Below are 72,089 nucleotides of genomic sequence, written 5' to 3' on the forward strand. Positions count from 1 at the left end.
TGGTGACTAATAGGTTTGGTAGGAGAATGTTACTTTTGGCAACTAACATATTTGGTCGGGGAATGGTACAATTAGCGACTAACATATTTAGTTGGGAAAATAACACTTTTGGCAACTGAAGTGTTTTAGTTACAAAATGGTTTAGTCACGGTAAATATATATTTCGCAACCAAAAATATAGTCGGCAAATAGAACCTTTTCCCGACTAAATTTTATTTTTTTATTTTTTGGTAGCTAATTACTTTTCCCAACTCTCTATTGGCGACTAAAGTGGTGGCCAAAAAATTTAGTTGCGGAAAACTTTTGCTAACTAAAAATGGACTTTTACCGACTAATTTTTTGGTCGGCAAAAGTATAATTTCTTGTAGTGAAGAATTCAAGTGATTCTAGCATTTTTTTTCTCAAATTCATGCAAATAATCTTACAACCTCTATGAATTTAACTTCTATATGGACTATCTATAAGAATTGTGTGTAATGATATTACCTAGAGCTTGACTTTACGAGTTGTTAGCTTAATCTCTTCAAATCTTCTTCAATCTCTCTCTTCTCTCTCTAGAAGTTGGTCCCCCTCTCTGGAATCTCAGCCACAAAATTTGATGATCAAGAATGAACTCAAAATGATTAAGACACATGTATTTATATAAGAGAATTAGATTAGGCTTATTATCCTAGCTTAAGCTTATAATTAATCCCAATCAAGTTTAATTGATTTACTTTAATTATTTTGATTTTAATCAAATTTTAGTTAAATTTATCATATGATTCAAAATATTTCAATTAACATATTGAGCTACTCAATTTTGGTTTCTGAATCCGTTTAGGGTTTCAATTTCAAATTCTAAGTCAGTATTCTAATAGATATTCCAGAGACAGACAGATAAACACAAATTAAACACATATTCATGTAATTAAACTCAATAAAATAATATGTATAAATAATATATACGTCAGGGTCGTCACAAAATAGACTAGAAAATATATTGATTGACATTAAGCCAGTGTAGGATCGGGGGCACGTGCTCCCTGAAAATTTGATAATTATATTAGCACCCCTATACATAGACTATATTATATATATCCTCTATAAAATTACAATAATATCCATGCTTAAAATTGTAATAATCCCTCTATTATAAATTTTTCTTCTAATTACAAGGAACCTAGTAAAATGGGTCTTTCTTTTATTCACCTCTAAAAGGGGTATATTATATATAAGTTATGACTTTATGGTATTGATATTATAAATTTTCATAGTCAAATTATTTCCATTCATAACTAAAATGACCACTATATAAATTATAACCAAGCAACACATATTCAATTATATCAGCAGAAAAAAAGAAAAAAAGAAAACAAGAAAAAAAAATCACAATAAGTCATAACTAATCATTACTTAATGTATAACCAAAAACCTCTTCAGTCATAACCAAAATAATAACCACAAGAAGTTATAAGTAAGTCATATCTATCATTACAATATGTCACAACTAAAAATCATGAAGATCATAACTGCGACATATGATAGACACTTTTTTGCAGTGTATTTTATAGAATTTCTCTACTAAAATATATCATTTCTATCTTGACTTATCTTCTTTTTTAATTTTCCAATCCACCTAAAATAGTTACTACCCAATATTTGTATAAAATTTAACCTCAAATTCTTTAATTTAAAATTCACATTTGTCCAAATGAAATCTTAATATTTAATTGAAGTAATATCTCATTGTTATTTATTATGAAGCTGCACCATTGATTTTATATATATTAACTATGCATTGGAATGTGCATTTTTAGCTATGAAACAATGCAAGATTGAACTGCAAGATGAAATGGAAGATGATTTTTTAACTAGTAATTTGATCTCATATAGTGAGAAGGATACTGTTTGAATTTTGTTGTCAAATCTATCATATATGTTTTGTTGTCCAAATTTAGAGATATAGACATATAAAAAATAAGGATAAACAATTAGTAAGTCTCAATAGTTAGACTTAATTTCTATCAAGTTCTATTGACAATAAGTCATTATAAAATCGTTACTAAAAATAATTTTTATGACAATTTTTTACAAATGTCACTAAAAATTGATAATTAGTGAGTTTTTTGTCGCGATTTTTATAAATTATCGTTAAAACTTATAATTAATGACGAATTTTTTAAACTACCGTTGAAAGTTAAAAATTAGCGACTTTTTTTTGTGACTATATTTTTTAAACTGTCACTAAAACTTATAATTAGTGACAAAATTTTCAAACTGTTGTTGAAAATTAACAATTAATGACGTTTTTTAATAATATTTGATGAAAAACGTCATTAATTCTCACAGAACATATTGAACAAAAAGTTTACTTATTAACACCTACACATAAATTCCAAAAAAAATAATTACTATTTGTTTATAATTTAATGCCGGCAATAGAATATACTCTAATTCATAATCATCTTTTTATACTTAAACTCTATCAATGCTATACTGAATTTTGTTTTCTCCCAGAAATTAATAATATATTTTAGTGTTTTCAACAATTATTTTCCAATTAAGAGTTACATGTACATGGGTCTCCTCAAAGTTAGAATCCTAGATACAAAGCACTACACTTCGTACTTCCTGACTACAAAAACAAGTACAGTAGAGCTTGAGTCCACACTACACAAACAAAAACACAGTACTCTTTCACATCGGACATGTTGCTTTGGAGAAATCAAGGAAAGAAGTTCTGAGTCTGGGGATCATAGGCTTGAAATTCCACAAGACATTAATATTCATGGGAATTGGCAAAGATATGAAACTTGACAGTGTCTCCATCCTTGAGAGAATGTTGAAGTACAAATTTATGCCATTTCTTAACAAAGAAACCTCTACAATCTGTGTTTGCTCCATGATTAAATTCCCAATCTCTTCCTGTTTGATCGCGTACATGCATAACCATTTTCCCGCAAGGCTCATTGTGCTTAGGTAAATGAAGTGCAATCGTCCGAGGTATCTCAACGCAACGTTTAACATCCGAAACAGAGAGTTTCTTTGTAAAACATGGAAGTTCCATTCTCCACTGTCTAAAAAAATTTAATAAAAATAAGAAGAAGAAGATGAAGATGAATTAAAACAAAAATAAGTAATAGACATTGGACATGTGTGGTAGTTCATTATAAGTAAAATGTTAATAATCAGAACGCAGAAATTAAAAATACTTATCTTTTAGTTTTCAAATAATTATTTTAAGGAATTTTCACAAAAACAGAAAATATATTAACAGTATCATACAAACTTTAGAAAATAAAAAATAAATAAAAACTACAAATAACTCAGACAAATTGAACCAAACAATCCCATTTTTTTGTTTGTGAAAAGAAATGAAAGTTGAAGAAAAGTTACAGAGAAAAATGATTGTAATCTACCACCACTCACCAGTGTGTTTTGAGAGAGGGAGAGAGAACCTTGTCAGCTCACTAAGCTCAGTGATGTTTGTTTGAAGTGAAACTCTTATTTATATACAGGGGATTGACAGAGGAAATTTATTAATTTATTACCAACCAATTTTTCAATTTTTTAAATAGTGGTGATGTCAATATCTATAGCAGTCAAATCATGTGTCGTTTTCAGATATGATGCCAAATGAAATTTTGCAACTTTTGTCTACGTGATAGTGACAATCAAATTATTATATTTCATTATCGTACTTTTTGTTTACTTTATTATAGCACACAGTTTTACGTATGTTCATTGTCTTGATGACGGCGATATCATAAAGGAACAAAATGAAGTATTGTCATTACAATATACAGAAAGTACTGTCAATCACAATTTCATCAATTCAAAAGAGGAAAACAAAAAAAAAAAAATCATTACATTAAAATAAAGGGTGCATCACAAGTCACTCGTGGGACCGAATGAATTAAAAAAAATAAAATAAAATAAAATAAAAATTAAGATACACACATTTAAAAATAATATATCATATATATTCTTAATTATGTTATTTTTTTAGTTATAATCAATTTTTTTTTAGTTATTACATTATCTTAGTTATGATTCATGAGTTATTTACTTATATCTCATGTTGTATTTAGTTATAATATTTTTTTTAGTTATGACTCAAAAGTATGATATTATGTCATTTTTTTCTTTAATTATAAGGTGCATATGATACATACTTTTTAAGATGTGTATACTATATTGTTTCCCTTTAAAAAAAAAAAAAAGACAAATTGCACTAACATCCTCTCTTTTATCTTGAAATAACACTTTTTTTTTTTTAATATAGGCTTATTTTGATAAGTTAAAATTTGATTTTTTTTTTTTTTTTGAAAAAATATGTAAAAAAAATATAGAGGCAATGTGACCAAAAAAAAAAAAGCCAAAAAGTCAAAAAAAAAAAAAAAAAAAAAAAGCTTTTAGCCGAGTTCCAAAATAGGCCATAGTTTATAAGTTGATGTTTTTTCTTTAATTACAAAAAACGTACAGAAGAATAGAGAGGTAATATGAATAGGCTAATAAGCTGACTATTTTAGATGTTGCCAAAATAGGTCAAATGTAACAAACCCTCATTTTTTACTTAGGCCTCGTTTGAGAACAGACTAATTTAGTAACTTTTTGGCTATTTAGCTAAAATATGAGTTAAAAAAAAACTAATATGTTTGGGATGACTTTTTGACTTTTTACGAAAAGATGTGCACAACGTAGAGAGAAAAGAAAATCTTTGACTTTTTGGTATGAATTGTTACCTTTTTGGCTTTTGACTTTTTGGCTAAAAATGAGGGTTCCCAAATGAGGCCTTAGTCATATTTATGAGAATTTAGATTATTTTAGTTTATTAAGCTTACATCTTGTAAATTTTGATATTTTGTCTAAGTATGGGATCCTATCTTGTTTTGATGCTATTGTATTTTGTCTAAGTATAAGATCCATATTATATTCCTTACTTTGTGTGTAGAACCTAGGCTATCCACCTTTGCTACCTCACACCTAGGTCACACCTTTGAATCTTTTACATCTAGGCCATTGAGCGACAACGGCTAGGGCCATCTTGCAACCATCTTCGTTAACCTCCGCCTAGGCCCTCACACCTTGGCCGAGGTGTACACCACCTAGGCATCTGAGATCCTTGATCCTTAAACCTTCTAACCGTGTTAAGCACCTTCTTACTAAGTTGTACCCCTTAGCCAACACCTAACAACCTTGTTCCATGACTTGTACAACTTTGGCCGAGGTGTGTCACACATAGGCTAAATATTACCCCTCCTAACTGAGGTCAGAAAGACCTCATCTATCATTTACTTGTCCGAAGTCTATGTTTTGATCCAGGATCCGTGCCTTGTCAAAATACCCAAGCCACCTCACTTGTTCTATATACTTTGGCCTACTATTGTCTGTTCATTCAGACACCTTTTTGAGAAGATTTGACCAGATAATGCCACGTGTCCCAGTAGTGGGTATTAGTCAGTTAGTAGTTGAGAAACCTATATCATTTGCCATATCTTTGTCTTAGAAATGGGAGAAGCTCTAGGAAGAAGAAGAAGAAGTTCTTGGAGGAAGCTAGACTTTACAATCTTGATTTTCATACATTGAACCATTTGATTTGTGTTTTAAGGTTAGATTTTTGATTTACTCTTTTATTTTTTTATGTTAATCTGATCACATTGCATGATCTTGCATGATTCATGAGCCATGCATTGATTTAAAGTTTTGTTTTAGAAAGAGAAAGTGATATTCCTGTATTTTTAAAGAAAAACCATGATTTGATCCAAAATTTCATACCAAGTTCTATGTTCTTGTGTTTGTTTCCATGAAATCTTCAAATATGGGTACCTAGGTCCCTGTTTTTAAACTCATATCATGAAATATCAAAATTTTGAATAAAAAGTTATGATTTTAACATTCATGTTCTTTATGTTCATGTTCTTTATGTTCTTCAAGAGAAAACCCAGATTTCCAGACTTTATTATTTCCTAAGTGTGGTCACTGAGATCTACTCCCGTCTAGCTTTCACACCTAGGCCAACCATTGCATCCCACCTTGGTCTACCTTGCATGATCAATTGCATCTTAGTCTACCCTACATGAGCATCTAGGCCGACCACAGTGCATCTTTGTGGACACCTTGTAACATCCCAAGTAGGCATTCCACATCTCAGCCAAGGAGGCCACACCTCGGTCAAGAGGTGTGGAACCTTGGCCATGACCTCCTAAGTTCACCAAGCTAGGCCATTTCGGCCCAACTCATCTCCATACATCCATTCCTAGACCTGTTTTATACCCAACAAGCTTTTCCATAAAGAAAAACATTGATTTAACTTCCAGAACATGTTTTGCTCTATTTTGACTTGGTTTTGAAAAGAAATGCCAAGATACATTTTACGCATTTGAAGCTTGTTTTGAGAGTGGATTGCATAACCATCTTTGAGTATCTCTTCTTGTCTTCTTGAAGTGCATTCAATGGGACTTGTCATGTATTTGTAAGTCTTGGATCTTTACCTTAATTCCCCTCGACCGAAGAGCTATCATGAGTGGTATCTTTAATAAAGTTATGTTACAATCTTTTAAATAAAAGTTTTGCTTTGTTTTAGAAAAGTATCTAATCAAGCATGGATGATTATCCCTTAGTTTTCATATCAAGTATTATGTTTGTTTTGATAACATTCTTGAATGGTCCTTGTGTGCTAGGAGACTTTAATACAATTAGTACCTTTGTTTATGATATCTTCTTTGCCACCGACGGGTGGGCTTGTCTAATCGATTCCAGATCGAGTATGCCTTTGTTTTTTCAATGAATGTTCATCCTTTGTATTATGTAGACGTCAATAAGCATCCTATGACGTTTGAAAGCCTTTGATTGATGAACTTTGTTCATCCTTTGTTTTGGTACAAGCAATGATATGTATTGTTTTGGTAAAATCTCGATTATAATTCATTCAAACCTTATTACTTATATCATTTATTGACTTTTCAGCTCACCCTTTTTCCCTTACATATATGTAGGTGATAAGCAAGAAGGCGATGTCGCCTAAGACTTTGTTTGGAAGATGTTTTGATGTATGCTTTTGTAATCATCTTGAAGATTATGCTTCTTAACTTTATAGTTCATTTCTTTTGTATATTTTGGCTTGAGAAGCGTTTTGATCAAGATATAATATCAAGTGTAATTTATTTGTATCTAAGTTGTAAAACCATGTAAATATGTATATCATTTCATTTAATCTATACACAGCTCTTATGGACTAATTTGATTTAAATTTATTGCTTCCGCACATGTATGTCCCATATGTATAATCTATATATGTGAATCTTTGTAAGTTGACCTTCGATAATCTAAGATTACTAGCCATCATGGTATCATTCTATTAGGGGCGGAATGGGGTCGTGACATCTAAGACCCCTTCTATTCTTCAAAATCACACTAAAACCCCATATCAGTTAACACTGGGCTCATTTGGGACATTGGCTATTTTAGTTGACTTTTTAATTTTTTGACTATTTTGGTCTAGTTTAAAAAGTTGTGTTTGGGGATAGGATTGGAATTGCCACGTAAGCTTTTGTTTACCGACGGTTCGAATCCCTCTCTTTCCGTACCTTTACCTAATGTACCAATGTTTGGCTTTTTTTTTTATAGTTGATTTGATGGTTGTGAGAGAAAAAGTGAAATGATTACGATTTAAATGTAATATTTTGTCTTATTGAATATTTTAACTTATTTTATTTTTATCTGCTAAAAAAAAAAAAATCCTACTTTCAAACAGTTGTTTTCAAAACATGGAAAATATTTATAATCAAAATAATAACATACAAAACAAGACCACATAGAGCCATACAAACCATACGACAAAAGTAAAGTAAACAAACAACAAAAAAATAATAAATTCATCAAAAAAATTAGTTACGATTTAGGGAAGACCACTGATCTTTTCAAAGATGTAGTATGGCAAGCAAGATTTGTTTAAAAGCCTGTCGTCCCCTTCGACGTCGTCCCTGTCATTGCTAGCCAACTCCGCCACTGTCGCCGCTGTACTTTGGACACCGTCAGAAGTTGAAGATGAGGAGGAGGTGCACCCACAATGGTATGGGAGAAAACTCTAAACCTTAAACTGTAAACTTCTTTAAGTGCTTTTCTTTTCTTTTCTTTTTTTTTAATATTGAGGGGTTGTTTGTCAACCTCCTAAAACAATATATTTTTTGTTTTTTTTATCTTATTTTGGTCATATCACCTCTGTATCACATTCTTAGGGGTGTGCGAGATGCAGTTCCGACGGTGTGAAAGTAAAATTATAAACCAAATAATGGATTGGCAAATAACCAAATTACAGTTTGGGGTGGATTGACGGATTGAAGAATATACTTAACCAAATTATCAAGCATTTGCATAATATACATAACACTAATTTGTATAATATTTTTCATATATATAACACAAACTAATTTTACATAATAATTTTTATATATAACTACTAATTTGTAACAAATTTCACATCTTAAATCTCTTTCACACTCAATTTTACTTTGATGTTTTATTATAGGTCAAAAAATATATATGTATTAATTATAGTAAAGTGAAATAGTTTCAAAAGCGAATTATAAATTTTAAAATTTATTTCACGATTAATAGATAGAATGATATAGATTGATACAAATCGATACGATTTTATTATATTAGCCAATATTTCACACTATGGGTGAGCAGTGGATATTTCGATCCGCCCAAACTGACCAAACCGAACTAATCCGCCGCATTTTGGATAGATGCGTGATGAAGAGCAGACGGTTGCGGATTGATTTTTTCAAATCCGCCTGGTTTTCGACAGATGGTGGATTTGAGGTTCGTTTGACCGCAACTGAATCGCCAAACTGCGAGCACCCCTAGTAATTTGTAAGATTTTGTATTTTCAATTTGTTTAGATATTCTATTTGTATTTTCAATTGAAAAAGAGTTTATATATTTTTTTGTGTTTTCAATTTGTTTTCAATTTGGAAATATTTTTATCAGATGGCAAGAGTTGATATTTTGTATTTTTGTGTGGACAATATAAGGCTTAATTTTGTCATTTTCAAAAAAAATCAAATGAAATAGTTTTTGAATTAAAAAAAGTAATGAAATAGTTTTAATAATGCATGATTTTCTTATATGTATTTATTATTGATATTTGACAATTTACTTGATAATCTTTTAGTTATGTTGAGTTGGATTGTTATCTAAAAAAAAATGTTAACAAGTTATTGTATTATGTTCAAAAATTGTAAAAATTTAAACCGCCAAACCGATTCGCATCTATCCGTCAATCTACTTAATCCGTATTTGTCAATTCGATGGATGGATGGAGATTGATTTTTTCCAAACTATCCATCCAACAAACGAATGATAGATTAAAAAATTTCCGGTCGTAATCAAATCACGAACACCTCTATTTTACACCATCCTACAATTAGACATATTTTTATAAAAAATAAAAAATTATCCATTCTCAAACAACCCCTTATACAGTGTCACGTGCTCCTTTATTTAAATTCTTGACATGTTCTCAAATAAAATATTGGTATAAATATGATAGGTGTGATAGGTGTACTTATCTAGTGATTGATATAAATAATACTACATTGTCTCCTTTATATGAGAAGATATTTGGTGGTTTATGAATATTATTGCACACCATTCATCTAAAAACAAATATTCAAACGTCTCTTCAAGAAAGACAAAAAGGTAATGAGTTGCACTGATTCAACCCATAATAATCAAGTTAGAGCACCACATCATATTGCCCCAGAGCAGAGAATAATTTTCCCCTTAACATAACTTCTTGACATGCTCTGAAATAAAATATTGATATAAATATGATAGGTATGACAGGTGTATTGATCTAGTGATTGATATAAATAATTCACCTACTTTCTTTCACGATGATTGTGATACCATTCTTTTCTTTTTGAATGTTTTGTACTTTTGAGAAGGGTAAATAGGATCCGAGACTTGCGCAGAATAAAAAACAGTAAATGATTGTCTATACAGGCTCGAAAATTAAATTTATTATTTTTAATTATAATTTGTTACAATATTTAAGGTATTTTTATTTTTAATATATTTTTAATTATGAATCAATTATTTCACTTAAACGTCAATCGATTTAGAAAAGAATTAAAAAAAATTGTTTTGTATATCATTTTTCATAAATAAATAAAGAGTAAATTATAGTAAATCCCTTATGATTTTGTCTTCCTAAATTTTAAAACTCAACAAATAACTTCTTTAAAATATTATCTTATTATAGTCAACCCATTTTGTTTGTCATTTATATAAAATCAGAATATATATAAAGTGCATGACATATTTATGATTAGATAAATGTATTATCATCTTAAAAGAAATTAATAATAGATATTATTGGCCTAAAAAATCAATAAGTGTTTCATATGATTCACACATAACTTGATTGCATTTAAATTCTTAACAATGGCGACTCTAAATTTTTTTTATAGATGAGGTCGCATCAAGTTCTACAATTTTTTATAAAAATTTAAACTAAATAATAGTTATTTTCACTACAAGAAATTAAGATTTTAAAGACAAATTTAGAGACAAAATCTCTTTTTAGGGACAAAATATTTTTGTTGTTATTATTTTACTTAGTGACAAAATTAGACATATAGTGATGAATCCTTAACCTTTTGGGATGAAAAGTTGTCTCAAAAAACAAACCTTTTTAGGACCCAGTTATTTTTGTCCCTAAAAGTGTATTTATTAGAGATATTTTCAAAAAATTGTCCCTAAAAACTCATTTTTTTAACTTTTTCAGACGATCTTTTAGCGACTATTCTTGTGACAACTGAAATTAGTCTCCAAATAAATTTAAATTTTTAGAAATAAAAAAAAATTAGTCTCTAAAATTCTTACATGTTGTAGTGCTTATTTGATTTAAAATTTTTTAAATTAATTTTTTAGTTCTATTTTTTTATTAATAAAAAATATTAATTGACTTGATAATTTATTAATAAAAATGGTCATTTGTTATGAAAGTAAAAATTTCAAGTACCGTTATGTTAATTTTCAGAACTACATGGAGTAATTCATATTTTAAGCAGACCTTAAAAAATATATTTGTAATTTATCTAAATATTTATAATCTCAATACACTCCTTACAAATTTTTAAAATGCTTTTATATTTTTTAATATTAATGACAACTAACAATTATTTTTAATGTTTTCTTAAAATTATTGTTAGTTAAGTTGTAAAAATCTTATTCATCAAACATTAGGTTTAAGGTTAAGTCTCACTTTTTTCTTTTATCTAATTTTTTTTTTTAATAGAAAAATGGACACTTGACAAAAGGAGATAAGAACCTTCAGGAAACTAAGTTTTTTTGTTTTAAATAAAAAAATGGACACTTAACAAAAGGAGATAAGAAGCTTTAAGAAACTAAGTTTTTTTTATTCTAAATAGAAAAATGGACACTTAGCATAAGGAGATAAGAAGTTTCAAGCCACCAAGTGATTTGTTCACCTTTGGCAAAAGGAGACACTACAACAAAAAGCACAAATGGCGACTAAAAAAAAAATTTTCATCGCTGAAAGTAGCACTTTCGGCGACTAAAATGGAATTAGTAGCCAAAAGTGAAGACTTTTGGCGGCTAAAACAATTTAGTAGCAAAATGTATAGTTATTGGCAACTAAAAATCAATTTAGTCGTCGATTATATGGGTTTTAGCGACTAACGGTTTTTTAGTAGTCAAAAGTGACGGTTTTTGGCGACTAAAATAATTTAGTAGCCAAAAGTAACAGTTTTGGCGACTAAAAAACAGTTTGGTCGCAGATTATACGTGTTTTGGCAACTAAAAATAGTTTGGTCGCTGAAAGTGAAACTTTTTGGCTACTAAAAAAAATTTAGTAGCTAAAAGCAGGCAATTGGTGACTAAAATTCAGTTTAGTAGCCAAAAGGGGACGTTTTTGGCGACTAAAAATAGGTTTAGTCGCCAAAACTGGTTATTTTTAGGCGGAACTTATTTTTTTAGCGAATAAAACATAATTAGTAGCCCAAAATTATAGAATTGGCAACTAAATAATGGATTTAGTCGCCAAAAGTGGCCTCAATTTTTTTTTAGTAAATAATTTATTTTTTACATAAATTATATTAAATAAAAATAATTATTTATATATATATAGTTTTGTATTAATACTGGTCAATATACTATATAAATGATATATGTTGCATTTACATTCATGTGATGTTGTATTGGCATAGTGGGGAGAGTGTGTAGCTAAAGGTTTAGAATGTAGTAGGTTGGTGGTTCAAAACTTGGCAACAATAGAGCGTAATTTTTTTTTTTCTGAAATATGCTTTTGGCGACTAAAATGTGTTGTCACCAAAAGATTGACTATTGGCGACGAAAAGCTTAGTCGGCAAATGTATAAATAAAAAAAAAAATAATTCACTATTGGCGACTAAAAGATTTGTCGCTAAATGTATAATTTTCAAAAATGCAATTGACTATTGACGACAAAAGCTTTGGTCGCTGAAGACCTATTTTTTTCCGACTAAAACATTTTTAATCACCAATACCTTCGGCGACCATGTATTTGCGACAAAACCGGCGACTAAAATATTTAGTCGGGAAAAGTGAAAAGTCGACTTTTGGCGACTAAAAATTTAGTTGCCAAATGTGCTTTTTCTTGTAGTGAGATAAGAAACTTCAGTATGTCTTTTTGTTTTAAATAGAAAAATTGACACTTAATAAAATGAGATAAGAAATTTCGAAATACCACGCTATTTGTTCATTTTATATATAATTAGCAATTAGCACACGCGCTAAGTGTGTAATTAAAATAAATAAAAATAAAATAAAACTTTACTAGATATGATATGTTAGGCAAGTAATAAGAGTATTGTTTAGTAAATCTAAGGTTGAAGATTTCGAATCTTATATTGTAATCATCAATTTAATCTTTTTTTTTTTTTTCTTTTTTAAAATTTTCAAATAGAAAAATGGTAACATGTTCGATAAAGAGAAGTAATCAAAATTTGGATATGTTGACTTTTATGGGTTGTTTTGAAAAAGAGGTTAAAAGTTGATTTTTTTTTTAATTTTTTTAAAAATATAAAGATAATATGATTTAAAAATCTAAAAAACTAAAAAATCAAAAAAAAAAAAAAAAAAAAAACCTAAAGTTGCCAAAGTGGGCCATAGATATAGAGGTATGAATAACACTTAAGTGTTTTTTCGTGCTGATATTATTTTTTGACGTTATTTGCCGTCATTCACAGACAAAACCCCACACGACCCCAACCTTTCAGTAGAGTCAAACTTGACTGCTCTTACATTTTTGTCTTTGTCAGAAGAATATTCTCTCAAACAAATAAGAGGGTGTTTGGGAAAATAGTTTTTGGCCTACGCATTATTTGACGTCCTTTATAAAAATATATTTTTGAGAAAATTAATGATAAATTTAATTTAGAAAGTGTTTAAAATATTAGGTTTAGTGTATTTTTTTGAGAAAATGTTTAGAACCTCAAATTGTGATGGTCGAATGCCTTGACTTCTGCTTTTTTTTTCTTTCCTCTTTCTTTTCTTTTTTTTTTATTTTATTTTTCGGGATGTGTTAGTTTGGATTTTTTTTTTCTCTATTTATTGGGCTATGTTGGTCTAGTTGTTTTTTTTTTATTTGTTTTTTTTTTTTTTGGAAGGATGGTTATGTGTAAGGGTGTGCCAAAAAATTAGACATGCGGCACCAACTCAACTTGTATAGTTTAATAAGGTGAGTAAGTTGGGTTGAATTAATTGGATGATAAAATTAATTAATCAGATAGGTTGCTGGTTAAAATTTGTTAATTTCGTTCCATATAAGTATGTACAAGTCCCTACTATATTTTTATTTCAATTAGTAGGGACTTGTACAAAATTATATGGAATAAAATTAACAAATTTTAGCAGACATCCTAACTGATCAGTCAATTTTATCACCCAACCAGTCTAACCTAGGCTGAATTGCTACGGGATATTTAATTTTTTGACACACCCCTACACATAACCACCCTTCCAAAAAAAAAAAACAAACCAACACCAAAAAAAAAAAAAACAAAAAACAAAAACAAAAAACAAAAAACAAAAAGGAAGAGAGAGGAATTAACAAGGCATTCGAGCCTCGACAATTCGAGGCCCCTAGCATCGCCGATTTTTTTTAGGGGAACTTACCAATAAGTTCCATATACAAAGTTCAAAATCTATCTAATCCCCAAACAAAACACTTATACCAATTAGTCCTATATATTTTTAATTGTTACCAAAAAATCTTTTTTTTTTTTTTTTTTCCAATTCGCAGATACTGTTACATTCTACTACCGTCAAACTTCCATCAAACAGTCACTGGAGACTCGTCGGAATATTCAACATCATCAGAAAGTCGCCGGAGTATCGCCGGGAAGTCGCCGGAGTATCACCGAAAATTCACCGGAGTGTTAAGAACGTTAATGGAAGTCGCCAGAATGTTCAGAACGTTCACGGAACGTTAAGAACATCATTGGAGACTCACCGAAATTTCCAGAATATCGCCGAAAAAAAAAATAAACGGAGAAATTAGAGTGAAAAAATATAACAAAATGTGCTAAATATTGATAAACTAAAAGAAAAAAAATAGAACGACAAAAAACAGCAACAATGGGAAAAACATATGCTATTTTTCAATTTTTGTAAGGTTTAAGCAAATAATCTCTAATATTGATCAAACTGAAAAGTAAGTTTTGAAACTGTAAAATATTACAGTTTCAAAGTAAAAATCTATTAAGTATTTATTCTTATTAATCAAACTGAAAAACATGTTATGAAACTGTAAAATTTTACAGTTCTAAAGACTGTTATGAAACTGTAAAATTTTACAATTTTATACCATGATTCATTCCAGCATCAAAAAATTTGAAACTGTAAAACTTTACAATTTTCACCGCCTGTAATTAAAACTTGAAAATAACTTGTTCAGAACTTAAAATTTTTTTCCATTAAAACAGAAAAAGAGAAGTGTATAACAAAGAAAATGTTTAAAAAAAAAAAAAAAAAAGAGATCGAAGGAGAGAGGTGAATATAGAGAGAGGATTGTACTTCGGCAACTATTTTTTGTTTAGATCTAGCTGGATCTGATGTAGATCTACTCAAATCTGATGTAAATCTACACAACACCAAAAAAATTTGAAACTGCAAAATTTTACAGTTTTCATCGCCTGTAACTACAACTCAAAAACAACTTGTTTAAAATTTAAAAATTTTCTCCATTAGAACAGAAAAAAGAGAATTATATAACAGAGAAAACATAAAAAAAAAATAAGAGATCGAAGGAGAAAGGTGATTATAGAGAGAGGATTGTACTCCGACAACTATTTTTTATTTAGATCTAATCGGATCTAATGTAGATCTACTCAGATCTGATGTAGATCTACATCAAATCTGATGTAAATCTACTCATCTTCTTCGTCGAAAACATATCTTCTTTATTGTCGGTGAGAGTGAAGTAAGTAGTCGGCGGTCAGTGGTTGTCGGTGAATCCGAATCAATGGTAGTCATTGGTCGCCAGTGGAAAGAGAAAGAGAAAGAGAAGAAGCAAGATCGCCAAAAAACACAAAGAGCAAAAGAGACAAAGAAGAAGAGAGGCAGAGAAAAGAATAATGACGTTATAGGACTTTTGGGTATAAGCATAAAGTTATGGGACTAAATAGACTACACGTTTTTCAAACAAGACTTCCTGGTAATTTTTCCTTTTTTTTATTGGTGAAAGGTCCACTATTTGTGAAATAGTTTGGTGAAAGATCCTTTTATTTGTTTGAAGGACATTTTATTTTCAATTTTACCCCTTAATTTACTTATTAACTTTTTTTATCTGTTGAATTTTTTGACTATCTGTTAAAATTTTTCATCTATCTGTTCAAATTTTTATTTATCTGTTCAATTTTTTAACTATTTGTTAACAAATTTTAACTGTTTATTCATATTTTTTCTCTTATCTGTTTAATTTTTCTCTAAATTCGATATGTGGATTCTTTCTCTATTTGTTTAAAATTTTCCAAACCTCTATTTGTTAATTCTTTATCTGTTGAACAGATAAAAAAACATATCTCAGAATCTAAAAAACATAAAAAATAAATAAAAAATAAAAACACAAAACATAGAACAAATATAAGAATCTGTTTAAAATTTGAACAGATTAAAAACACAAAACACAACTGTCATGACCCGAACTCGCCCTCGTGGGTTAAGGACATGACCGGCCAATAATCATGAGATTACCTATGGCCTCAAACCAAAACAAATGTATTTTAACAGAGTTAATGGAGGCCAAAAAGAAGCAGTTCAAAACTTTGTCCATAGAGCAGTGCTTACATGGCACATCCAAACAACCAAACATATATACATACATTAATAACTCACAACAAAAATACAGTAACATAAGTTCTGTACAAACAGGATCATTCAAAAACTAAGTCAACCCATGAAAACTATATACAGACATATGCAAAGTCCTCGCCAACATGACAAAAATAACATAGCATAGCAAAAAGGCGAAGATGAGTCTCGTACGTGAGACACTAGGGCTGACTCTCCAAAACTCGGTTGTTCCACACAAACTTCACTGGGGCTGGGTCTGGACCTCTCTTGGCTCACCTACAAACACATGAATGAGCGTGAGCGATAGCCCAATGAATAATATCAAATAAGAAGATACAAACGATATGTAGAACAACATACTTCGAACAGCCTTGGGCCTAATTCACATTCTTATTTAGGATTTATATACACAATTTAAGTCAAGTGACTGTGGTTTCAAACATATTGGCCTTTGGCATATTTATCTTTCATTCCTGTCAAAACGGCCTCTGGCTATAGACGTCCCCAAACGTCCCGGGAGGATGAGTCCCCCCGTTTTGTTCATTTTGGGCTCACTACAGTTCGGACTCAAAAGTCACGGTCCTGTATCTAATCTCGCAGAGTGCAATGCAAGACCAATGAATTATCAAAGAGTCCAAATCTGCCAAATCGTTTTTGAAAATAGATTTTTTTGAAAGAAGTGCCAAACATAGACTGCTTTGCCAGATACAGAGTCGCCACCTAAATATTTTATTTTGGGAAATTTAGGAAACCCTGACTCGTTGCCTAAGGCCACGTGTCCGTCATCACCAAAGTTGCCTCGGCTCGGGAACTTGGGTACGATTAGGGAAGGTCACTTCGTGAGTACCCCCGCTCGCCTGATCAAAGATCGGCCTCTACTAACCATGATATCTAGTTTTGAAAACATTATGCGTTCTTATTCCGATTATTAGCCTAGATTTACTATGTGATGCGCACAGCATACAAGTATAGACTGGATCGCCTGAATTAGAACGAAATATCTCATGTTTGTTTTGAAAACGGTTTGCTACTCGCAAGTAGGCTAAAATGTGGATTTGTCACCCTCTGGTGGGCTTAGAAAACATGGTTTTGCCACTATCTAGTGGGCTTAAAACTCACAGTCAATGCATTATTCCAATTTAGATAATCCAACCTTCACCCACAGGCATTCAGAAAGGTATATCACATAAGCAAATAGCCTCATGGTAAGCATGCTATCATGGCAGTCACTCACACACATGCAAGGATGCTAAAGCATAAAACTTACCGAGTACTCCAAGCCAAAACAGAAGCTGATTAGAAATCATGCATGAATCCTATCTATACAGAAATGCCTAATGCAACACATGCAAAAATGCAACTACAATAGGCTCGGCTATTCTAAAATGACATGTGAAATGCCACAACTAACAAGTATTCAACTCGAAATTGAGATACAAATGCAGTTAGTATGATGCGCCGAGCCCGGTGCATGCAAAATAGATGAATGATGCAAACATGCAAGCATAAGTATGCTAATTGAAACATGCCCTAATCTAACCATCATAAGCTGGTAAATAAAAGGGAGAAAGACGTGGGGTTGGAAGACATACATCACACGCACGCACAGTTATTACAGTTGTGCCCTCGCTCGGAGGGTCCGAATAAATAATACAGTCCTCATAAATACAAAATCCTAATTAATTAACAAATTAATCTAGGAAAGCAGGTAAATTAGCACGAAAATCCATGGACCGCCTCAGCTCTGTTCCAAACGATGAATGATGCATGCTTGAGTTGCCTTGCGCAGAAATCCATTACGATGCCCCAGTTTGCCTCTGTTTGCAATTGTTCGTGGAATATTGCGCAACGCTCCAGAAGGCCGCTGATTTCTGATTTACTGCAACAGAGAGCAACAAAGGGGCATGGCAAAGTATTTTCACATATGTATGCATGACTACTCTTCAGGGAGTGTAGTCCTCGATCCTCGTGTCACCAATCACGCATATCGATGCATGATGGCCGAGGATTCGAATTGCACGACTCAATACGAAATAAATGCACATGAAAACACAGCAAGACCTAAACTCCATCATGGGTAATCTGGAGTGTCGGCGACAGGGAATTGAGACACGTTCCGTCACTCGGAGTACGAAACGTACCTCGTTTCTCGTGCTTGGGCTAACTCCTATCCCAAACACGATGCAAATGAGATGGCATACATAATGCGATTAACATACAACTTAGCATACGTAATGCTATGAAATGGCATACACAATGCTCGATGTGACATGGCATACACGATGCTCTAACATGCAATCTAGCATACGCAATGCTATGGACCGAAATGACATACACAATGCACGATGGACTTACACCAACATGAATGGACCTCAGCCACACTCACATCAGTGGCCATGAGATGGAAAAGAGACTACCGAAATGCGTGCGCACGTGTACGCATACCGAGGACCGAACCTAAGGCATAAAATGCCACTCTACCAAAGCATGGCAAGGGATGAAAGATGGCATACAAACATGTAATTTCCAGCACTGAAACATGATACTAAATGGTCCCGAAACGTGGAAATATGGCACCCGATGCATGAAATAAGCCCCGAAATTCAAAGCTAGGCACATGTATTGAATTATAACTATGCAAAGCAAGCATTATTTGGCCATGAAGTACAAAGATAGAGCCAAGGCAGTCCCAAAATATGCATATTTCTAGTTTAAAACATGGCCAAAAAGTGTTAACATGATGGACTAAAATAGCATGCAAATTTGGCTAGCAAGCATGGTTTACATGGCATGTATATGAAGCGTATGAGAACTCATCAAACTAGCCAAAAACAGTGAATAAAACATGACAAAATATGCCCAAATAACCACTGAAATGCAGCCAACATGTGCGAAAATGATAAGCTCCTTTGAAAGGGCACGCAAGGGGTTACTCAACACATATATGATGGACACTTAGCATAGCAAAACCAACTCTGGAAATCAAATATGACAGCCCTAAAACTCACCAAAAAGGGCCTAAAATTGATCAATAAAGCATACAATGAAAGGTCCTCTTGAAAGGCCTTGAGGAGGGTTGTTCCACACATGCATGAGGGACATAAAATATGGCCAAAAGGGCCTTGGACAGAGCTAAGGCAGACCTTAAAACCCTCAGAATGAGGCCTGGAACATGACTTCAAAGCATGCAAAAAGGGGTCCCTTTAGAAGGCCAACAAGACCACCAAACAAGACAAGGAGAGAGGGGGTCACTCCTCTCTGATTTTGGATCTCAAAAATGCATCTAAGCCACTGAAAATCCACTGGATTTCAGTGGCTAAGAGGCCAAACCATGGCCAATGCAAGTGCTCTAATGCATAGCCCTAATCATGAAGAGATGAAGCATGCATAGGGGGAAGATGACCCCAAATAGAAAACAGACCTCAACCAATCTTGAAGAGGAGATTAAAACAAGATCTTTTTCAGTTTATGACAAATCTTGAAAATGTTCACAAGTAGGGCTAAGATATGATGCAAAATAAGCCTACAAAGAGGGACAAAGCATACAAGGGTGTAGGGGACCTCACACAGAAAAGTGTCCTTAATCAATATTCAAGAGGAGATCAAAATATGACACTTTTTAGTTTATGACAAAGTCCAGAAATACTTGCAAGTAAGGATAATCAATGGAACAAAAAAATGCAAGTTTAAGGGAAATAGGTGCTTACCCTTGAAGAGCAGCAAAGCTGGAGCTTTTGGACCAAGTTGGTGAACCTTCAACCCTTGCAAATCAGTCCCAAAAGTGCTGGAATGGATGGAGGAGGTGTGGTGCTAAGGGTTGTAGTGCAAATGGTCCAAGAAAACTAAGGTTTGGAGGCTCAAGTGTAGAGATATAGAGAGAGAGAGAGTGTTGTAAGCCTTCAAAGTTGTTCAACCCTTGCCAAAGAAGATCAGTCTCCCCTTTATAGAGGAGAGGCTCTAAAATATCCCAAAAGGGCTTCACATATCCTCCATACACGTGTATGGAGGATGGTCCAATTGCCTCACAGCTGGCACAGCTGTGATGCATTCAGAGAGGGCAAAAAGCAAGAAGCAGGCCAGCCAGTTCAAGTGGCCAACTGGCCACTCTCCCTGGTCTGCCGACCAGGGGTCAAAAGGTTCAAGAATAATTTCTGGCCAGCCACCCCAAAAAGGTGGCCTCCTAAATGAGTGCAACACAGCTGTGTGGTGGAAAATCAGAAAATGTGACCTAAGAGAGAGGAAAACCAGCTTTCTAGCCAGGTTCAAAAGGGTCAAGAGGAATTACTGGTCGGCCTATCCATATTGGTGGCCTCCCAGATGAGCACAACACAATGGTGGTATGAAAAGTCAGAAATTGTGGCTCAAAAGTGAGAAAAACCAGCTTACTGTCAGAAAAATCGGCTTTTGGAGAGAGAAAAAGAGAAAACTGGTTTTTCAGGGGAAAAGGTGGCCTCCCACCATCCTACCACCTCCCTAGTAATGAAAATAGGGTCCCTACTGTAGACACCCCATTTTTGACCGACCTTAAGACTCAGACGTCACCGATTGAGCGCTTGGTGATGTTGCATTATGTGCTCGTTCAGAAGTTTCAGAGTTGCGGCCGTGAGCCCTGCCTCCGGACTTCCGAACCCTCCTCTGTGCCTTGTCTCGGTTTGCGTACCAGACTCGGTTTTCTCTGTTTCTTTTCCTGAGGGGAGGGAGAGGTCCCGTAGACCATCTCTCAATGTCCGTAGGCTACATTTGGTGGCCATAGGCCATTTTTCCCATTTCGGAGTCCGGTTTCCAGTTTTCGGAGCCGTCAGGCCGTGTGCCTCGGTTCGGGACCGCTTAACCATCTCCTATTGCTCCGGTTTTTGGCATACTTCCTATTTTCTCCCTTTTGAGGGACACTGGGGTCTGAGAAACCCACTTCGTGGCCGAACGCCACTTTCGGTGCTTAACAGCCCATTTTCGGGACCCCGAACTGCGCGTTTTGGCCCCCGAACATTCGTTTTGCAACGGTTTTCGTTCATTTTTGGCAGGTACCTCTGTTTTATCACCGGGGAGGTCACTGAAGGGTGGGAGGCCAGCAATTGTTGCAGCAACCAGTTATACATCCTCCGACGCCCTCCGGCGCCCGTTTTTCGCACTTCCGGGCTAATGTTGAACACCTTGGGCCCATTTTCTTGAACTTTGAACCACATATTTGTGATGTACACACATGGGAGGACCCAAAAAAATGGTGGCCGGCCATTAATTCGATTTGACCCTTTTGAACCCCTCCTTCCGGGCTAATGTTGAACCCCTTGAGGCCATTTTCTTCAAACCCAAACCACATATTTGTGATGTACACACATGGGAGGACCCTAAAAAATGGTGGCCGGCCACTAATGTTGCTTGACCCTTTTGAACCCCTCATTCCGGGCTAATGTTGAACCCCTTGGACCCACATTCTTGAACTTTGAATCACAGGGTTGTGTTGTACACACATAGGAGGACACCATCAGTTGGTGGCCGGCCACTAAATCTTCTTGACCCTTTTGACCCCTAGCCGGCCGGCTAGGCGGTGTGGCCGGCCGGCCACCTGGAGCAAAAGTAACAGGCCGGCCGAGTTCCTTGCACTGTACACTTTACAGCTGTGGAGCTTTATCCCCCAGAAAAGATCTTTATCCGGGGGATATTTTGTGGGGGAAAGCTTGCCTCCTTTTCCCCCACCTTTACACCCCCTTTTTGGCTCTTATAACCAGCTGGTGGCTTCATTTGTTGGGGTTGGAAAAATTTGTCTTCAAGCCTCAAGATCCATATCTCTCTTTATCTCTCCCATTTCCTTGAAAACTTCCAAGACCCTAATCACCATTTCTTCTACACCACCAAGCTCTATCATCATCACTTCATTTCCAGCAACAAGGAAGGCTTCTCAAAGGCTAAAGAAGCTGCAAATTGGTCCAAGAACCAACAAAAGCTTTGGTCTTCAAGGGTAAGTAGCACTTCTCCTCTTTTGACCCTTTTTCTTGATCTATTTGTAAGCCCCACTTGCTTTTTGTTTCAAGCTCCGGCCCTAACTGAAAGGGGCCCTCTTTTGAGCTCATCTTCACTTTTCATTAAGGGCTCAATCCTGTTTGAGCCCTCCATGATACACTTGCTTCATTGATCCTCTTATATGTCATAATCTTGCATGCTATTTTTGGCCCATGAGTAATCTGTTTTTGAGCATGTGGTAAATTGATATTAGGCTTATTTTGAGCCCCTCTTCAACATTGAATAAGGGCTCAACACCATTTGGGACTTCTATGTTGTACTTACCTTTATACCCCCCTTTTTGGTCCCATTTTTGCATGCAATGGCAGCCTACCATGCTTTTGTTTTTGGCCATTTTACAGTTCTGAAAAAGTGCTTATTTTGGTCCATTCTTCATGTTTCATTTAGGTCCTTTCATGGTTTAGGACCTCCATATGCCATTTCATGTTATATCTCTCTTTTATTCCCCATTCTTGCATGTTTAGTTAGCCTACCATGCTTTTGTTTTTGGCCATTTTACAGTTCTGGAAATAGTCCTATTTTGGCCCATTCTACATGTTTTATTAAGGGTCTTTGGCTCTTTGGTGATTATTTTATATACTTCATGTTATAGCGCCTTTTGAGCCTCAATCTTGTGCCTTTTTTTTAGCATATTTGTATATTGATTTGAGGCTTGCCACATACTGTAAATATTCATATTTTTGGTCCCTCTTCAATGTTGTAGAAGGAAATTTTTTAGTTTGGATTTTGCTTATATCACTTGCTTCATTACCCCTCTTTTGGCCCCTATTCTTGCATGCCATTTTTGCCCTACCTATGCTTGCTGTTTGGCCATGTTTATAACTGTGAAAGTGCCTTTTTCGGGACTGTCTAGCTTCTGTCTTTGCATTGCATGTCCATATTGTGCATGTTTGGCATAGCTATAGGCCATTTCGGGTGCCTAAATTCGCATTTCGGGACAATTCCATGCATTTCGTGTCATTTCGCCTCATTTCGGGACTGTTTTCCCCCATATTTTAGTGCTGAAATTCCATTAGAATGATTGCTATCCATTTCGTGTCATTTGCATTGCGTATGCCATCGCCTCGGTTTGCGTGCCCATGTGCACGCATTTCGAGGCACTTCATTTTTCATCCGCCGGCATCCTATGTGAGTGTGGCTGAGGCTCACTCATGTTGGTATAATCCCATATCATGTTTTCATGTCATTTGCATTGCGTATGCCATCGCCTCGGTTTGCGTGCCCGTGTGCACGCATTTCGAGGCACTTCATTTTTCATCCGCCGGCATCCTATGTGAGTGTGGCTGAGGCTCACTCATGTTGGTATAAGCCCATATCATGTTTTCATGTCATTACATCGCATTATGCCATCGCCTCGGTTTGCGTGCCCGTGTGCACGCATTTCGAGGCACGCATTTCGTGTGCAAGCAATGCCGTCTGCGGACAAATTGCACATCCAATCGAACCACCACCTTTTGTCAAGAGCATTGACTAGGCGCTGTCAAAAGAAGTAGCCTCGAGCTGAATAGGCCGGGCAAGAGTCCACAACCTGCAACTTGTCCATTAACCATACCTGGGGGAGGGATGGAAAATGAGAGAATAAAGAACAGAGAGATGTACGATGAGAGAAAAGTAAGACAAGGGTTTTGTGAGAAAAACCGAGCCTGAGGGTCGAGTGATGTGAGCAAATATATATGTGAGGTTGGGTGGGAAACATTACCTGCAGCAGCAGTGGACTCCCAGCAAACCTATTCGCCTCCCGGCGATAGACAGAATCTAAACCCATCAGTGTCTCGGCCAAGGTCATGGCAATACAGCTCTTTCCTTCTCTCAAACCTTGGGCGACTTCAATCAGGCGAATGCTAGCCCCGCCGAAGCCCGAGGAAAGCAGAAAGTGAGACAACAAACACAAGCAGGGGGCGTGTTGCCGAAAACCCTGCCAATGATGGTTGCTGCGGTCACCGGCGTCGGAAAAATGATGGATCAAACCGAGGATGTCCAGTTCCCCACTGCAGATCAGAGATCGAGCGTCGTGCGCCGTGAGCCCACACATCCGCCCTAAAGCCTGAGCATGGCCAAAACGGAGCTGGGGCAAAATCACTTCAGAGCATTCAGACTCCATCAAAACCTGAAAATCTTCGAAAGTGGGACATACCTCTTGCCCGCCGAAGCTAAAAACGTGCGTCACTGGGTTCCAGAACCTTGCCGTGGCACGGAGAAAAGGGAGATGTAGCGGAGTACGGCTCAGCGTGAATAGTGCATTCAAGCCGAAACCCCGAAAGTTCAGCTTTTCCGAGCCATCTAGAGAAGAGATCCAAGATGTGAGATTTTCTGCGAGAAATGCCTCCATCTTTGTCTAAAACTAAGATGAAATGAATGTTCCCGAAGTTGAGGCTTTTATAGAGGGAAAAACACTGTTCACGGGGACACGTGTCAAAAATCTGGTGGCTGCAGGACTAAGTGGCCGGCCGGCCACCTTTTCTGGCCGGCCAGCCATTTACTTTTTACAAAATGGCCGGCCAGCTGTCTCTCTCCACAAAATTGGCCGGCCGGCTCCCAAAGATGGCCGGCAATGCTGCAGTGTATCTCCTTGGCCCTGTTTTACTCTTCGAGGAAAAGTTTCAAGCATTTCCATGCAACGGGAGAGTCAAAGGCCTTCGTTTCCCTCTGTTTCGGATGCGTTCCGATGCCCAGATCATCCGAAGTACACTCTGTTATTGCTGAGTTTTGATTATCGAGTTGTAGTTTTGTTTATCGAGTTGTTGTTTTGCTTATCGAGTTGTTTGTCGAGCGGACGTGTTTCGTGTTTTTGAGTCATTGTTCTCTGTTCAAGCAATCTTTATTAAAGTCTTGTTTATTTGCGTTGTCAACATTGTTGCATTTTGCTTATCGAGTTGTAAACTTCCTAAGGTCCTGTTATATCTTAGTAAGTTGAGTTGCTTAGTTTGTTGCGTCGGTTCACTGCCTGACTTGGTGATTACACAATGTACATTCCCATTCAATTTCATTTTTGTGCAAAATAAAATGATGCGATACGATGCTAAAAGTTTAAAATACATACACCTTTTCAAAAGCTATTTCACTTCATCATGCTTTACAACAAACAAAGGTACAAGTTTTACAAAAAATAAAACTGCCTAACAATGTGCAAAGTGCTACAAACTACTAGCAAAAAGAAAAATAAAGCAGGAAATAGCAGCATCAATGTCCTCGGGAACGGGAACGAGAAGCACTCCTCATCCTCTTCTGCGGGACAACCTCTGCACCATCATCATCATCTGAGTCGGAGCTGTCATCCTCAGGATCCCCCTCAGCCTCACCTCTGTTCCCCGAACCAAAACCGGAGCCCCCCTCCTCAGCAGATGTCTCTGACTGACGATCGGTAGCCTCCTCCTCCTCCTCAACATCCTCCTCCTCCTCATCAGGCTCCACCTCCACAACGTGAGCCCTGCGTCTGCGGACAGGCCCTCCTCGAGCTCCTCGAAAAGGCCTAGATGGCCCGGCTCCTCGGGAAGGCCGGGATGGCCCCACCCCCTGAAAAGGCCCGGGTGACCCAACTCCCTGAAAAGGCCCAGATGGCCCAGCTCCCCAAGGAGGCCCAGGTGGCCTGGCCTGCGGCTGACCGGACCATGAAGGCATCTGAAAACAAAGAGTTCAATTCAAATGCATCAGTCCAAATATATACATCAAATGCCGATACAAGCAAAAGCTACGTGAAGTAGGTGCATGTAAATACAGTGTCCAAGTAGGGTGTGTGTCAGATGTGCTCTACACAAGTAGTCTATCGATGCAGTAGAAATCAGCATGTCATCAGAGGTATGATAAATACCAGAAAACTGAAGGGTACCTGAATGCCCGCGACAGACAACTGTGCCTCCCTACGCAGGACCATGCCCTCGAGTGTGGCCACCAGTCCAACCACCTCCTCCATGTACCCTCGCGGTGGCTGCAAATATGAGCTCATAATCATCAATGAACAAAAGAATGTCTAAACATCTGAATGATGAATGAAAACAGTGGAGCATACTAGCGGTGAGTCAGGATCAATGGCGTATCGATCACTGGGCATCGGAGGCTCTAGCGGGATCGGAGTCGGAGAGATAGCCCCATACTGCCACGCCATCAACTCAGTCGGCATATCTAGCCATCCAGGATGAGGATAGGTCGACGGAATCGGAGGAACCGGTCTACTCCCACCTCTAGATGTACCAACCCTGCTAGTAGAAGGGGCGTCTGCAGCCCGAGCCCGAGCCTGGCCCGAGGATGACATACCAGCAGGGCTCATCATCGAGATACGAGCTCCCGTCAATGGAGGCATCAAATATATGTGACGGTAAGTGGCGTAATCCCCCTCCTCAATATATAGTAAAGCATCACTACCCAGCATGGCGCCGACTACCTCCGAGTAAGAGAGCCTGTCAGCAGTCCGCATACTGACTGGGGGTACTGCGGGAGGATCCTGAGAAAGATACCCCCATACCTGGCGCAGAAAGCGTTCCCCCAGAAACCATGCCCTGCCAACCGGCCCTTCGAGCAGGACCCTATACTGGGAGGTGCCCGATCCTCCGGGATACTGAAATCGGAGGCCATCACCCAGGGACACCCAGGGCTGCCATGTGATCTGCGGATGATAAATGCATAAACCAATCAGAAATCGAGAATATACAGAGCAAATCAAAGATGAAAATGAAAGGAACTGAAAGTTCTGAGGTACCTCTGAATGTCGCACAGTGTCAAAGTACTGTCGCAGGTAAAGGAGGGTCTCTCGGGTTCTCGGCCGGTGCGGGCCCTCGAACACCAGTGAATAAGGGGTCATGAGAACCCCTGCCACCTCCAACTCTGGGGCTAATGATGGGAAGTATACATAGACCCATAGCTGAGAAAAGCAGTGCAGAATGTGAGTACGAAATGCTGAGAGCAAAATACAGACTGTAAAAGTGCGCTGTGTGTGCAATGTACAAGTAATAAAGAGCAGAAATGTAAATCAAGAGGACAGAAAAGTACCTCCCAGGCTCTCCAGTAGCCGCCAAGTAAATCGCCCCGCCCGCGGGAGGTCGCGCTCATATAAAAGTAAAGGGTAGCCAGGCCGGCGCCACCCCAGTCATATCGATGGACCTGTGATAGGTCAACCAGAGCGCTCAGCAGGTATAGCCCGACTGTGTTCCCTCTATCGGCGAACAGGGTAGTCCCGAAGAGGAACATAAGGAAACCACGGGCGTACTGCTCCGTCTCCTCAGGAGTCTCGGGCACCATCTCCGCCCGTCGGAAGTGGGAAGAGAACCAAGTGTATCGGACTCTCCCAGAAACCCTGTCAACGGGCGGGCGAGCCCCCAATAGATACATCCAAGCGGCCTCCCACTCGCCCATATCCTCATCATAGGGGATAGGCCAACCTCCTATGTCTAAGCCAGTCAGCACAGCAAAGTCTAGAGGCGTCATGGTCATGTCTCCAGTGGCAGAGAAATGAAAGGAATTGGTGGTGTCCCACCATCTCTCTACCAAGGCTGCCATCAGTGTCCTCCTGGCAGGACAACGTGACAACCCGACGCAGAAGGGCCCGAACCCTGCCAAGTCTACTAAGTCTCGGACACCCTCCGGGAGCTCAGCGTACCAGTCCCGTGCGATGGTGGAACCATACCCCCGCACACTGCGGGAACCAACCTGCATTCAGAATGAATACATGTGTCAATAATGAAATGAATGGGCTGTGTGCCGATGAAATGAATGAGCTGTGTGCCAATGAAATGAAATGGGCTGTGTGCCAATGAAATGAAATGGGCTATGTGCCAATGAGATGAACTGGGCTGCATGCCAATGGAATGAAATGGGCTGTATGCCGATGAAGTGAAATAAGCTACATGCAAATTTAATCTGGGCTGCGTGTTCAGAAAATTTAAAGTTTGGGTTGCGTGTTCAACTTTCTATCAGTGTGGGCTGCGTGTTCACTATTTAATCTGGGCTGCGTGTTCAGAAAATTTAAAGTTTGGGCTGCGTGTTCAACTTTCAATCAGTGTGGGCTGCGTGTTCACTATTTAATCTGGGCTGCGTGTTCAACTTTCTATCAGTGTGGGCTGCGTGTTCACTATTTAATCTGGGCTGCGTGTTCAGAAAATTTGAAGTTTGGGCTGCGTGTTCAACTTTCTATCAGTGTGGGCTGCGTGTTCACTATTTAATCTGGGCTGCGTGTTCAGAAAATTTGAAGTTTGGGCTGCGTGTTCAACTTTCTATCAGTGTGGGCTGCGTGTTCACTATTTAATCTGGGCTGCGTGTTCAGAAAATTTGAAGTTTGGGCTGCGTGTTCAACTTTCTATCAGTGTGGGCTGCGTGTTCACTATTTAATCTGGGCTGCGTGTTCAGAAAATTTGAAGTTTGGGCTGCGTGTTCAACTTTCTATCAGTGTGGGCTGCGTGTTCACTACTCTAATCTGGGCTGCGTGTTCAGAAAATTTAAAGTTTGGGCTGCGTGTTCAAATTTCAACTAGCGTGGGCTGCGTGTTCACTATTTAATCTGGGCTGCGTGTTCACTATTTAATCTGGGCTGCGTGTTCAGAAAATTTAAAGTTTGGGCTGCGTGTTCAAATTTCAACTAGCGTGGGCTGCGTGTTCACTACTCTAATCTGGGCTGCGTGTTCAGAAAATTTAAAGTTTGGGCTGCGTGTTCAAATTTCAACTAGCGTGGGCTGCGTGTTCACTATTTAATCTGGGCTGCGTGTTCACTATTTAATCTGGGCTGCGTGTTCAGAAAATTTAAAGTTTGGGCTGCGTGTTCAAATTTCAACTAGCGTGGGCTGCGTGTTCACTACTCTAATCTGGGCTGCGTGTTCAGAAAATTTAAAGTTTGGGCTGCGTGTTCAAATTTCAACTAGTGTGGGCTGCGTGTTCACTATCTAATCTGGGCTGTGTGTTCAGAAAATGTAAAGTGTGGGCTGTGTGTTCACTTTCGAATTCGGGCTGTGTGTTCGACAAATCTGTGTTTGAGCCGTGTGTTCACCTCTTAACTAATGTGTACTGTGCGTTCGCAATTAATTAATGAGCCGAGTGTTCAGAAATTCGAGTATTGAAACTACATGTTCAGGATGCAGGCAAAGTACTATGTCATAAGCTAAACTGCGTGTTCAAGCATGGCAAAGGTGCGAAATCTACGAAAAATACAAAAAATGAAGTAAATACCTCTCGGGCCTCATGAGAGAGGTGATGCTCCGGCTCTCGGAGAAGCAGATCCCCGGGTGCTCGCTCGTCAAAGCTAGTGAAGTGACGGAAAACGGCGCGCGAAAGAACATGTGCTGGCGGACGGTACCTCCCGGGAATAAAAGGTCGGGTCCTCGGGGGTAGAGTCACGGGATCGAAATCATCTCCGACACCTGGAAAGCCTCCGCCGTGGGGAGAATTGCCTGCCATTTTCAAAGAATCTGCAAAAGGAGCAAAAATGAGCAAAATGAGCCAAAATTGGAAAAAGTCAACAAAAGTCAACTCTCGGGAAATAAAAAGTCAACAAAAGTCAACTCCCGAGAAAATCTTCCAAATATTGAGACAAACTTACCTCAAGTGGCGAAAATGCGAAAAGAAGCTCCGAAACCGAAATCTAATCGCTTCAAAGTACTTGAAACAGAATATTTTTGCAGAAACAATTTGCGTGGGGCGTTGGAAAACGCGTGTGGAACTCAGATCTGAAGAAGAAAGTGGTATAGGAGGCAAGAAAGGGGAAGGTCTCGGCTGCCTTATATAGGCCCCAAGTCTTGGATTGAAAGAGCATCAAAAAGGAGGTGAAAAGACCAAAGTGCCCCCGGATTTGGGCATATGGCCGGCCGGCCCTCTTTTCTAGCCGGCCAGCTATCTGCTTTTTGGAAAAATGGCCGGCCAGCTATTTACTTTATGGAAAACCGGTTGGCCACCTCCCCTTGGGAAGATAAACGGCCGGCCATGTCCCCCACATGCCCACCTAGCTCTCTGCAAATTTTGAGGAAGATCGGAGTTCCCGGGACCTGAAAAAGTTCAAGAAAAGTACACTTCCGGTCGCGAAATAGCTCCGCCGGGACTTCAGCTTCAGGTTCTGACATATGTCTCATCATCATTCATCAAAATCAAAGTGTATCCTTTTTGAATGAGTTGTAGCCTTTCCGGGAAGTGGATCGGAGGCCGTGATTCGAGTTACCTTCGCCGGAACACGCATTTCCGTGCTCATTATTTCACGACAGACGGGCACCCTGATTCATGCTCATTTTGTACTATCATGCACATAACTTGCATTCTCATGAGCATACTCACATTTTTATGCACATTTCTTGACATTGGCATACCTCTATATTTGAGCATACGTTGTCACGCATGTTCCACTCTTGCATTGCGATGCATTCACTCACCGACACTGCGTGTGTCAAACTTTCAGAATCACATTAAATATTTGTTGTTAGCATATTGTGCTCGTTGAGTTTCTCTCTTTTGCAGGCATGATATTGTATGTACGGTTCAATTGAGGCTGGTGCGACCAGACGAATCGCGCAGGTATCGTATCTTCTCCGTGTGAGACATGGCGGGGATTGAGTAATCCTCCGCATTTCTTAACTGCATGAAATGTAGTTGTTGCTTTGCATTCTTGCTTAAAACTGTTGCATCTATTTGCGAATATTTGCCTCATTACAGCTTGTTGCATTTGCACGATCATTGAGTTATGTTCGGCCTCTTGCATATCATTTGCACTTTGCCCCTGCCTGCGGGCATGCCTGCGGGCACATCTCTTTTTATCTTGTACGTTTGTCTAAGTCTTCGGCCTTGTCAAAAATGGGTCGTCTCTGGGCTTTGACATTCACTCCCGTCACTTATGACTTCCGAGTTCTGTCAAAGAGGGGCAACTGTAGACACCCCATTTTTGACCGACCTTAAGACTCAGACGTCACCGATTGAGCGCTTGGTGATGTTGCATTATGTGCTCGTTCAGAAGTTTCAGAGTTGCGACCGTGAGCCCTGCCTCCGGACTTCCGAACCCTCCTCTGTGCCTTGTCTCGGTTTGCGAACCAGACTCGGTTTTCTCTGTTTCTTTTCCTGAGGGGAGGAAGAGGTCCCGTAGACCATCTCTCAATGTCCGTAGGCTACATTTGGTGGCCATAGGCCATTTTTCCCATTTCGGAGTCCGGTTTCCGATTTTCGGAGCCGTCAGGCCGTGTGCCTCGGTTCGGGACCGCTTAACCATCTCCTATTGCTCCGGTTTTTGGCATACTTCCTATTTTCTCCCTTTTGAGGGACACTGGGGTCTGAGAAACCCACTTCGTGGCCGAACGCCACTTTCGGTGCTTAACAGCCCATTTTCGGGACCCCAAACTGCGCGTTTTGGCCCCCGAACATTCGTTTTGCAACGGTTTTCGTTCATTTTTGGCAGGTACCTCTGTTTTAGCACCGGGGAGGTCACTGAAGGGTGGGAGGCCAGCAATTGTTGCAGCAACCAGTTATACATCCTCCGACGCCCTCCGGTGCCCGTTTTTCGCACTTCCGGGCTAATGTTGAACACCTTGGGCCCATTTTCTTGAACTTTGAACCACATATTTGTGATGTACACACATGGGAGGACCCAAAAAAATGGTGGCCGGCCATTAATTCGATTTGACCCTTTTGAACCCCTCATTCCGGGCTAATGTTGAACCCCTTGGGGCCATTTTCTTCAAACCCAAACCACATATTTGTGATGTACACACATGGGAGGACCCTAAAAAATGGTGGCCGGCCACTAATGTTGCTTGACCCTTTTGAACCCCTCATTCCGGGCTAATGTTGAACCCCTTGGACCCACATTCTTGAACTTTGAACCACAGGGTTGTGTTATACACACATAGGAGAACACCATCAGTTGGTGGCCGGCCACTAAATCTTCTTGACCCTTTTGACCCCTAGCCGGCCGGCTAGGGGGTGTGGCCGGCCGGCCACCTGGAGCAAAAGTAACAGGCCGGCCGAGTTCCTTGCACTGTACACTTTACAGCTGTGGAGCTTTATCCCCCAGAAAAGATCTTTATCCGGGGGATATTTTGTGGGGGAAAGCTTGCCTCCTTTTCCCCCACCTTTACACCCCCTTTTTGGCTCTTATAACCAGCTGGTGGCTTCATTTGTTGGGGTTGGAAAAATTTGTCTTCAAGTCTCAAGATCCATATCTCTCCCATTTCCTTGAAAACTTCCAAGACCCTAATCACCATTTCTTCTACACCACCAAGCTCTATCATCATCACTTCATTTCCAGCAACAAGGAAGGCTTCTCAAAGGCTAAAGAAGCTGTAAATTGGTCCAAGAAGCAACAAAAGCTTTGGTCTTCAAGGGTAAGTAGCACTTCTCCTCTTTTGACCCTTTTTCTTGATCCATTTGTAAGCCCCACTTGCTTTTTGTTTCAAGCTCCGGCCCTAACTGAAATGGGCCCTCTTTTGAGCTCATCTTCACTTTTCATTAAGGGCTCAACCCTGTTTGAGCCCTCCATGATACACTTGCTTCATTGATCCTCTTATATGTCATAATCTTGCATGCTATTTTTGGCCCATGAGTAATCTGTTTTTGAGCATGTGGTAAACTGATATTAGGCTTATTTTGAGCCCCTCTTCAACATTGAAGAAGGGCTCAACACCATTTGGGACTTCTATGTTGTACTTACCTTTATACCCCCCTTTTTGGTCCCATTTTTGCATGCAATGGCAGCCTACCATGCTTTTGTTTTTGGCCATTTTACAGTTCTGAAAAAGTACTTATTTTGGTCCATTCTTCATGTTTCATTTAGGTCCTTTCATGGTTTAGGACCTCCATATGCCATTTCATGTTATATCTCTCTTTTATTCCCCATTCTTGCATGTTTAGTTAGCCTACCATGCTTTTGTTTTTGGCCATTTTACAGTTCTGGAAATAGTCCTATTTTGGCCCATTCTACATGTTTTATTAAGGGTCTTTGGCTGTTTGGTGATTATTTTGTATACTTCATGTTATAGCGCCTTTTGAGCCTCAATCTTGTGCCTTTTTTTTAGCATATTTGTATATTGATTTGAGGCTTTCCATATACTGTAAATATTCATATTTTTGGTCCCTCTTCAATGTTGTAGAAGGAAATTTTTTAGTTTGGATTTTTCTTATATCACTTGCTTCATTACCCCTCTTTTGGCCCCTATTCTTGCATGCCATTTTTGCCCTACCTATGCTTGCTGTTTGGCCATGTTTATAACTGTGAAAGTGCCTTTTTCGGGACTGTCTAGCTTCTGTCTTTGCATTGCATGTCCATATTGTGCATGTTTGGCATAGCTATAGGCCATTTCGGGTGCCTAAATTCGCATTTCGGGACAATTCCATGCATTTTGTGTCATTTTGCCTCATTTCGGGACTGTTTTCCCCCATATTTTAGTGCTGAAATTCCATTGGAATGATTGCTATCCATTTTGTGTCATTTGCATTGCGTATGCCATCGCCTCGGTTTGCGTGCCCGTGTGCATGCATTTCGAGGCACTTCATTTTTCATCCGCCGGCATCCTATGTGAGTGTGGCTGAGGCTCACTCATGTTGGTATAAGCCCATATCATGTTTTCATGTCATTTGCATTGCGTATGCCATCGCCTCGGTTTGCGTGCCCGTGTGCACGCATTTCGAGGCACTTCATTTTTCATCCGCCGGCATCCTATGTGAGTGTGGCTGAGGCTCACTCATGTTGGTATAAGCCCATATCATGTTTTCATGTCATTACATCGCATTATGCCACCGCCTCGGTTTGCGTACCCGTGTGCACGCATTTCGAGGCACTTCATTTTTCATCCGCCGGCATCCTATGTGAGTGTGGCTGAGGCTCACTCATGTTGGTATAAGCCCATATCATGTTTTCATGTCATTTGCATTGCGTATGCCATCGCCTCGGTTTGCGTGCCCGTGTGCACGCATTTCGAGGCACTTCATTTTTCATCCGCCGGCATCCTATGTGAGTGTGGCTGAGGCTCACTCATGTTGGTATAAGCCCATATCATGTTTTCATGTCATTTACATCGCATTTTGCCATCGCCTCGGTTTGCGTGCCCGTGTGCATGCATTTCGAGGCACTTCATTTTCATCATTCGGCCCCTTATGTGAGTGTGGCTGAGACTCACTCATGTTAGTATAAGTCCATGTTGCATTTTCCATACCATTTTAGTCACTTGCATTGCATATACCGTCGCCTCGATTTGCGCGCCCGTGTGCACGCATTTCGAGGCATATCATTTTCACAGCATAGTGCATACTAGGTTGTCATTTAGATCGCATTTTGTCACTTTCTCGATTTGCGTGCCCGTGTGCACGCATTTCGAGGCATGTCATTCCATAGCATTGTGTATGTTAGGATTGTATCTTAGTTGCATTTCATGCATATCATGCATATTGCATCGTGTTCGGAATAGGAGTTAGCCCGGACACGGGAAACGAGGTACATTTCGTACTCCGAGTGACGGAATGTATCTCAATTCCCCAGTCACCGACACTCCGGATTATTTGTGATGGAGTTAGGTTTTAGCTGTGTTTCATATGCATTCATTCTATATTGAGTTGTGCATTTCGACTCCTCGGCCATCATGCCTCGGTATGCGTGATTGGTGGCACGAGGATCGAGACATGCATATATCTGTGCAAATACATTGCTATGCCCCTTTCCTGCTCTCTGTTGTAGCAAAATGAAGAATCAGCAATTTTCGGGGCTTGGCACGCATTTCAAGAACAGGTGTAAACAGAGGCTAATTGGGGCATTCCGGTGGATTTCCGCGCAAGACAATCCGGACATGCATCATCCATCAGAAGCAAGGCAGTCCCTGGCTTGCATGCCAGTTTTATTTGTTTTCTTATTTAATTTGTTAATTAATTAGGATTTTGTAATATTTTGGACTGTAATATTCTTTCATTCAGGACTGTAATATTCTTTTATTTTGGACTGTATTATTTATTTGGACCCTCTGCGCGAGGGCATAACTGTAATAAGTGTGCGTGTGTGTGTTGTATGTCTTCCAACCCCACGTCTTTCTCCCTTTTATTTATCCGCTTATGATGGTTAGATTAGGGCATGTTTCAATTAGCATACAGTACGACAGCATGTTTGCATCATTCATTTGTTTTGCATGCACCGGGCTCGGCGCATCATACTAACTGCATTTGTATTTCAATTCCAAATTTAATACATGTTAGCTGTAGCATTCCATATGCCATGTTTAGAATAGCCGAGCCTGCTATAATTTGCATTTTTGCCTGTGTTGCATTAGGCATTTCTGTATACTTAGGATTCATGCATGATTTCTAATGAGTTTCTGTTTTGGCTTGGAGTACTCGGTGAGTTTTATGCTTTAGCATCCTTGCATGTGTGTGAGTGACTGCCATGAATAGCATGCTTACCATGAGGCTATTTGCTTATGTGATATAACTGCCTGAATGCCTGTGGGTGAAGGTTGGGTTACTTAAATTGGAATAAATCATCAAATGTTTTAAGCCTACCTGCGAGTAGCAAACCACCTTTCAAAAATAAACATGAAATGTTTTGTCCCAATTTGGGCGACCCAGTCTATACTTATATGCTGTGTGCATCACATAGTAACCTAGGCTAATAACCGGAATAAGAACATACAATGTTTTCAAAAATAGATATCATGGTTAGTAGAGGCCGGTCTATGACCGGGCGAGCGGGGGTGCTCACGAAGTGACCTTCCCTAATCGTACCCAAGTTCCCGAGCCGAGGCAACTTTGGTGATGACGGACACGTGGCCTTTGGCAACGAGTCAGGGTTTCCTAAATTTCCCAAAATAAAATATTTAGGTGGCGATTCTGTATCTGGCAAAGAAGTCCATGTTTGGCATTTCTTTCAAAAAATCTGTTTTCTCAAAACGATTTGCCGGATTTGGACTCTTTGGTTCAGACTTAGAACCGTGACTAACAAAGTCGAGTCCGAGCTGTAGCGAGGTCCCCCGCGGGCTTGCTACACCTACCAAAAATGGACCAAGACAGATGCAAAACGAGGGTTCGGGGGCCAAAACGCACGGTCCGGGGCCTCGAAAACAGGCTGCTAGGCACCGGAAGTGGCGTATGACCACGAAGGTGGTCTCCCAGGCCATAGTGTCCCTCTAAAGGGAGGAAATAAGGGGTGTGCCAAAAACCGAAGCAAACGGAAGTAGTTAAGCGGTCCCGAACCGAGGCACACGGCCGACGGCTCTGAAAATCGGAAACTGGGCTCCAAATGGAAAAAATGGCCTACGACCACGAAACGTAGCCTACGGCCACTGAGAGATAGTCTACGAGACCTATCCCTCCCTTCGGGAAGAGAAAATAGAGAAAACAGGACCTGGTTCGCAAACCGAGGCAAAGCACAAAAGAGCCCCGAAGTTCGAAGGCAAGGCTCGCAGCCGAGACTCCGCAACCTCAGAACGAGCGCAATATGCACTATCACCGAGTGCTCAATCGGTGACGTCTAAGTCTTAAGGTCGGTCAAAAATGGGGTATCTACACCCACTCATTTATGTCAAAACGGCCTTTGGCCCATCTATTCATGTCAAAACGGCCTTCGGCCCATCCATTCATGTCAAAACATGTCAAAACGGCCTTTGGCCCACCCATTCATGTCAAACCGGCCTTTGGCCCATCCATTCTTTCTTGTCAAAACGGCCTCTGGCCCATTTATTCTTATCAGACATTTGTCCACAATTCAACTAGCAAATCATAAGGCATAAGGCTTATAAGAAAATAAGCAATTGGACAAATGACAAGCTTCCAGATATCGATATTATTCACAGTGATCGGTTGGTTGGTTTGCCCTGGAGCTCGGCCCTACACAGTCCATGAACACAAAAGGGTCACCAACAATTCAATCCGTTCTTAAATTCACATTTTTCTCTTTAGGCTTTATTCTTATCTCATTAACTCAATTACAATGCTCAATGCATGCCTAAGAGTACTTAGGAGTGAAGGAGAACGGAAAACGAAACACAGAATGCACAAACAAAATTTCAGAAAACAGGGTCCCCGCTCGAGCGGACCCATGAGGTCTGTAAAAGTACTGGTTATGCCATCTTTACGCTCGAGCATGAATTCTAGCGCTCGAGTGGAAGTCCATCCTACATAGCTCCCCGCTCGAGCGTGGACTTCCCCTCTCGAGCGGACATCATGTCTGCACAAAAATACTGGGAGCACGAAATTCACGCTCGAGCGGCGGTTTCCCCGCTCGAGCGGACATCAAATTTCTGGGTTTTCCAGAATGTGTTCTTGAGCTTCAACTTCAAATTCAAAGGCCCCAAATGCATGGTTTTGACTCAAACTTCATATATATGTGTACTAACATGGTACAAACACTAAATTACAACATTTTGAAGCTCAATTTCATAAATCAAACCTATGCATGGCTCATTTTTCACCAAATTCATTACTAACATAACAACCTCATGCATTCAAAGCTTCTACTCCCATGGATTGTACATGCATGTGACATATAACCCTCATTCTCACCCCATAAGATGAAAAGATGGTCAGTACATGGATCTCAACCAAAATTCAACATGAATCATACAATTCAAGCTCAAATATGCAAATTCAAGACAATCATATACATACATGCATATATAGTCTTCCAATTCAACAAAACCAACTCAATACATGCTCTTGGTTACCAACAAACCTTGAGCACACAAGATTACACATTAAACTCATGAATTCAAGAATCAATTGCTTACTTAGAAGCCTAATCTATGGTTAATTCTTGAACTAGACTTCAAATATCCAAGCTTGAGTCAAAATTGCACAAGTCTCTCCCTTCTATCTCTATGGTCAGCTCCCTCTCTTTCTCAAGGCACCAAAATCAGATTTTTTTTGAGTTCAAAAAAGGCAATGAGAGTGTATATAGCCTCACACATAAGGCCCCGCTAACTATTATTTAATAACATTAAATAATTGGGCACTAAATCATCAGTTCAACCAATTTAATCCGACCCGAATAAATTTTCAATTAAATTTCACCGTAGGCTCTAAAGATTACGCTAATCACAATGGCGCAATCAATTTCGGGTTCTGTGGCCGATAAGGCCCTCAATTTAGTTTCCAAAGCAGGTAATCAAACAGATATTCCTATGGTGAACAGATAGAAATTCAAAACCACATATTTTCACATAATGGCACACAAAATCATATTAAACACATAATCATACTCATATTAAGGACCAATTAGCATATACAGAACAAGGTTATCACAACAACAGATCTATTCATAACAACAATTTTTTTTCCATTCTTATATGTATTTACAGATCTGTCAAAGAATTCTGGTGGTAATCAATCACATAATACAGTTTGTTTAGAGTCTCTTAACTTAGTGAAATTGAAAAGAACACACAATCCATATCCATGACAAAAATTGATAAAATTCCAAGAAAGAAATAATAAGTAAATATATATATATATAGTAATTTTTAAAAAATTGAATTAAGTAAGACAAACACAACTCAAGCAATAACTACAAGCAAAATAAACTATTCATCACATATACATTCTATATATACATATATTATGCATACAAATATAGAGATATGGGGAAACATAAGTGGTGGCTTAGAAACATGCCATCAAAATGGGATTCAACTAAGGGCTATCAATAATTTCAACGGAAATAATAACAAAGGTTCCTCTTTGGTGACCTCAAAAGTATGGCCAAGCCTTGCAAAAAAACCTAACAGCTCTTCGTCTTTTACAGAGTTACTGGCATCGAAACTGGCATTATCAATTTCAATTTTAGTTTCTTATCAATACAAATCGCATCGGAGAGAGAGAGAGAGAGAGAGAGAGAGAGAGAGAGAAGGACGAGGAAGATCTACTGCGGATTTGGAGGATCGACGGCAGATCTACTCCTTCCGTCCCAAAATAATGGTCCCTTTTGGAAAATCTAACTTTTTTTTGATAGTACAATTATTATATTTTAAAAATATTAATTTTTCAAAATTACCCTTTGATACTACATTTTTTTTTTAAGAATATCAATTATCATAATTGTACTTTTTGTGTTATTAATAATTTAAAAGAATGGAAAAATAGTAAATCCATATTATTTTATTCCTTAATTTTTGAACATGGACTAATATTTTGAGACGAAGGGAGTAGAAGTTACAGAGACAGATCGCGGCAGAGATGAACTTTTGGCAGCTCTCAGACGGCGACGAAGCAACTGGCTCCGATGATCGGTCCAATCCGAGTTCATAACCAGTGTCGGAAGAGAGAGATCTAGAAGAGGAGATTGAGTTGAGAGATCGGTGATGGTGGCGGTGGCCAGCTTGGCGGCAGTGGAAGAGGCGCGTGCGCACGCGAGAGAGAGAGAAAGAGAGAGAGAGAGATTGATGTTTTTGAGATAGGTGAAATGAAACCATAACAGAATGATAAAGTGTGAAGTGGAGGGAGTATTTTCGTCATTTTAAGATAGCTTGTCCTTATAGATAAAGAAAATAAGCAATTGGATCTCTTGTCAAGAAAAATTCAATTTTGAATTTTTCAACCGAGCGCCTTATACTTTTTTTTTATCTTTTTATTTATTTATTTTTGATCATATCATCTCTCTATTTTTTATAAATTTTTTAATAAAAAATTAAAATGTATACTTATTTAAATCATCTTAAACACTTTTAAAATAGTTTATAAAGACAAAATAAGTTAGATAGTAAATAAGACCAAATGTCACAGCTAAATTATAATGAATTTATTTTATCTCTCACAATTATCAAATCAATTACAAAAAAAAAAGAGTCAACTATCATACCAAATATCATTTTTTTAGCAAATTTAAAATAGTCAAAAAAATAAAAAAAAATTAACTAAAATAGTCAAGTTCTTAGACGAGTCATTTGAGTTCGTTTGGCAACATTTTATAAAAGTTACTTTTTGAAAATTTAAAAAATTTTAAAATTAAAAAAAAAACACCAAAGACAAAAAAAAAATAAATTAAATAAGTCAATAATGTTTTTAATCTTTTTTTTGTAGTAATTTATTTAATTAAATTTTTTTTGGTTAGTGTAGTAAAGTAGATTTTAAAATTTTTTTTTTTAATTTTAAAGGAAATTACTAAAACGAAAAATAATCAATAAAAGAATTCCTGCATATCCAATCCCAAATGATGAATTGTATAAACATAAAAGTCAAACAAAATTTGTATACATAACGACAATTTTTTTTATTTTTATTTTAATTTTATTGTCAGGTGATTGAGGTAACTTGCGTGCATTTCAATTATTTTAATGTAGACTTTAAAATAAAACATACTGACATAATTCTTGGCCATAAGAATTTTTATAAGTAATGACATATTTCATGTGGAGTTTTTTATATTAAAATGAAATACTCATAAAAGTGAGTTTTATTTTCAAAAATGGTATTGCAATATTACTTTTAAGATATTTTTTTTTGTATATATTTTCTATCTAGATAGAATTTTCTCTCTTCTTTAATTAGTAGTTTATTTTTATGCATAATACACAGCTTGCACCTTCTCTTCGTTCCTATTGTCTTTAATATATCACCTAGTCATATATTATATATCATATAATATAAGTAAAGTTGTGCCTTTTATTGTCATGCTCTAGAATTATGCCATGTGTCAAGCTCATTTGTGGTTATGTGTCATTTTATTATTTATTTATTTAATTAATTTTACCTATTATCTCTCTTTGTTATCTTTTTATTTTTTTTCATTGTTTTTTTTTCCCCATATTTTTATTTAAGAAGAGTGAGGAAAATGAATAATCTCTCTCATATAAAAGATGAATGATCTTTGGTTAGTGCCTTTTATTAACATGCTTTAGAATTATGCCATGTGCCTTTTATTATATTTGTTATATAACGATTCAAATTTTGACCCGACCCTTATTCTATTTTGGACTTGGGTTTCATGGTTTTATATTGTTGTTCATAACTTGCTTCCCTTGTATTTCCTTAATTTTGGTTATTGGGTTGTTGTGATTGCATTTAGAATAGGTTGGTTGCTTGGTTTCTAACCTTTTGTTGCCTAAAATTTTGCTCCTCCGCTCGAGCGACACTTCTTGCACTCGAGCGAGCTTTGTGAACTCTCAGTACTTTTGCAGGTTTGCAAAACTACTGGAATGGTGTATTCTACGCTCAAGCGGTGTTTTTTGTACTCGAGTGCTCTCAGCTTGAACGGTCATTCTTACGCTCGAGCGATGGTCTGATGTCTGCAAAACTACTGAAAGTGTATAAGCTGCGCTCGAGCGGTGTCACCCTTTTCATTGTGTCTTGGTGCTCGAGCATCGCTTCTAACGCTTGAGCGGAACAATTTTTTTTGGTGTTTGACGCTCAAGCGTCACTTCTTGCGCTCAAGCGAACTGTGTGTATATCAGTTCGTGAAAGTGACTTTTTATATCACTTTTTCATATCTTTTCCCTCAAAACCCTAGATCTAAAGCCTCTCTCTCTCTCTCTAGAACTCACATTCTCTGTACTTTTTCATCTAGATCAAGTGACTTCTCCACTCGTGTGCCTTTGTTAAAAAGGTAAAGCACCTCAAGGGTTACATTTTGATACGAATAGATCTTGGTTTCGACGTCTTTGAAATTCCTCCACTTCTTATTTGTTACTGTGTAAGAAATAGTGGAAGTTGAGATGATTTTGAACAAACCTAGGGTTTTGATTTAAAATCAAAAAAGGATTTTCAAATGTATGTATTAAAAATGGTGATGGGATTATATGTGAGATTGTGTTATGATAAATTTGTTGATTTTGATACCTGAGATGGATTTTGGAAGAAAATGAAGTTTTATCCCAAAATGTCTTAAATAGTTATTTTGTATAAATAAATGAAATTGGTATTGAGAATATAGAATTGGATGGGTATTTATATAAATGATGGAATCAAGGATGGATCTAGGGGGGCGCCGGGGGGAGGGTGGGTGGCCGCACCCCCAAAAATTTGAAAAATATCATATATTGTACTAGAAATTTTAAAATAATTTAAAATTATAGGAGTTCGCAGCCCGAATTTTTTTTTAGATAATTTCAAAATTATATAGAGTAGCCCCTCCAATTTTTTAAACTATTTGGAAGTTTTGTTTTTTTGCATTATTTAGCATATATAATAATCTATTTTAAATTTCATGTATATGTATTTTTTAAATTAGGTCAAGATGAAAGAAAAATTTTAGAAACTTTAGTGGGTCAAAGTGTAAAATATGAAACTTTTACATATATATATATAAGCTAAGGCTTGTTGGAGAAGCTTTAAACAAGCACTAAGATTAAAATAAAGCGAAGAAAACAACTGATATGTGAGAGAGGCGAAAAGAGACGACCTCGATTCCATGCCTAGAAAGCTTGACAGCAAACGTGTAGCCTTTGCCGTCAAGAAGGTAATCAAATTATCTCTCAACTTTAATATTCTCATCTTTGATCTTTGTGGCTTTTTTGAGATTAAAGTTATATGGGTTTGCTTTACTTTGTTGATTTTGGATGCTTAGAGTGAAGGGTATTAAATAAATTTGCATACAGTTGGCTCAATTGTGAGATAGTGATGGATTAAGCTTATATTATACTCATATTTCTGTCTTTGTTGGTTGAAGTTCTAATAATTTATGTCTGAGATTAATTGGGATTTATGCAATATGTTTTCTTTTTTTTCTTCAGTAGGGTATTTTGTAAATTTGAACATGGATGCCCCAATTGTCTGTTAGTTTTTTTATTCAAATAGAGAGCATGTTCAAATAGTGGCCCATAGTCCCTCTTTCAATAACTTGCACAATCAAAATATGCAGGTCTGAACTACGAAAGGAAATTTGAACATGGGTGCCCCAATTGTCTGTTAGTTTTTTACTCAAATACAATTATTATTTATGTCTAAGAATTAATAGGCTTATTTGAGGTGATTGTTTTCATATTTATGTATGTTGATTGAAGTTTTAATCCTTCTAGTCTGAGATTGATTGAGAGTCAAGGAGATTTTTTTTTTTTTATGTATGTTTGTTTCAAGTAAAGGGTGTTTTGTAAATTTAAATATGGGTGGTCCAATTGTCTGCTAGTTTGTGATTCAGGTACAATCGTTAAGTTAATCATGGCGAACAAAAAAATTGATTCATTTTTTAAGAAAAGAGGTTCTGAAACTATCGTTCAAAGTTCCACCAATAATGTTGAAACTTCGACTCATCTGGAACAACGTCCTTCTAAACTTCCAAGAGTCGAATCTAAAGATGTTGATACATCTTCTTTGGTCAGGGATCCGGGGTTACGTCAACAAATATGGGATTACCTGGTATCTGAACGTGATGAGATCAGATGTGTGTAGACATCCCATTTTTGACCGACCTTAAGACTCAGACGTCATCGTTTGTGCACGCAATGATTGCGCATGTTTGTGCTTGTTATGAGTTTTCGGGGGTTTCAGCTGAGCGCCTTGTCTTGGGATCTCTTAACTCTTTTCTTTTTGGCCTTGTTTTTGGACCATGCCTTGGTGCCTTTGCCTGGAGAGAGAGAGAGGCCTCTAGGCCACTTTTTGTAGCTGTAGGTTACTTTTTCCTCTTGTAGGCCATTTGTAGCAGCCCGTAGGCTAGTTCTCGGGGCTTTCGGCTGAGTGCCTTGTCTTGTGGCCTCTTAGCTCTCTTCTTTTTTGGTTTGTTTTTGGACCATACCTTGTTACCCCTTGCCTAGAGGAAGGGGGGGCCTGTCGGCCACTTTTGGTGGCTGTAGGCTACTTTTTCCTCCTGTAGGCCACTTTAAGTGGCCGGTAGGCTAGTTGAAGTGGCCTACGACCATTTTTCTATTTTTGTAGATATTTTTATTGCCAGTTGTGCCAGCTGTTGGGCACAGAAGGCATCTTCCATACACGTGTATGGAGGGATTGAAACAAGTTTTTAGCTTGTCAAGCAAGCTTATGCTTGCTTCTTCTATATAAGGGGAGCTCTCTCTCCCTTTCAAGGGTTCAGAAATTTTAAGAAGCAAAATATCTACTCTCTCTCTAGATTTTTCTCTCTATATATATATTTTTGTGCTCTATTGTGCCTAGAATTGCATTTTCTTTGCATATTTGCAAACAACCTCTTCTCCAAACACTCCTACTTTGTTGCTGAGATATTTGGAGGTCTTGTTTGGAGCTCAAAGGCTGGTTTTTGACTCACGAAGTTGCTGTTGTGGCTGTACTTCAAAGGTAATCCCTTTAGCCTCTTTAAAGCTTTATTTTCATTGCATATTTGGCCCTCTTTGCGTGCTATTTTAGGCCTAACTCGCAACTACAAAAACCTTTGTTTTAAAGTGTTAAAAATGGTTGTTTAAGGCCTCTTTGGTGTTGGGGGTGTTTAACCCTCTTGTGTGCCTTATTTGCTTAAGGTTGGTGCCTTCTTTTAAAGCCTTGGAGGCACCCTTTGTTTGGCCTTTCTACCATTGAAACTCAGAGGAATTTTAGTGGTAGAAACCATATTTTGAGGTCTAAAATAGGAGGAGGTGGCCTCCCCTCCTTGCTTCTTGGTTCCATGCCTTGTTGGCCTAATAAGTGAGCTTGTTTTTCTAGCATGTGTTGGCTTGTTCTCAGCTCATTTTTTGTCTTATTTTAGCATGGCATAACTCTGTTTTGGCATGGTATAGGTCTGTCCATAGTTGGTTTGACCATTTGAGCATTGTAGTGCATGCCTCGTATGTAATACACTTCACTAGCTTTGATGCCTTAGCTTCTAAGCATGCCATGCATGCATTGCTTATATGATAGAGCCTTGTGCATGACACTTTAGCATTGATAGATAAGCATGTTGTTTGCATGTGTGATGCATTGCATGTGTTTGGATCGGACGTTAATCCAAACACGAGAAATGAGGGACGTTTCATACTTGAAGTGATGAAATGTGCCTCATTTCTTAGTCGCCGTCCCCCTTGATTGTGCATGATAGGGTGGAGGCCTCTTGTGTCTCGTGTGTTACTTGTGCATTCATGAACTTGTACAAACTTGGCTTCTCGGCCATCGTGCATTGCGATGCTAGATTGGTGGCCCAAGAGTCGAGCACCACACTCCTTTGAGCTTGAGAAATGATAAGGAGGGTGGTTGTACACACATACCCTGCAAATGCCTTGCTTTGCCCTTGTTGAACTCTGTTTGTAGCAAAATGGAAGTGTGCAGAATCAACTGGCCGATCGGCCAGAGGAAGTGGCCTACAGCCTCCTTAAGTGGCCGACAAGTGGCCTACAGCCTCCCCTGGTGACCGACAGTCCACCAGCTTGAGGATGGTTCAAAGTTCTTCTGGTTCTGGAGCAGAAACAACCTGAAGATTTGTTTGGTGTTCAGAATCAAAGCAAATGCAAACAAAGGCGACCGGTGGCAAGGCAACGGGATTTCGGGAAGAAGCAACCGAGCATGCACGCATTCCTCGCTTTGAGGCTCCTTTTAACTGCTTTGCTTAGATGGTTAACTTGTCGATTCTACACTTAGATAGTTAATGCGTTTAGCTATTCATTTGTGTTTGTAATTAGTTAACTAATTAGTTAATTAGTTGTGATTTGTAATAGTTAGCTTAATTAACGCAGCTAGTTAGCTCTCTTTCATTCGGACCCTCCGTCGAGAGGGCAAATGTTGTAATAAGTGTGCGTGTGTGTGTGAATGTCTTCCAACCCCACGTCTTTCTTCCTTTTATTGACCAGCTTTTGATGGTTAGTTTTAGGGCATGTTTCAATTAGCATATTTATGCTTTGCATGCGTGCATCATTCATTCGTATTGCATGCACCAGGCTCAGTGCATCATTCAAGCTGCATTTTATTTCAATTACTATTTGAATAGATGTATCAAGTGTTGCATTCATATGCCATGATTAGATAGCCGAGCCTATTTAGTTGCATTTTGCATGTGTTACATTAGGCATTTAACATAGTTAGGATTCATCCATATTTCTAACTAGTTTTCTATTTTGGCTCGGAGTACACTGTAAGTGTTTATGCTTTAGCATCCTTGCATGAGTGTGAGTGTTGCCATGATAGCATGCTTGCCATAAGGCTCTGTGCTTATTTGATAAACTGTATGAATGCCTGTGGATGAATGCTTGATTGCCTAAATTGGAACAACTCGATGATTGTGAGTTTTAAGCCCACTTGAAGTGGCAAAATCATATTTTTCTAAGCCCACTTAAGGGTGGCAAATCCGCACTTTAGCCTACTTGCGAGTAGCACTTTCAAAAACAAGCATGAGTTGTTTTGTTCCAATCCGCGTGATTGAGTCTATACTTGTATGTTGTGCGCATCACATAGTAAGGTCAGCTAATAAACCGGAATAAGAACACATGTATTTTCAAAATAACATATCATGTTTAGTAGAGAACGATCCTTTGATCGGGCGAGCAGGGGTGCTCATTTCATGACCTTTCCCCCCTCGTACCCAAGTTCCTGAGCCGAGACAACTTTGCTGATGAGCGACACGTGGCCTTAGGCACGAGTCAGGGTTTCCTAAATTTTTCAAAATAAAATATTTAGGTGGCGACTCTGAAATCTGGCAAAGTAGTCCATGTTTGGCGTTTTTTTATTAAAATCGATTTTTCAAAATGATTTACCGGATTTGGACTCTTTGGTGATTTATCAGTCTTACACTGCACTTTGTAAGATTAGATTTAGAACTGTGACAGGAGTCCGAATTGTAGTAGCTAAGAACCCAATTCATGCCCTCACGCACGAAGCGTGTTCGGGGCGGTCTACAACGTGCTTATATCAAATTCGGGCCATATCAACCCAAGGCTCCGAACAATCAACCTTTTGAAACTGATAAGAATGGGCGTCATTTTTTAGATTCTTGGTACAAGTTATTTCCGAATTGGTTGGAATACTCTCCAACAAAAAATCGTGCGTTTTGCCTTCTATGTTTTCTTTTTACTAAGCCAACTGGACGCCCTGGATCTAGTGCTTTTACAGGTGAGTGATTTTCTTCTTGGAAGAAAGTCAATGAAGGGAAGAATTGTCCTTTGTTATCGCATATGGGCAAGGATCCTAACTCATCGTATAGAGCTGTCGTCAAATGTTGCTGTGATTTAACAAATCAAGCGCAACATATTGAGGCAATTGTTGAAAAACAAACTTCCATACAAATTGCTAGAAATCGTTTGCGATTAAAGACCTCGATAGATGTGATTAAATGGTTAACATTCCAAGCATACGTTTTTAGAGGTCGTGATGAACGCCACGAATCTAACAACCGAGGGAATGTTATTGAGGTGATAAAGCTCTTGGCTTCTTATAATGAGGATGTGGCAGCAGTGGTTTTGGAAAATGCTCCTCAAAATGCTTCCTATCATTCCTATGGGATTCAAAAGCAGATTCTTAGTATTTTCTCTGATAAGATACAAAAATTCATTCGTGAGGAGATTAATGATGGGAATTTTTGCATTCTAGTTGATGAATCTGAAGATGAATCGAAAAGAGAGCAAATGGCAATTGTTTTGAGATTTATCGATAAATATGGTTTTATAAAAGAGCGTTTCTTTGACATAGTTTATGTGTTAGACACCACGTCGGCAACTTTGAAAGAAGAAATTTGTATTGTCCTTTCTCGTCATAACCTTAGTGTGCAAAATATTCATGGTTAGGGATATGATGGTGCCAGTAACATGTCTGGAGAATGGACTGGGTTTCAGGCTTTATTTTGTGTTGAGTGTCCATTTGCATATCATGTTCATTACCTTGCTCATCGGCTCCAATTGACTTTAGTATGAGCATATAAACAGGTTATATCTATCAATCAAATTTTCTCTTACTTGACTCGAGCAATTAATATAGTTGGCTCATCTTGCAAAAGACATGATCAATTAAAAGCTGCTCAGGCTGCAGATATTGCTGAAAAGCTTGCCATTGATGATGAATTCGAGATTGTTAAAGGAAAAAAATCAGATTGGAACATTGAAACGGGCTGGAGATACTCGATGGGGTTCTCCTTTGGGTTCCATTCGTAGTTTGATAAACATGTTCAGTGCTACTTGTGCAGTCCTAAGAAACATAATTAATGATGGAAGCAAATCGAATCAACGAGCTGAGGCAGATGCAGTTTATAATTCCATTACATCTTTTGAGTTTGTCTTCATCTTACATCTTATGAGGGATATCATGGAGATTACTGATGATATTTTCCAAGCTTTGCAAAGTAAATCTCAAGATATATTAAATGCAATGCATTTGGTGTCTAAAACGAAGATATTTATTCAAAAATTTAGAGAAGATGGATGGGTTCCATTGTTGGAGAAAATTAAATTATTTTCTAATGATCATGGTATGTAGATTCCTAATATGAGTTGTTCTTATAAAGGAGGTCGAGGTCGGTCTCGTTCTGAAAGAGATCAGCTCACCATGGAACATCATTTTCGAGTTGATATTTTTATGGTTACAGTTGATTCCCAGTTACAAGAATTAAACAATAGGTTTAAGGAAGATGTAATGGAATTGCTTGTTCTTAGCTCAGCTTTGGATCCTAGGGATGGTTATAGATCATTCAACATTGAGGATATTTACAAACTTGCAAATAAATTTTATCCCATGGATTTTTCCGAGCAAGAAAAATTGCATTTGAAGTATCAGTTGGAAAACTATAAGCTTGATATTTCCATACTTCCCGAGTTTCAGAAGCTGTCAACCATTTCTGAGTTGTGTCAAATGTTGGCAAAAACAAAAAAGTCGACAAGTTATCCTCTTATTGATAGATTGATCCGTCTTGTGTTGACTTTACCTGTTTCAACTGCTACATCGGAACGTGCATTTTCAGCTATGAAACTCGTTAAGTCTAAATTGCGCAATAGGATGAAAGATGGTTTTCTGGCTAGTTACTTGATTACGTACATTGAAAAAGACATTGCTCAAGAGTTGATGTAGACTCTATCATCCATGCTTTTGATATTATGAAAGAGCGTCAAGCTCAATTGAAGATGCCTAATTTTAGTAAATAAATGCATTTATAAATAGTTACTACTTTTTGTAAGAGAATATGGACAAACAAATATTCTCAATTGTATGATCATCTTTTGGTACTCAAGTATGTTGACAAGGAATACATAGTTCAATATTTTATCATAACATTATTGATTTTTTTCATGTTAGTAGAAATTGGTATTGAACTTCAAATTTTATTGGTCAGAGGTTAAACGTACTTTGGCCCCCCCAAAGTTATAATCTTGGATCCGTCCCTGGGTGGAATTAGAAATGTATTACCTCTTACCTATGGAAATTTGGATCATTTATCTGTCGTAGAGATTATATGTTTGTTTAGAAATATTTATTTTGAGCTATCGGTAGAGGATAGCTATAATTGTTGTAGAAATTGCATGGAGATTAGGTAAATTGAAGCGAGTCTCTTATCGGTTGTCATTGAACATGGTTGTATTTTAATACATTGTATATGTATGATGTTTGGGAGGAGAAATGAGATTTACTTCATGTTTGGGAGAAGAAAAGGAATGGACTCTAGTAAATTAAGTTGGTCTGTGTGTCTACGGTGAAAGTCCTAAAAATCGCGCATATACATAGGTGCCAATTCTCGCAGATGAAACTTTCGTAAAATGGAAAAATGGATGTGTTCGTATAATAACTATATTGTTTAGAGATCCACTGAGTAGTACACTCAGTTTGGTTGATTGAATGAAATGGACATGATTAATGAATTGAGATATGAGGCTTATCACAACACGATTTTGGAAAAAGAGTTGTAAATGATTTTAAATCACAGGCATTGCATATGCACTTCATAATTATATCTTTGTTAAGATTCATATATTGTGATAGATTGTTTCTACTGGGTTTTGGATCACCCTATTTGGGAAAATCATTTTCGGGTGTTGGTGATATGCCTCTGCCAAGGCAATAGCTTGGGAGGAATCAGAGCTGAAAGCTTCTCTTTTGTTGTATTTATTTTGTATAGCCAAGGGCTTTAAATTGTGTTAAGCGAGACTCATTTTTGTTGTAACCAAGCAGTGACTTAGAAAGGTGTAAGCCTTTAGGGCATATGAATATCTGTTTAGCCTTCATTTCTTTTTAATACTTGTAACACATGTTGCAGATTTAGGATGAGCTATTTATGAATAGTTATCGTATGTGTCACCTTTTGTATATTAACTCTGATGAATGAAAGTATGTTGTTCCAATTTTACTTCTGCTTATGAGATGCGTTCATCATATTTATTTTGGGGCATTACATGTTAACTTTCTCTTTATTGTCTTTTTATTTTCCTTCACTGTTTTTCTTCATATTTTCATTTAATGAGAATGAGAAAAATAAATAGTATCTCTCATATAGGAGATGAATGATCTTTCCTTCTCTCTTATATAATACTAGTGTATACCTGTGCCTAAAGGCACGGTGTAAATAAAAATAAGTGAACAAAAAAGAGAAAAAAAATTAAATAATAAGGGAGAAAAATAAAAAAGGGGTGAAAATTAAAAAAATAAAAAGAAAATGAGGATGGTGTGATTATGAGATCATTCATGGGATTATTCATGAGATCATGGGAGGGTGGGTGAGAAAAGGAAAAAGTAAGAGAGAGAAGCGGGAAATCACAGTTGTTGTTTTGTAATTTGAACAGATCTGAACCGTCCAAATGTCGTAGTAAGACAAATGTGTGTAGGAAATTTTCAAAACCCTTCTTGTCGTATTTTATAGATATTACACACATCTGACATTTCTCAACTATAGTTCTCTCCATAGTTACAACTATTAAGATGAATATTAGCTAATTTCTCTTTCTCTCTCTCATGCTTTGTATACATATCTACAATTTTATATAATTTTTTTAGTTTTTTCTTTCTTTTATTTTCTTTTATTTTGTTGCATTACTCATTGTTTACGAATCATATTTTCATTTAATGAGAGTGGGGAAAATGAATAATGAATCATCTTCTCAACTATAGCTCTTTCCACTATTGCAACTATTTTGATGAATTTTAGCTAATTTCTCTCTCCTATGCTTTGTACACACATATCCAAGTTTAAATAATTTTTTAAGTTTTCCTTTTTTGTTTTTTTGGTTTTTTTGTTTTTTTTTTTGGGTTTCATTAGTCATTGTTTATGAATCATTTACTATTCAAGTAAATACGATTGAGTCTACTTCCTCATCTATTTTACATCGACTTCATATATATATATATATATATATATATATGTATATCGATGATAATCTTCTTATATTTTACAAAGTACCATAAGCTATATATATTTAAAATTTTAAGGGAATCTATAGTGAATTTTTTGAATTTTTTTTGTGTGTGTTATGAGATAATTGTAGCTTGGAAATTTTTAAAATAAGCATGATGCTAACTTCAAGGAAAAAATAGAAAAATAATTGAGAGACTATATTTTCAATTCAAATATGAGTTCAAAAAATTGACTGATTTGGTATCATTTTTGAATATTGTCTTCCATTTTTTAAAAAATAAATAAAAACAAAATATTGCCTAAAATAGATTTGTGGATTTGTTTAAAAAAAACTCTTATAAAAATCTTTTTTTAGAAAAAAAAAATTAAGTGTTACAAAAGATTGTGTTTTCAATCATTCCCTCACATGTCAAAAATGATAAAAATGAAAAGAAAAATAAAAGAAAAAAATAATAAAAAGGGCCTTACCTTATGCTTTTCAATTACAGTAATTTGTAACAATTTTATTTTTTATCAATGTATTTTTTTATATTGGTTTGTGTCCTACAATAAGTAAATTTGTTGTTTTGAGTTTCTATTGGGATAGATTCATATATGTACATGTAACAGATTGATGTACACTTCTTATTTGAATGCATTTTGAAATTTAATTCATTCATAAATTTGTAACAAATACGGCCTTTGAGTTCGTATTGCTTTGAGTTTTTGCATATACGACATGAACAAACAATTTTTTGCTTGACTACAAAAAAATCAAATTTATATGAAATTAAATTTTAAACCTAACCCGTGTAAAGCACAGGTAGCAAACTAGTTATTTTATTAAAGTTGTATACTTTTTATGTGGCTTCTAAAGTAACATGATAAGTTGAATATTACTCTTGGGAAGCCATTACCAAGAGTAAAAATTTGGGAGGTTTGGGAGTTAAAAGATTGGCAGATATGAATAAGTGCCTTTTGATGAAATGGTGGTGGAGGTTTGGGGCAAAAAACCACACTTTGTGGAAGGATGTTATATGTTCAAAGTATAATATCGGGGGTGGAAGATGGCTGCCATATATGGTAGGAAATATCAGAGTTTCAAAAATTTGGTATGATATAATTAATGCAGTTAGATCTCAGCCTGAATTTCTCAATTTCTACCTAGATAATGCTGTCATTCAGTTCGGAAATGGTAGGAGAGCTCAATTCTGGTTAGATAAATGGTCTAGGGAATTATGTCTTAAGGCGGAATTTCCCAGATTATTCTCTCTGTCCACCGATAAGTATGGAACAGTTTCTAAATTTTATACCAGAAAAGAAGGGCTATAGGACTGGAATCTGGAATTTAGGAGGCCTTTGTTGGCCTGAGAGGAGGAGCAGGCATGTAGGTTATATACCTTAATTAGATCCGTACCAGCCATTCGGGTCTCAAGTCCAGATATATGGAAGTGGAAGGCTGATCCAACTGGATTGTTCTTTGTTGCATTAGCGTACAAAGGATGTAAACTTCTCTTGGGGCCTGTTAGGAATATGGCAGAGGCAGTTTGGCATAACTGTGCTCCACCTAAAGTAAAATGCTTTGGGTGGTTGGCATGGCAAGGTAAGGTGAAAACATCAAGTTTCCTGCAGAGAATAGGGATCTTAGATGTGAATGCTAATGTGGTTTGTGTTTTCTGTCATGATGAGGTGGAAACAATCTACCATATCTTGCTTTTTTGTCCTTTTGTTTGGCTGCTATGTTCTCATATTATGAAATGATGGGGTGTACAGTGGGTTATACCAAACTCAGTGGAAGGATTGTTGCAATGGTGGTCATTCCGTAAGATGAATAAGATTGAGAAACAGCTATGGAAGGTTGCACCTTTGGCTTGGTCCATATCAAAGCATAGAAATGACTGTGTGTTTAATGGGTTGCGGCCAAATTTTGAAGATCTCTGTGAGTTGGTCAAAGTAAGAATAGCTTTGTGTGTCAAATCTTCCCTAGTCAAAGTGGAGTTCTCTGTTAATGATATAGTCTTTTACTTGCAGCAGGTCCAATATGGTATTAGACATAGGAGTTGAGTCTTGGACCTGGTTTACTGTGCGGCTCTTGTTCTGTTGAGTATTGGCCTTGGTTTGCTCTGCTGGAGTGTGTATCTGTCTATTAGCTTCGGCTTGTTGCTGGTCCTGTAGGTTCAGGTGCAGATTCTGCCCTGTTGGTTTGTGAGGCTCAGTGGTGGACTAAGATGTAGGACTGCAGTGTTAGTGCTTGTGGCGTAGTGGTGTGTTCTTAAGGTTGTATCCATTTTCTGATGGTATGGTTGGCTTAGATTATCTAGTGATCTCTGTGAGCTCAGTATAGTTAGAGTGATCTTTAGGCTGCTGGCCTGTTTGTTGATTGGGTCTGCCTTACAGTTGTGCTTGGACTGCTCAGCAGTAGAATAATACAAGGCACTCAGCTCTATTTTTCTTCAAATTCAAGAACTATCCTGGCTGTTGTACATTAGGTTCTATCTGTTTAGGCTCTTGCACATTTGGTTTGCTCAGCTGTGAACTGGTAGGCTGCTGGCTCTTGTGGGGTTATTGGTTCAGGTTCTACTTTGTTGTTTGGGCTGTCACACAGATATTCTTGGACTGCCATACAGTTATACAGATATGCTTGGGCTGTCATTCAGGTTCTATGGGCAATTCTTTGGGTTGTTCTGGACTGTTTGGTTCTGGTCTGCTTCTGTCTGTGGCTGCTGCTGCTATGGGGTGTTCTATTCTGGTTTGCTTCTGTTGGAATCTCAATGGTTGCTATTGGTTAGATTCTGCTGGTGAGCTGCGATGCTGAGCATCAGACTATGTAAAAGGCTGCTGGTGTAATACTGTATCTGTTCTAGTGGGCTGCAGAGGGATATGCTGATCTGATATGCTATTTGGAGAAGGCTGAATTTCTAGGGGGTTGGCCTATGATCAAAGGCAAGAAGTTGAGAAGGTTGCTGGAAATGCTAATGCTGTTGTAGGAAGCAAGCATCCAGGCAAAATTCAGAGCTGCTGATCTGCTGAGGTATTATTTTGCTGATCTGTTATGCTTAGGAGCTAGGTTTGGCTGGTTGGTCGTTTTATTTCAGATGTTTGGCTGATGGTCTGAATTGGATGGCTGTTCTGATGTTACTATGGTCTGTTCTCTTTTCGTTGGTCTGTCACCAACTTGGAGATGCTAGCAAATACTAGGATGAGCTTTGTTGTGCCAACCTAGTTGGGATCATTTAGCTCATTGTGATGTTTTTGCACTTTTTTTTTTTTTATTGATGTAATTTGTGTTGTACCTTGTACGTGTTTATTCCATCAATAAAGTTTTTTTTTTTTTGCTGATAAAAAAAAAAAGAATATGATGAGGTCAACATATATATACATGTAACATTTATTATATGAATAAACATACAAAACGACGTAAGCGAGTGAAGTAAATGCAATGATGCATAATATTTTTCCTTGACTTTTACATATCTAAAGAAGTATCGGTCCCACAAAATAAAAGAAACAAAAAGAACATAAGACAAACTAAAATACATGAGCATCAGAACTTGTTCAATATATATATATATATATATTCCTTGATACAACTGAAATATAGGAAGACTTGAATATGTAACCTTCTAACAATGACATGAGTACAGAACTCAGAAAAAAAAAAAAAAAAAAAAAAAAACTTCCACGTATAATAAAAATATACACACATGTATAATTTACTGCAATACTATTGTGGATTTGAACAATCAACCAAAGAGTAGCGTAGTAAAGATCTGGTACATAAGTGCTAATATGATTATACACTCAAAAGAGTGACAAAGTCATCTTTTCAAATTCGATATGATAAAGAGTTGTATCGGGATATGTTTGATACAATCTCACAGTGTCAGTAGGCTTCAAACCATAAGTTCTTGCAAATTTAGGCCATTCACCTCTCAAGGTACGTCTACCAGAACTTGGCTTCTCTGGTGCTTCAAACTCCCAAAGACATCCATTTTGATCCCTTACATACATGGTGGTGTCCTCATTTTGTAGCTTCAAATTAGGTAAGTGAAGTGCCCTCTTCGATATCTCCAAATTGCTCTTAGCATCTGTAGGAGAGAGGTTCTTTTCAAAGCATAGCCGAGCCATTTATTGTCCCTGACCTAAAAAAATTACAGATGTGAAATTTATTCTATTATACAAAGTACACAATTCAGAACAATTTTTGTTTTAAAAATTTTATTGTACAATTTTGACTTTCAAAGATAACCATATTGTTTATTCAATAAATAAATATGCAACAATAATTGCAATTACTTTTCAAAATCAACCCATAACTCTTATTCAGCAAATTACCAAAACAATTTAGATATAAAATAAAACATGGAAATTCAATTCTCCACTGTCTAAAAAAATTTAATAATAATAAGAATAAGAAGAAGATGAATATGAAGATGAATTAATACAAAAAAATAAGCAACAGACATTGTGAAGAAGTTTGATCAACTATCCATTTTATTTAATCAAATCATATTACATCAGTATGTATATATATACAAGATACCCAGCACTAACTAACTACTAACACACACACTAACTATACACTAACAAACTAACCACTTCTCAACAAACTCTGTAACAGACTCTGTGATACAACTAACAGTGTAACTAACATACAGCAACTATACATCAACTGATGCTGATGATATATCTTTAGCAGGCCCCCTCAAACTCAAGGGAGCAGAAGCAACTCTGAGTTTGGAAGTGAGAAAAGAAAACCGAGAAGTCGACAATGGTTTAGTGAAAATATCAGCAAGCTGGGAAGCAGTAGGAACATGACGCAGAAGTAATTGATGAGCTTGAACCTTGTCGCGAACAAAGTGGCAGTCTACTTCGATATGCTTAGACCTGGTATGAAACACAGGATTGGCAGCCAAAGCAAGAGCAGATTGACTATCACACCAGACAACCGGAATAGAAGATTGAGGAATGGAAAAATCTTGAAGTAACATTTGAAGCCAAGTGAGTTCGGCAGTGGTATTAGCTAGCGAACGATATTCAGCTTCAGTCGATGATCGGGAAACCGTGGGCTGTTTCTTAGAAGACCAAGATATGAGATTATCACCCAGAAAAATACAATAGCCGGAGGTGGAGCGTCTGTCAATATGATCACCAGCCCAATTGGAATCAGTGTAGGCATGAAGCTGAAAAGAGCTAGGAGTGAAAAGAAGGCCATGAGATAAAGAACCTTTAATATAGCGCATAATTCTTTTGACAGCAGAAAAATTTCCAACTGTAGGAGAATGCATGAACTGACAAGCTTGATTGACTGCATAGGACAACTCAGGTCGAGTAATAGTAAGATACTGAAGGCCACCCACAATACTGCGATACAAAGATGGGTTAGGATAAGGCAAAGAATCAGAAGCAGTGAAGGAAGGCTTGGAAGAAACAGGTGTAGAGCACGGTTTACACCCAATCATGCCAGCTTTAAGAAGCAAATCAGAAGCATATGTGTGTTGATGAAGAAAGAAACCATTATGGTGAGACTGGACAGAAATGCCAAGAAAATAAGAGAGATCACCTAATTCCTTCATGGAAAAGGCAAGATGCATATGAGATAAAAGAGTTTGGATGTAGGTAGCATTAGTCCCAGTTAGAAGGATATCATCAACATATATCAAAAGGAAGGTAAGAGAGGAAGAGGTTTTGTGAATAAACAAAGAGGTATCACACTTACTATTTGTAAAACCTTGAGAAAGAAGGAAGGAGGAAAAAGTGGAATACCAAGCTCGAGGAGCTTGTTTCAAGCCATAGAGGGCTTTATGAAGCTTACAAACCAAAGAGGGAGAAGAAGGATCAACAAAGCCGGGGGGTTGTTCCATATAAACTTCTTCTTCAAGCTTGCCATGTAAGAATGCATTGGAGATGTCCAATTGTTTAATGGGCCAATGATGAGACAAGGCCAAGCAAAGGAAAATCCGAATTGTAGGTTGCTTAGCAACAGGACTGAATGTGTCCTGAAAATCAACTCCATATTGTTGAAGAAAACCTTTAGCCACAAGGCGAGCTTTGTGACGAGCCACAGTACCATCTGAATTTTTCTTGATCTTAAAAACCCATTTGCATCCAATAGCTTGTTTAGAAGGAGGAAGGGAGACCAAAGACCAAGTGCCCTGTTGTTGAAGGGCAGAATATTCCTCCATCATCGCCTGAAACCAGATGGGAGAAGCAATAGCAGATGAAGTAGAAAGAGGCTCAGTGGACCCATCAGTGATCTGAACAGTGAAAATTGGATGCTTAGTTTTAGATCTGGTTTGCATAGAATGAGTATTGAGGGTAGGAGGAAGAAGAGGAAGAAGAGGAAGAGGGATAGAAATAGAAGTAATAGGTGTAGAAGGAACAAGTGGTATAGGCTGGACGGCAACAGCAGCAGTAGTAGGCTGGACTGCAACAGTAGCAGGAGAAGCTGCAGCAGCCGCAGGAGCAGGGTGAACAGAACCAGATTGAGCTGAAGCAGAGGGAGGCAGAACAGGAGAAGACAGTGCTGGTGCAGACAGAACTGAAGTTGTATGTGCTGGAGGCTGGACTGCAATAGCAGTAGGAGAAGCTGCTGCAGCAGCAGGGGCAGGTTGAATAGAACCAGATTGAGCTGAAGCAGAGGAACGGGGCTGCAAGGGAGAATGAGGAAGAGAAGTAGCAGTCCAAAAGAAATTCTGCAGGACAGGTAAAGAAGAAGAGACAGACACAGATGTAGAAGAGGCAAAAGGAAAAATATGTTCTTCAAATCGAACATGCCTAGAAAGAATGATATGACCAGTGAGAGGATTCAAACACCTATAACCTTTAAATGCAGGATGATATCCAAGAAAAACATGTGGAGTAGATTTAGGAGACAATTTATGAGCTGAATAAGGCTGAAACCATGGAAAACACAAACAACCAAAAACTTTAAGCAAGGAATAATCAGGTGGCTTTTGAAACAATTTTTCAAAAGGAGATGAATTAGAAAGAGTCACACTAGGGAGCCTATTAATCAGAAAAGTAGCAGTAGCTACAGCATCAAACCAGTAAGTAAGTGGTAAGGCAGATTGATGTAATAAAGCAATGGCAGTTTCAGTAATATGGAGATGCTTACGTTCTGCTACACCATTTTGTGCGGGTGTATGAGGACAAGAAGACTGATGAAGAATACCATGTGTAGTCATGAAGTTATGCATAGAATGATTTTGAAATTCACCACCTCCATCAGATCTCAAAATTTTAAGAGGATAGCCAAATTGTCTTTCAACAAACATTTTAAACTCAGTAAATTGGACATACACCTCACTCTTGTAAGCTAAAGGATAAAGCCAAGTAAAGCGACTAAAATCATCAACAAACACAACATAATATTTGTAATTAGAGGTAGCACAAGAAAAGGGTCCCCAAACATCAGTGTGAATTAAAGCAAGGGGTTGATTCACAGTAGAATGGGACAGTTTAAATGGTAGTCTATGAGATTTAGACATAGCACAATCAATACAAGAGATGGGAGTTTTATTTTTATTATTTAAGAACAAGTGCTTCTGCAGTAAGTGAAATTTAAAGGCAGAAGGATGCCCCAATCTCTTGTGCCAAGTATCAGCAGATGCTGTAGCATTAACAGTTAAACTATGGAAAGCATGAGGAGAAGTAGATGGTGAGACATGAGTTGACAGGACAGGAAAATGATACAGGCCATTAGCATGATAGCCTTTATGCAGAATGGCCTTGGAATGATTGTCCTGAATGGAAAAAGAAGACTGATCAAATATAACAGAACAATTGTTATCTTTAGCGAGTTGATGAACAGAAAGAAGATTAGAAGAAATATTAGGCACTCGCAAGACCTTATTTAACCGGAAAGAATGATGAGGAGTAGGTAAAATACCTTGGCCAGTATGAGTAATTGGAAGAGAAGAGCCATTACCAATGGTGACTTGTTCTGAACCAGAATATGGCTGATAAGAATGCAGGTGATGAAGATCCTGAGTGATGTGATCAGATGCAGCTGAATCAAGAAACCAAGGACTTGAGCATTGAGATTGAGAGGCTTCATCAGTAGCAGATGCAACAAAAGCTCTAGATGTATGAGGAGCAGAAGAGCTATTATGTGGCTGTGGCTGAGAGGGAGATAATGGTTGAAATTGAGTATCCAACCGATGCCAACATTCCAAAGCCGAGTGATTGGATTTTCCACAAATCTGACAGATTAAGCCAGAATTAGGCCTACTACGACCAGGAAAATATGCAGATCGGCCACGATAAGAAGAAGAAGAAGTATTTGATCTCCCAAACTGAGATCGATTGCCTCTGAAAAAACCTCGAGAGTCATGTCGTGAACCACCTCTTCCATGATAGGCTTGAAAACCTTTTGAGGAATTAGGTTCTTTGACTGAAGCATATGCAACAGTTAGATCAGATGACTGTTTAGTCTTTGCTTCAATATGTAAGGCTTCAGAACAGAGTAGAGAAGACAAATCTGCCATTGAAATACTCTCTGATCGAGTGCGAATAGCTGTCTTCATAGCATCATACTCACTCGGAAGTCCATTCAATGTGATGAGCACCACATCCTCATCATCAACAGTAGAAGATGCAAGACTTAATTGATCAACAAGATTTTTAATCTGATGGAGATAGGTCTCCATAGATTCATTCTTCTTTGAAATTGAATTCAGTCTATTTTTGAGTTGATGAATATGTGAACGAGACAATGATGTAAATTTTTTATCAAGAGATTGCCAAACCTGAGCACTGGTTTGAAGATGATTCACAGATGTGAATATTGCAGGAGATAGTGTGGCTGTAACACAACTAAGCAGGTGCGCATCTAACAGTCTCCATTGAGCTGCTTCAGGATTCGGAACTTCAACACCAGATGAATTCTGGATGTTCTCAGCAGGACATGGAAAAGATCCATCAACAATTTTTAGGAGATCTGTTGCTCTAAGGATATTCTGCAGTTGACCTTTCCAAACACTGAAGTTTGTACCATCTAACTTTACTGTAACAAGTGAACTGAGATTCGAGAGCAATACACTCAGATTTGAAGGAATCTGAGGTGTTGTAGATGATGATGCCATTGTTGCTCGTTGGAGCTTCCCAAGCTCTGATACCATGAAGAAGTTTGATCAACTATCCATTTTATTTAATCAAATCATATTACATCAGTATGTATATATATACAAGATACCCAGCACTAACTAACTACTAACACACACACTAACTATACACTAACAAACTAACCACTTCTCAACAAACTCTGTAACAGACTCTGTGATACAACTAACAGTGTAACTAACATACAGCAACTATACATCAACTGATGCTGATGATATATCTTTAGCACATTGGACATGTTTGATAGAATTTATTATAAGTTAGATGTTAATAATTAAAAAATAGAATTTAAAAGTATTCATCTTTAGTTTTTAGATAATCAATTTAAATTATTTATACATAATAAATTATAAACAAAAATTACATTAATAGTATAAGACAAATTTTTTAAAAAATAAAAATAAAAAACTATGAATAACTCCGACAAATTGAACCAAACAATCCCATTTTTTATTTTTTATTTTTTTGTTTTTGTGAAAAGAAATGAAAGTTGAAGAAAAGTTACAGAATGTAGAAAAAAAAGGATTGACAGGAAAAATGATTGTAATCTACTACTCACCAGTGTGCTTTATGACAGGGAGAGAGAACCTTGTCAGCTCACTTGGCTCAGTGATGTCTGCTTGAAGTGAAACTCTCATTTTTATACTGAGGATTGACGGAGAAAAACAACACCGCTGCGGAGTTTGAAAAATCAAAGGATTGAATAGTTCGAAATCTCAAAACGACGTCGTTTTACGATTTTTTTTTATTCTCTTATCGGTAAGATAATATTTTCCGTACCATTCGAACCATTCGAATCTCAATTTTTCGGGCTACGGAGCATTTTTGCAAAGAAAAATTATTGCAATCTATTAATAGCTAATTTTTCAATTTTTTAAATCGTACGGATGATCAATATCGTCAATCATGTTCGTTTTCAGATATGATGTCAAATTTGGAAACTTTTGTCTAATTCTTTTTTTTTTTTTTAACAAGAAAAAAAAGAAGTTATGTGGTGTCATTACAGCTTCCATGGGCTCTAGCTCCAAGATAGCCGGCTACCAGTCAGATTTAACCAAATCGAAGTGAAATGATCCATCACCAAGACACTAATAGAGCTCAATAACAAACCACAGCAAAGAATAAGTTTCGAGCGGAATAGTGCAAGCTCTCCGAAGAGATAACAATTGCATCCCAAGGATTTGAACCTAACAAATTACAGGTCTTTATCGTACAGTTTGTTTACTTATTATACCACAAAGTCTTATGTATATTCATGCCTGGCTTTTTGTTACAAATGACATGCCTTTATCGTACTGTTTGTTAACTTTGGTTTATTTTGAAAAGATAGTAAAAAATTATTTTTTAGCTTTTAACTAAGCTTTTGGCATTTTTAAACAAATGATTTGAGAAGCTGGTAAAAAGCTGCTTTTGACTTTTTTGATTAATATTTGTTTATGATATCAAATCATAGGAAAATGACCAAACTATCCCTATTTATTTAAAATATTTACAACTTCATCCATGTAACACATTTTGACCCATGAGGGGTAAAATTATAATTTCACCATTGGCTAAAAATCAACTTCCCAAATGAAAAAAAAGGACAAAAAAACCTACTTTTGAGTTTTGCTACTAACCTAAAAAAATGGCTAAAAGCCATGCTACCAAAACACCTCTTTATTATAGCACAAAGTCTTATGTATATTCATGTCTGGCTTTTTGTTTACTTCATTATAGCATAAAGTCTTATGCATATTTAGGCTCCGTTTGGCAAGTTAGGTTGGGGGCTTTTTTGACTATTTTAGTTACAAAAGACAAAATAGGCTATTTTAGCCACAAAAAACAAAACATCACATCCAACTCATAATCATTACACTTTTCTCTCACAAAAAAAGTCAAAAAAGCCAAAAAACTAAAAAGTCCTTCCCAAACCAAGCTTTTTAGCCCAGGCTAAAATAGTCAAAAAAAGCCAAAAAGTCAAAAAGCCAACCCACTTCTCAAACCAAGCGTTATTACAGTAGAAAAGGATGTTTTGAAAATATAGTTAAAAGTTATTTTTTTATTTTTTTTTTATTTTTTTTTTGAGAGAGAGAAGTGAGTTAAAAATTAAAAAGTGATTTTTAACTCACTTTCTAAAATGAGCCAAAGTCTTATGTATATTCATGCCTAGTTTTTTTGTTTATTTTAGGTCTGTTTGGGAATAAATTATTTTAATAATTTTTTAATTTTTTTACGAAAAATATGTAAAAAAGTCTTATGCATATACATGCCTGGTTAATATTAAGAATATCAATTTTTTTTAATTAAATAAATATTTAAGTATCTCATATGAATATGTGATCTATCATATAAGAAATTCAATCATTTATTTGATAAAAAAAATTGAGATGTATAATATTTCTCGTCATTGCCTTGATGATGGCAATATCATAAGGGAACAAAATGAAATGCGGTCATTACAATCTTCAAAAAGTACTGTCAATCACAATTTCGTTAATTCAAAAGAGAAAAAAAAAAATAAAAATCATTATATTAAAATAAACGGCGCATCACAAGTCTTTTGCGGGACCGAATGAATTAATATATATATATATATATATATATATATATATATATATATATATATATATATATATTTAAGATACATATTTTTAAAAATAGTGTATTATATATATTTTTAATTATGTCATTTTTTAAATTATGATTAATTTTATTTTTTAGGAAGACTTATTTATAAGTCATTTTTCAGACACTTATGGTAGGTTAGGTCTTGTGTAAGTTCTTATAGAGTCTCAAGTCTTATTTAAATAGAAATGTATTCCACAAGATCTTACATAAACGTAACGTGACGTGACACTTACATAAACGTAACGTAATGTAACACCTATATAAACGTAACGTGACACATAAATAAACGTAACGTAACGTAACGTGTCACGTTACATTTAGCAAACTTAATGAGTTTTTTTTTTTTTTAAAATTAAATGTGAAAATGTTGCTGGTTTATGTTGGTGTCACGTTACGTTTTATATAAATATGATCTATGATAACATTCATATTCCTATATAGGAAATTGAATATTACTATAGATCATAGATGTCACGTTACGTTTATGTAGGTGTCACGTTACGTTACGTTACGTTTATGTAGATATGATTTATGGCAGCATTCAATTTCCTATATAGAAAATTGCATGTTACCATAGATCATAGGTGTCACGTTACGTTACGTTTATATAGATATGATCTATGGTAACATTCAATGTCCTATATATGGTTTTACTATTATTTATGATATTAACAACTAATATTGACGATAAATGTGTCAACAAACTTCTCATAGGACTTATGGGAACATAAGTTTTTCAATAGGACCATATGTAGCATAAGTTTCCCTAATAGGACTTATAAATAATTTTTTCTATTTTTTTTAGTTATAACATTATTTTAATTATAACTCATAAATTTCTTAGTTATACCATATGTTGAGTTTAGTTATAACACTTTCCTTTTTTTTTTTTAATTATGACTCAAAAATATAAAATTATATCATTTTCTTATTTAATTATAAAGTGCAGATGATACATGCATTTTAAAAGGTATGTACCATACTATTTTCCTTAAAAAAATATATAAATTACACTAACACTCTCTCTATTTTGTAATAACACTAAGGTTGTTTTGAATACAATTTACAAGTTAATTTTTTAATTTATTATAGAAAGGCGTGCAATAGTATTCAAAAAAGTTAGGTAGCGTTTGGTTGTGTTTTGTAAATGTGATTTGAGAGTATGAGTTGTATTTTGAGTTTGTGTGTTGTGGAATTATGATTTGAGTATAGAAAATTTGTTTGGTAAAGAGTTTTGAAATTAGTTTTGGAAAAGAGGTTTGATTTGAGTGGGAAATTATTGATGTGACATTTGATATGTGATACAAAAATTTACAACTCATAACTAAACATACAATTCAAAATTATTTTAAAGCACATAAAATATTTAAAAATTTTCAGAAAATATTTGTCCCGATTATGTAAATCAATTGCAAAAAAAAAAAAAAAAAAAATCTGGAAATCAGCCGGACATCTGGGTGGACATCCGGGTGGTCTACCGGGTGGTCATCCGGGTGGTCAACCGGGTGGACAAAAAAGACGCCTATGCATCAGAGTTCTCTCTGCAGAGTGTAGAAAATTGATTTGAAAACGAAACCAAACATCATGCTCCAACACACGGGTAAAAAATTGATTACAGAACACAACCAAACAGAGCCTTAGAATCTTCCAAATTAATTATCATTTTGAGACGTTTTCAGATATGATGTCTAATGAAATTTTTGACTACTTGATAGTAACAACTATATTTCATTATTGTGTCTCAGATATGATGTGTAATGAAATTTTGAAACTTCTCAACTTGATAGTGACAATTATATTTTATTTACTTTATTATAGCACAAAGGCTTATGTACATTTATGTCTGAATAATGTGGAGAATATCAAATTTTATATTAAACAAATTACTAAATATCGGGCATGAATATAAGATTTATATTTTTATAAATCTCACACTTATATAAAATATTTAATTATTTATTTAATAAAAATTTAAAACCTGTAACATTTCTCTTGGTTGCCTTAATAATAACAATACCATAAAGGAACAAAACGAAGTATAGTCATTACAATATACAAAGGTCATGTTTGATTCACAATACTAATAGTGAGGTATTAATAATCCTATCAAATTAGTGTAGTATTAACTATCCCACCCCTACCCCATTACTAATAATCCTACAAATTTGTTGGATTAATTATCCATTGGATTAATAGTCCTAAACCAAAATGTCAAAACAAACATAGGATGATTGGGCCTACGGATTAATAATCCTAATCCCATGCTTTAATCCTTCCAATCAAACATGCCCAAAAAGTATTGTCAAGCACAATTTCATTAATTCAAAAGAGGAAAAAAAAATCTTTATATTAAAATAAAGGGTGCATCACGAGTCTCTCGTGGGATCGAATGAATTAAAAAAAAAAAAAAATTAAAATACACAATTTTAAAAAGAATGTATCATATACATTTTTAATTCTTTCATTTTTTTTAGTCATGATTAATTTTGTTCTTTAGTTATGACTCATGCACTCTTTAGTTATACCTCATATTGTGTTTAGTTATAATATTTTGTTTAATTATGATTCAAAAAGTATGAAATTATGTCATTTTTTTTTTTAGTTATAATATGTATATGGTACGTACCCTTTGAAAGGTGTACTATATTGTTTCCCTTAAAAAAAAAAAAAAAGATAAATTATACTAACACCCTCTCAACCCTCTCAATTATCTTGAAATAACACTAAAGTTGTTTTGAATATAGTTTATACGTTGATTTATTTATTTATTTATTTATTACAAAAAGACGTATAAAAAAATTGATGTAATCCAAAAAAGCCAATAAGTTGACTTTTTTAGATATTGCCAAAAGAGGTCTAAGCTTTCTTCTATTCTTCAAAATCACAGTAAAACTCCTTGTCAATTAACACTTGGCTCATTTGGGACCTTGGCTATTTTAGTTAGCTTTTTAATTTTTTTTGACTATTTTGGTCTAGTTAATTTTTTTTTGTTTAGGATGATAATTGATATTTTATAGTTGATTTGATAATTCTGACAAAAAAAGTAAAATAATTATGATTTAGATATAACAATTTTTCTTATTAGATATTTTAACTTATTTAGTTTTTATTAGCTATTTTAGTTTTTTTTTTTTTTTTAAAAGCTGCTTTCAAATAGTTGCTTTTCAAAACATGAAAAATATTTATATTAAAAATGAACAACATAAAGAACAAGACCACAAAGGGCCATACAAACCATACAATAAAAGTAAAGAAAACAAACAAACAAACAACAACAACATCAACAAAATAAAAATAAATAAATAAATAAATAAAATAAAATCTGCCAAAAAAAACTAGTTACGATTTAAGCAAGACCACCAATCTTCTCAAAGATGTAATCTGCAAAACAAGATCTACTTGAAAGCCCGCCATCCCCATCGATGTCATCCCTATCGATGCTACCCAACTCTACCACTACCTCAGTCGTACTTCGGATATCGCCAGAAACTGGAGATGAGGATAAGATACACCTGTTGGAAATTTGGTTTTATATAAACTTATTTTGAGCCAACTTTGAGCCCAAAATTGAGTGGGCCCAAAACATCTTTTGGGATGGATCCGAAGAGGTGACGTGTTCCTTGCCGCATGGCAAGTCACACGGTGAAGACGGTTTGTCAAAATCATTTATGAGTGAATGGGAACTTGACGTCATTTTCAGGTTCGTGGAATTGGACATTTAAAGATGTAAATGTGGGTTTTCTTGAAATAGGTTGTCCTATATTGAAACCTTAAGAAAGTTTGTGTATGTATATAAACTCTAAACGGCAACACTTAGGTTGGGCCCCAAGGGTCACCCCAAGTTTGTAGAAGGGAAGAGTTATGGACAAATGAAACCTTGGCCCAAACCACCACACGCGCGCGCCGCCGCCGCCGTCTGGCCGAGTTGAGCCAGGCGTGGGTGTAGGTTGTGGGTCAGGTTGGTTCTAATATTAATTTTCTGGACAAAATTTTATTTGAATTTGTTGTTATGTGTCATTTTATTATTTATTTAATTTTATCTATTATCTCTCTCTTTGTTATCTTTTTATTTTTCTTCATTGTTTTTTTCCATATTTTTATTTAATGAGAGTGAAAAAAATGAATAATCTCTCTCATATGGGAGATAAATGATCTTTCGTTAGTGCCTTTTATTGGCATGCTTTAGAATTATGCCATGTATCAAGCTCATTTGCTGCCATGTGTTGTTTTGTTATTTATTTATTTATTTTATCTATTATATCTGTCTTTGTTGTTTTTTTATTTTCCTTCGTTGTTTTTCTTCATATTTTCATTTAATGAGAGTGGAAAAAATAAATAGTCTCTCTCATATAGGAGATGAATGATCTTTCCTTCTCTCTTATATAATATATTACACACATCTAACATTTCTCAACTATAATTCTTTCCGTAGTTGCAACTATTTTGATGAATAAAAGTGCAAGTGATGAAAAAATCATGTGAGTCCTAAAAGCAGAAGAGACCCTTGGGAGCCTTGCTTTGCTCTCAATCAAGGAAAACAAAGAAGCTAACTAGAGGAACTTCAAAGGTGTAACGTAGATGAAAGGAATTCTACTATCAAGGTAGGAAAGAGACAAGCCACATCCTACAGGTGAGTGTAACAAGTCCGCGGGGGACCTCGCTACAGCTCGGACTCGATTTGTGTCACGGTTCTACGTCTGAACCAAAGAGTCCAAATTCGGCAAATCATTTTGAGAAAACAGATTTTTTTTGAAAGAAGTGCCAAACATGGACTGCTTTGCCAGATATAGAGTCGCCACCTAAATATTTTATTTTTTGGGAAATTTAGGAAACCCTGACTCGTTGCCTAAGGCCACGTGTCCGTCATCACCAAAGTTGCCTCGGCTCGGGAACTTGGGTATGATTGGGGAAGGTCACTTCGTGAGCACCCCCGCTCGCCCGATCAAAGATCGGCCTCTACTAACCATGATATCTATTTTTGAAAACTTTATGTGTTCTTATTCCGGTTATTAGCCTAGATTACTATGTGATGCGCACAACATACAAGTATAGACTGGATCGCCTGAATTGGAACAAAACATTTCATGTTTGTTTTTGAAAGATGGTTTGCTACTCGCAAGTAGGCTTTAAAATGTAGATTTTCCCACTCTCAGGTGGGCTTAAGAAAAGATGGTTTTGCCATTATCTAGTGAGCTTGAAACTCACAGTCAATGATTTGTTCCAATCTAAACAACCCAACCTTCACCCACAAGCATTCAGGCAGTTATATCACATAAGCACATAGCCTCATGGCAAGCATGCTATTCATGGCAGTCACTCACACGCATGCAAGGATGCTAAAGCATAAAACTCACCGAGTACTCCAAGCCAAAACAAAAGCTAATTAGAAATCCATGCTTGATCCTAATTATACAGAAATGCCTAATGCAACACATGCAAAAATGCAACTATAGCAGGCTCGGCTATTCTAAACATGGCATATGAAATGCTACACCTAACATGTATTCAATTTGGAATTGAAAGTACAATGCAGTTAGTATGATGTGCCGAGTCCGATGAATGCAAAACAGATGAATGATGCAAACATGCTGTCATACTGTATGCTAATTGAAATATGCCCTAATCTAACCATTATAAGTGGATAAATAAAATGAAGAAAGACGTGGGGTTGGAAGACATACAACACACACACGCAAACTTATTACAGTTGTGCCCTCGCGCAGAGGGTCCGAATAAATAGTACAGTCCAAATACAGTCCAAATAATACAGTCCGAATGTAAACAAATTCCTAACTAATTTACAAATTTAACTAAGAAAGCTATAAACTGGCATGCAAGCCAGGGACTGCCTTGACTCTGATGAATGATGCATGTCTGGGCTGCCTTGCGCAGAAATCCACTGGGATGCCCCGATTAGCCTCTGTTTTGTAATTTTTCTTGGAAAGCGCGTCAAGCTCCGGAAGGTTGCTGATTCTTGATTTGCTGCAACAGAGAGCAGGAAAGGGGCATAGCAATGTATTTTCACAAATATATGCATGCCTCGATCCTCGTGCCACCAATCACGCATATCGATGCATGATGGCCGAGGAGTCGAATTGCATAACTCGATATAGAATGAATGCACATGAAAACTCAACTAAAACCTAACTCCATCATGGATAATCCGGTGTGTCGGTGACTGGGGAATTGAGACACGTTTCGTCACTCGAAGTACGAAACGTACCTCGTTTCCCGTGCTCGGGCTAACTCCTATCCCAAGTACGATGCAATATGCATGACATGCATGAATGCAACTAATACACAACCTAGCATGCACAATGCTATGAAATGGCATACACGATGCACCAGGTAACATGGCATACACAATGCACTAACATACATCCTAGCATACACAATGCTATGAAACGAAATGGCATACACAATGCACAATGGACTTACACCAACACAAGAGAACCTCAGCCACACTCACATAAGAGGCCATTAGATGAAAATGAGACAACTCGGAATGCGTGCACACATGCACGCAAACCGAGGACCGAACCTAAGGCACAAAATGCCACACTAAAAAGACATGGAAAAGCATGGAATATGGCATACAAGCATGCAAATTTCAGAGGCAATAAGTGATGCAAAACAGCCCCGAATCATGGCAATATAGCACCCGATGCATGGAATGAAACTGAAATGCAAAACTAGGCCTATGCATTGGCCTATAGCTATACAAAACATGCATCATTTGAATATGGAATGTAAATACAGAGTTAAGACAGCCCAAAAATAAGCACATTTTCAGTTCTAATCAAGGCCAAACAGCAAACACAAATAGGGCAAAACTAGCATGCAAAAATGGCCCTAATTGTGAGATAAAGAAGCAACTCACAGCTGCTGACCCCAAACAGATTAAGGCCCTTCAACAATGTTGAAGAGGGGCCTAAAATATGACCTTTTACAGTTTATGGAAAACCACAGAAACCAGCACAGGTATGGCTAAGCTCTCATGCAAGAAACGGGCCAAAAGATGGACAAAGAAGCAAGTAGTGGTTTCTGGCCTCAAACACAAAGGGGCCCTTCAACAAAGTTGAAGAGAGGCCAAAAATAACGCACTTTACAGTTGATGGTCGGACCCAAAACAGTATGAAAATATGTTCAAAATGCTATGCAAAATAAGGCCAAAAAAGAGAGATATAACACAAAGTATATAAAGGATGCCTTAAAGAGTGAAAGACCCTTGAAGAAACATGAAGAGGGGGTCAAAATAAGGTCATTTTTAGTTTGGAATAGAGCCCAAAAACAGAAGCAAAAGAGGATAACAAATCATGCAAAAATATGGCCAAAATAGAGATATAAAGGCAAGTAGCAAATGGAAGCCACAAACAATAATGAGCCCTTCAACAATGTTGAATAAGGGCTCAAAATAAGCAACTTTACAGTTTATTACATGCCTCAAAACAGTCCACACGTAGGCCAAAAATACTACACAAGAAGATGGCATACAAGAGGGATAATGAAGCAAGTGCAACAAGGAGACCTCAAACAGGTAAATGCCCTTAAACAAACATCAAAAATAGCTCAAAATAAGCCTAGTTCCAGTTAAGGTCGGAGCCCAAAACAGCAAGAAAATATGGCTTAGAAAGGATGCAAGATATGGACCAAAAAGAGGGAAATAGAGCTTACCCTTGTAGACTAAACTTTGGCACCCTTTTGGCTTGAGTTGCAGCACTCTTAGGCCTTGAAGAACAACCTCTAGCTATTGGAATAGAGGATGGAAGGGTGGGGCTTGGTGGTGGTATGAAAAGGGGTATAGGACTTGGAAGGTTTTGAGCTTGGAATAGAGAGGGAGAGAGATATAATGCCAAGGGCTTGAGGCAAAATTTTCCAACCCTAATATCAGAGATGGAGCCTCTGTTATATAGGCAAAAATGGGGGGAAAAAGGGGGGAAAAAATGGAGGGAAAACATGCCAAGTTTCCCTCCAAAATGCAGCCCCCTGGATATAGAATCTGGGGGGAAAACAGATGTATATCTGCACTGTAGCTGATGTAAGGATCATGGCCGGCTGCTTATCCAGGTTGCAGGTGGCCGGCCGGCTACTTCCCATGGCCGGCCGGCTAGGGGTCAAAAGGTTCAAGTGAATTAGTGGTCGGCCACCACAGAAAGAGGGCCTCCTATGTGTGCACAACACAACCCTGTGGTTAAAAACTGGAGATAGTGAACCAGGAGAGAGAACAACCCACTTTTCAAAGGGGTTCAAAAGGGTCAACAATAATTACTGGCCGGTCACCAAAAATTGGTGGCCTCCCAGATATGTACATCACAAATATGTGGTTTGGGGTTCAAGAAAAAGGCCCAAGGATGGTCAACATTGGCTCTGAAGTGAGGAAAATCGGGCGACGGAGGGCGATGAAGGGATAAAGTTGGCTGACAGAACAATTAGTGGCCTCCCACCCTTCTACGGCCTTCTTACCAATGAAACAGAGGTCCCTGCCAAAAATGAACCAAAACCAATGCAAAACGAAGGTTCGGGGGTCGAAACGCGTAGCTCGAGGCCCGAAAAACTGACTGTAGGCACCGAGAGTGATGTTCGACCACGAAGTCGGTTTCTCGGGCCACAGTGTCCCTCAAAAGGGAGCAAATAAGAAGTATGCCAAAAACCGGAGCAAACGGAGATGGTTAAGCGGTCCCGAACTGAGGCACACGGCCAACGGCTCCGAAAAACCAGAAACCGGACTCCAAACGGGCAAAGTGGCCTACGACCACAAAACGTAGCCTACGGCTACTGAGAGATGATCTACGAGACCTCTCCCTCCCTTCACGAAGAGAAAACAGAGCCTGGTTCGCAAACCGAGGCAAAGCAAGAAAGAGTTCGGAAGTCCGGAGGCAAGGCTCGCAGCCGAGACTCTGAAACTTCTGAACGAGCACGATATGCAACATCACCAAGCGCTCAACTGGTGACGTCTG

At 37.2% G+C, this 72,089-nt stretch overlaps 2 protein-coding genes across 2 annotated transcripts; one reads left to right on the forward strand and one right to left on the reverse strand.

The window, feature by feature from the left end:
• Positions 1 to 25,394: 25,394 nt before the first annotated feature.
• Positions 25,395 to 26,291, reverse strand: LOC145796580 (uncharacterized). The gene is made up of 2 exons (XM_082881798.1): positions 26,195 to 26,291; positions 25,395 to 25,986 (listed from the first exon to the last, which is right to left on the reverse strand). The coding sequence occupies exons 1-2, from the start codon at positions 26,276 to 26,278 to the stop codon at positions 25,549 to 25,551; spliced, it is 522 nt and encodes a 173-aa protein (XP_082737924.1). The 5' UTR covers positions 26,279 to 26,291; the 3' UTR covers positions 25,395 to 25,548.
• A 21,957-nt stretch (positions 26,292 to 48,248) lies between these two features.
• Positions 48,249 to 49,148, forward strand: LOC145797829 (uncharacterized). Its single transcript, XM_082885258.1, has 2 exons — positions 48,249 to 48,461; positions 48,561 to 49,148. The coding sequence occupies exons 1-2, from the start codon at positions 48,249 to 48,251 to the stop codon at positions 49,146 to 49,148; spliced, it is 801 nt and encodes a 266-aa protein (XP_082741384.1).
• The last annotated feature ends 22,941 nt before the right edge of the window (positions 49,149 to 72,089 follow it).

Source organism: Camellia sinensis, chromosome 8 (assembly GCF_055761805.1).
Source record: "Camellia sinensis isolate YWXY chromosome 8, ASM5576180v1, whole genome shotgun sequence".
NCBI lineage: Eukaryota > Viridiplantae > Streptophyta > Magnoliopsida > Ericales > Theaceae > Camellia > Camellia sinensis.

Excerpts from the sequence above, each read along its gene's own strand:
- LOC145796580 (XM_082881798.1), bottom strand. The coding sequence starts at position 26,278 with ATGGAGGAGGTGGTTGGACTGGTGGCCACACTCGAGGGCATGGTCCTG. Across the intron at positions 25,987-26,194 it reads TGTCTGTCGCGGGCATTCAG|ATGCCTTCATGGTCCGGTCA; the intron begins GTACCCTTCAGT and ends CTTTGTTTTCAG.
- LOC145797829 (XM_082885258.1), top strand. The coding sequence starts at position 48,249 with ATGTTCAGTGCTACTTGTGCAGTCCTAAGAAACATAATTAATGATGGA. Across the intron at positions 48,462-48,560 it reads TATTAAATGCAATGCATTTG|ATTCCTAATATGAGTTGTTC; the intron begins GTGTCTAAAACG and ends CATGGTATGTAG.